Raw genomic sequence first — 57078 nt, 5'->3', positions numbered from 1 at the left:
CATTGTTACAGGCGATGTGGATCGTCCCCCATTTGGAGACAATGTTGTCAATCATCCTCTGGACATCATCTGCTTTGCTAATGTCAGCTGTGATCGCAATGGCATTGATACCTGTTTCAAAAAAACACGTCTGTTAGAATACTGTCTGTACATATTGTAAGACAATTGTGTATGACATAAGCAACAAATCCCAATGTGGCTTGTGACAAAAAAAAAAGAAGTTATGAAAAATACTATTAATTGTAATTTTTTTATGTGTAGGACATTTCATTCTTTAAGAAAATAGATTTAAAATCCCATATACATGGGTTCTGAGGAACATGTAGCCTATAACCTGACAGAGTATATCTTATGCTTTAGTATGCTGCCACCTGCTGGCCAAAAACTGACTACACTGACAATTTAGGATATTTGGCAAAAGTTTTAAGTGCACAAACCCAGTTTGAATGTATTCACATGTACACAAGCTGGTGTTCTACCAATTAATGCTTGAGTACTGAGAGGACCATTAATCAGTATGACATTTGATGAGTCTGTCATGCAATGACTGCTAAAAATCTAAAAAGCTATTTAAAAAGCTAATTTTCAACTTTGGACTTCTTGCACAATCAAGGCTGGAGGGGTGAAACCGTACAGGAAAAGCATAGAGGCCATGCAAAGTATTTTATGACCACTTGTAGCATCTTTGAATGTGCAATACACACAACCAAATTTAAACTAATAATTAGAGGATTAAAGATACACTCCCTTTTGGGTGCACAAAATGCGGCAACTATTGTCAAACACAGAGTTTCTGTTAGTTGTAAACCTACCATTTGCCTGTGAACTGAGCTACTAAGTTCACATGAGTTACAGAAATGGTGGGAACAGGATGAGGGTATGCAGCTCAAGTCTACATTTGTTGTGTTAACACCCTTTACCTTTAAAAAAGAGCTCTTTAGCCACTGCCTCAGCTTTATCTTGGTCCATGTCTACCACGGCCACCTTTGCACCGGCCTCACCCAGGGCATGAGCAAATGCTCGGCCTATGCCCTGCCCAGCACCCGTCACATAGGCCACCTTTCCATCAAGACGCAGCCGATCGAGGATGGGGCGCCCCTTGACCCCACGGAAAACTTCATCATCTGTTATTTTACTCTAATAAAAATAAACACAATAAGCAGACATGATCAGTGAGAATGATGCTACTACTAAGAGAAAATCCTCAGGGAAGGTATGATGACAGCTGTTTGACTCCATATCAGTACTGGCTCACTGAGGTCTATCGCTGGGGTGATCTAAACAGTACCTGTGTCACTGAGCACTCAGAGGCCACAGATACCCGGCGGATAACACTGATGCCATCTCTAAGAGGGATAATGACCTTTAAAAACAAGAAGAACATTGTGAAAAAAATGATACCTAAAAAAATATCTGTCAAAACACACAAGGTTTGAAACTTACCTGCTCCACACGCGGATCATTAGAGACAAACTGGTTGAAGTCTCTAAGCGCCAGTCCGTTATTATCTGTGGTGTCTTTGAGATAAACCTTGGCTTTGAACAATGAGTTATCTACACATATGACACCTTGCAATCTCAGCAGATTGTTGTCCAGAATAAAGTTGTAGTAGTTGATGTAATTATTCTTGTCTGCATCGATGAAGACCATGTCAAACTGCTCACCTGCAGCAGCCAATACCTGTAAGGGACAGAGTTATTAGAATACTAGCCATGTGCCCCACAGCTTAACTTATTAAACACCAAAAAAAGAAGAGTCAGTCTTAACCTTTGCCTGCTCTGATTATATGAAGCACCTGACAGAACACACAGTAACTACAAAATATGCATAAATGTATTATTAGTTTGCAAAATTGCCCACTTAATCTCCTAGAAGGATCTTTAAAACATGATCAAATCTTCTCTGACAGTCCTTCAATACTGACAGGGTTTTTTTTTTTCTGTCACCTTCAGGGTGTCCATGGCGGATCCAGTCTTGACAGTAATCTTCTTGCCATGTGGAGACTTGTCAAAAATGGGCTGTGCAAAGTCTTTGAGGTATGGCTCTAACTCGCAGGCAATTAAGCAGCCATCCTCAGGAAGCCCTTCAGCCATGGACAGTGCACCGTAGCCAGTGAACATCCCAATCTCTAGGACCCTCTTAGCTTGACTCATGTGGATCAGCATCTTCAGGGCCTGGCCTGCCAGACATACACCAGTTATCACATTATGGTAAACCAGTGAATATAATGGCAAAGAGCAGTACACATGTAAATGTCCAACCTTCAACATGTCCAGTGATGCACTCCTTAGGAAGCCGGAACATGGTTTTGCCCTCCTTGTGTACTTGATCCCAGTCATGGGAAATCGTTTTTCTACAATTAAAGTATGAATGAAACTATTAATAAATTCACCTCACACAGTAAGTATTTTTGGGCTATAGCTGATCATGTGTAGGAAGTCAAGGCATACTTATAAAGCTCTGCCAGAGGTTCACTTTCCTGTGTGGTCATTTTCTCCAGGTAGTCATCCAGGCCGCTGGCTATGGCCAGAGCCTTCTGCAAGTGACTTGTCAAGTCTTCTGGCACATTACCACTTGCTGCAGCTATCTCCTTGGCTTTTGTTAGGAGATCCACAAGGACTTCCACTGGGGTGTCAGGAACTGGGGGGGAATAACAACATGCAATGATACTTTAGTAACCAACTATTCCAGGCAATATGATGTAGGGCTGCAACTCTACATTATGTTCATTATCCAGTGATCTGATTTTCTTAATTATTCGATGAATTGTTTGGTCTATAAAAAAAAAAGAAAGTCAGAAAATTGTGAAAAATGCAGTTTCCTAAAGACCAAACGTGACGGCTTCAAATTGCTTGCTTTATCCGACAAAACTGTCCATTTATACCACCAGGCAAAGAAAAGAAGCAGAACCATACAGTTGATAAGCTACAACGAAGTAACTTTTGACATAAAATATTAATCGATTGTTGTTGAATGTTACCTCTAAATTACCTCTAAATTATTCCAAAAGCGACTAAAAAGGGTACGTTTCTTAACAGCGTGCTCATATGAACGCCACTCGACTTCAGACCGATAGATATGTACTTCTTACATTAGTGTATTTTCAGCGTAAAAACGTCTGCTTAAGACCGCGACATCCACAACTTTGATCTGATAAACGAGGTGCAGATATGCACGGGACTCCAGTGGAGTTTGGTCCCTAAAAGTTTTGATACGTGTTTAGCCCTTACGATATGTACTTAGACCCCCGCCACAACGTTTAAAAAAAAAAAAAAAAATTAAGCAACGATCTGTCTTACCTTTTTCGGCTGGCATGGCGAACGTTTATGGGCGTGACGACGTCGGTAGCTGTTAGCCACAGTGGGGCTACCTGCCGCTGTGGTGGTACAGTTTATGTTATATCACTGCAGCTATGCAAGTTGTTGAGCAAGGGGAGTTGCCGATAGCTTGCACAACGTTCATTATCCAACACGTGACACGTGCTCACCTTTTGGAGAGCGTCAGAACATAAGGGTTAACCCGCAGGGGGGGAAAGTGCTCACGTGGACCACAGGCGTATTATCAAACAGGGTCTCCGGGTTCAACCACAGCCTGAAGCTGTTCAGGGAGCATCAAAAAACATTTTTTTTTTTTGGGGGGGGGTTGATTTTATTAGAGCCACGTGACTGACCAGTTGGTTTGTGCCTGAAATGAGTGGTTAGATTAGACTGGTCCCAAAATAAGCAACCATTTAAAAAAAGAGAGAAAATATCACAGGCTACATAGCTGTGTTTAAAACTAAGACATTTAACATTTAAGCAAACACTTACTCTTTTATTGTTAGTATAAAAAAAGTGCATATGTCTGTCTTTTCATAATATCACCATAAAAATGAATTGTAAAAGCACCAAAACTCACATATCACCCTCTACTTATTACTTATTTTGTTACATTGTATTATTATACTGTACTATCATCATCAACCGGTAAACCCACTTGGTACTTGACACTTAGTTTATCTTATACTTATACCGACCTGATACTTAATTTATTTTCTGACCTGTTTTTATAGTGTTTTATAGTGTATCATATTGTTTGCTAGTACTTTCTCCTGTGTGCACTGACGTAAAGGCGAGCTACTGTAACAAAGAGTTTCCCTACAGGGATCAATAAAGTATTTCTGATTCTGATTCTGATTCTGATTTATGAATGGCTGCTTTCCGTTCAAGGTGGGCCAGTTTCAGGGCACTGCATTGTGCATGCTCGCTCACTGGCATGGTTTACTGGGACATCTAATGGAACGGAGCCATCATTCATTTAATTAACCACACCTGTGATTTCCTGCTAATGTCTGCTAAATGCGAGGAAAATCTTTGACTTACTTAATATTATGTGGAAAAACACTTAGGCTTAATTGCTAAATATTGGCCTCATACAGTTTTGTCTCTCAAGAGCAGCTAACTGTTCAATTTGTAGCATGTAGCCTAAAGCCGAATTATTTATTTATTAATTGGCCAATTGGAGGCTGCGGAACAAGCTGTAAACACTACATTGACATTTTGTCACCATAAAAAGTTATGGCACGCATGTTAGCAAACACTTGCTTATTTGCACATCCAGTATACATGAGCAACATTAGCTTTCATGTGGAGTTGTGTTTCTGTATGACAAATGAAAGTTCAGTGTTCTCTCTGCTTTTGTCTTCTGTTTTGGCTTAAGTTGCTAAATGTTCACCAGCTGCCAACTTTGCCTTTCTGCTGTTTGGTGCAGGGCATGTAGCTTACAGTCAGCTTTTTCGTTTAAAACAGTGGGACAAAAAAACCAAAACAATGATCCAAAATGGACTAAAATGCTCCGCAGAGCTGATCGGGACAGCAGTCGGGTGATCAACCTCTGTGGGTTTGTCGCTATGAGCGACACCTTTGACATTACACACATTTTATCTATTAATAAATATTGATTAGTGCAGCTTTAGCCAGGAGAAATAGGATATTCGAGAACATTTCTGAGAGGGGAGGTGGGGAGAGACACTGGCATTATATGGTGGCCTTGTTCTCCTTACCAATCTCATCATACCAGGTCAAAGAGAGCTGTTTTTATGTCTGGGTTCTCTTTTTATCTGTATTTTTATGCAACATTCGATTGAAGGCCACGCTGTATGCTGGCACCAAGCACTAGTGCACCAGCTGTGTCCAGCTAAAACGGTTTGATTTAAAGTGATTTCTAGCCCCCCCAAGGTTATAACAGTTGTATTATACCTTCTTTACGCTCACCATACCTTGATATCTAAGAGGTTATATTCATGTTAAATTTAGTATTATATATATAATATTCAAGGATTACAAAGAGACATATGGAATCAGATTGAGTTTACACCTTTGTACTATGATTCTGAAAACTGATTCATGCATGTCTGAATATTATTGAGTAGTCAATCTAATAGTTGAACAATTCTTTTTCCCAAAAGATAAGAAATGCACATGGTAAACACAGTTGTGTTTAGCAGGACGATTAGGGACAGCAACAGCAGCTGTCTTAGCACTAGAGTGGAAGACTTACTGAAGACATTGACCTCAGAGTTATCCCTACAAAGGGAGGTGGGGAGGGGCACTGGTGCACTGACTTTGTCCAGCTGATTTCAATTTGATCAAAAGTAATCTTCAAGCTCTCAAAAATGTTTAAAATTGTTGATATAATTCAGTCCTTGCATGTCCAATAGGTTCAACACATAGTAAGAACAACCAGCCCCAGAAACTTATTTTAACAGTGAACCAAATGTTTGTACCCAAAGGCATTGTGATTTCAGGGGAAGGGTCTGGCTGTTAAGTAGTCAAACAATCAGATTGCAATGATTAAGAGCACTCAAATAATCAACCAAAGCTTTTGTTTGATTTATTAACCAGCCATGTGTTTACGTTCAACCTCTTCTGATCAATATTTTTGAGATCAACATTGAATAAAATGACAAACACAAATAAAGGTTGTTTTTTTTTTTTACATGTAGGGTGGCACAGTGGTTAGTTGCCTCATAGCAAGGATGTCCTCTGTTTGAAAGTACCTGGTCAGCTGGGATGGTGTTCTTCCATACCAGAAATACATGCAGGTTAGAACTTTAAATTTCCCTTTTTTATCAATGTGATGGTCTTCGGTGTTGTACTTTTGTACTATAACTAGATGTCAGGGCTGCACAGACACCACATGGGGACCTCAAGAATTGTGACTGGTCGTCTTCTGCTGCTTGTTTGTCCTGCAAATTGCCAGTATAGACATATTTAGGGTGTGTTAACTGCAGCTTAACTGGGCGTGTAAAGAAATTTCCCTGATTCAGAGAAAAGTTGCATAACATGTTCTTGGAAAATGGTAATTAGCAAACTCGTTTTAGTTTTCAGTACAGCGACCATATCATGCTCAGGAAAGAAATTATAAATGACACAGATATTTAAAGGTGATCTGCCAGGGAGCAAGCAAACAATAGGCCAGTTTGCTTCCAACAAATACTCCCATTTTGCAATATCCTGGTATTTAGATTGTTGTATAGCAAACATTTGAACTGGTGCCATTATTCATGATCTAAATAGTTACTAAATTTACTTTGCTAGCTTACATTAGCATTAAGCTACTGTTAGCCATTAGCATGTCTGATGTTGAAATATAATCTAATTTAGATGCACTTCCGTCACTCTAGATTTGACGTCGTTGTCATGTGTCGCGTTGCGAGTGACGCAAAAAGACACTTCTATTGAAATCCTATTTGAGCGGCCAAAGCATGCGGACTAAGACGCATCTATAGAAATCCGATTGGAATCGCATTTCAAACCATCTCCAAATGTGGCTTGGATCCGATTTGCAAAAATCGCATTTCAAATGGTTTTTGGCTGTCCAGACTTTCTAAAATCAATCTGGATACAATCTGGATATGCCCAAAAACAGATTTCGGCTCGCAGTCTGAACAAGGCCTTTGACGCTCAGAGGAACTGCTCTAATATTAACCTGATCGTGGCTCAGTGCGTCTCATACAGATGCTAAAGGGTACGTTGTGGGTCACACATACATATTTCCTCCATTTATGTTTAATGGAAAAAGAGAGGTGAAAGAAAAGAATGAGAGAAAAAAGAAAACAAAGTTATTGGATAGGTTCTGCACCTGGGGTTGGGAGGATTCCAGCTCCCCTCAGCTTACAAAAATTCAGCCCTGTTAAACTAGCAACATACAAACTGCAAATCTCAAAACTACAGTTTAGGTATTGTGTTTTCACACATGATGGTTGCTCTGCAGGTTGTGGACCTCTCTGATCTCTTATGCTTAAAAAAGTCAGTCACACCTGTTGAAAAATGTCTGTCAAGGTTACAACAATGCTGTTTATCTTCATTCATACAAAACTTGACATTGTGAAGCCAAAAATGCTTTCACCCAACAGCAACAGCATGCAAACGCAATTGTAAAAACTATAATATTGGAGTGAATGGACGGCTGGAGCAGTTGCTCTGAGCGTCTAATATTGCTGCGGATGGTTTTACATTAGAGTTAATTGAAAGCTCAGTGCGTCTCATACAGATGCTAAAGGGTACCTTGTGCTTCACACATACATATTTCCTCCATTTATGTCTAAAGGAAAGAGAGAGGTGAAAGTAAACAAAGAGAAAAAAGAAAACGACGTTATTGGATAGGTTCTGCACCTGGGGTTGGGAGGATTCCAGCTCCCCTATCGCACAACGCTGTGATATCTGCGCTTCAGGCCCGCTCCCTTGATGGTTAGATCTGGTGCCTGCCCCGCTGTCACTGTCACTGAATGTTTTATAAGGAAGGAAATGCATTCATCAAGTTTGTAAGGCCTCAACAATCCACAAACTTACACGTTTTGTTGTAAACCATTGGACCAATGTCGATACAATTCAAATAAACATTTTAACTCTATGGCAATAGTAATATGATGTTTCACCAACAGATGTATGTGTTATTCTAATAACACAAACTCAAACTCAGCTAACAAAAAGTCAGCCCTGTCACACTAGCAACATACTAACTGCAAATCTCAAAACTACAGTTTAGGTATTATGTTTTCATGCTTGATGGTTGCTCTTCAGGTTGTGGACCTCTCTGATCTCTTATGCTTAAAAAAGTCAGTCATACCTGTTGAAACATGTCTGTCAAGGTTACAAAAATGCTGTTTATCTTTATGCATATAAAACTTGACATTGTGAAACCAAAAATGCTTTCACCCAACAGCAACAGCATGCAAACGCAATTGCAAAAATACTGATAGTGGATTAATGCATCGGATGTAAGTAATGTAATGCATTAGGCATTTTCAGGCGGCAGAACAGGTGTTACCTCAGAGTCACACAAAAATTGTGTAAGTGAATAACACATGTGATGACATGTGAAGCACACTGAAAGCAAATGCTCCTCCCTTTTCTCAGGGGCATCCTCTAAATACTACACTGTATTTAAAGACTCCTGGCGTGGGATTCTCATTATTAAGATTGTGACTAGCTCTGTACACATCTCTAACTCCCAGTCAGCACTACAACAATGGGTAAGGTTCATCTGGAGGACATTGATACTAAAGAAAAGAAAACTGAATATAGCTTAGTACGGGTCAAAGGTACCTGGAAGCGCAAACTGGGAAAGGAGGTCAATAAGGAAAGAGTTGACTGTGTCTCTGCTGCAAAAATGTGAGTATAAAATTGTTCTTTGCTGTGAGTAAAGTAATCTAAAAATCTAAATTGCTATAATTACAGAGAAAAAGTATCATGCAAGTGGCAAGTCATGGCAAGTACTGTATGATATGAAATGTCCAATTTGAATTCAAATCTTTATGCAGTGTGGAGGCAGGAAACTGAGGTAAAAGTGTATTGTAGCCTTTGGATTTCAGGAATCATTAGCCAAAGTTTAGTTAAAGTTTTCAAGTTAAAATATATTGCTTTAGTAGTGCGGAAGATTTGAAATCTATTGATTGCTCAGGAATGAAACATCTAGAAATGTATGAAGTCAAAATGGAGACTATAGTATTTGGCATTATAATTTTGCATTAATCAACTGGCATTCAAAAATGTAAAGTCCTCTCTGAGTCATTTTTTTTGGAAGAAGGCAAAAGAAGCAGTCACAGTATAGCTCAGTTTAGGCATTCTTCATTTCATTAAACTGGAAAGAATTGTGTAGGTGGTACAAGATGTACAATGAGAGGTTCAACAACCAGATTTAAGAAAACAAAAGGGTCTTTCTTCATGGTAGATAAATTACAGTTCCCCAATATTCCAGAATACTGATTTCTAGGACTATTTCTCTGTTTTTCTTGTTTTTCTCTTGTTGTTTCTTGTATAAGTGGGGTATGTACATAATTATGTATTCATACATTGTCTCTGGTGGGTGACCTGAGTGAGTCATTCTTTTGTTGTTGTTTTAGGAAATGCTAACTGGTATTGTCAATCATCTCTCTTATCCCTTATTGTACTTTTTTACTGTAAATTGTATTTTTATTTATTTATTTTTAATTAATTAATTTTTACTTACTTCTACTATTACATCTATCAATTTTATTTCATTTTTTTTAATTTAATCCCAGTTTTTCATTTCTTAATTCTATTTTTAGATTTAAAAAACAAATTATTAAAGTCTTTTTTACTTAAAGGTGGGGTATGCAATTCTGAAGAAATCCAATACCATGACAAATACCATGATATAGAGCAAACGACAACACAGCATGTAACTAACTTTAGCTAGGTTGTGGGTTAGCAAACAGTTACTGCTGCGAAACTAACATGCACAGAGGAGGAGTTTCCCAGAGCCAAAAAACCAGCTCCAGACTCACAACTCTCCTGCTACTATAGCAACATCACATCAACATCGAATGTCTGTGGGCAAGTCACTTAACGTTATCTGACGCACAGATCATGGCTGGAGTGGTGTTGTGTGGCTCGGTCCGAGCCACTTTGTTTATTTCCCATTTACAGAGCCAGGGCTGTGTACAAACACCAGGGGGGGTATAGTGCCTGGAAACTAAGGTTGACTGCTGATAGGAGAAATATTAGATCTGCGGTCTCCAGTGTCAGTGTCACATGCTCTGTCATCTGAACCATCAACACTGACCTCTTACCTAAAGAGGCTTTGCACCTCTCACTGTTTGCACATGTGCAAGAGGTTAACATGGAATAAGTCAATTTAGCATTTGAACAAACAATGCTGTCTCTTTCAGGAACAGGATTATGCCCTTATTTGAGTTAAATGGGTATCTACTACTGTAATACATTTTTATGCTGGTAAAAATGTAACACCTTCATTTGTACAAATATATAAAAGGTTGATTATGGCTGAGTTGCTGAATGCTAACTTTTGCATCATTTCATCAATATGGCCCTTACAGTTTAAAAATTCACCAATATGTACCCCCAGGAATTTGGTGAACTTCACTTTCTCAATAACCCGACCGTTTATTTTGATACATGTTGAGCAAAAAACAATGAAGTTTGTCTTGCTTATATTTAAGGATAATTTATTGCATTTAAACCATGTATCCACCTTAATCAGTTCCTCATTTAGATTATTTTGCAGATCATTTAGATTTTTATGAGATAAGAATAAGATCAAAAAATAATACTTCATGGAGAATGCTAGATAAATTCACAAAATCATATATATATATATATATATATATATATATATACAGATATAGAGTATGAAGAGGAGTGGTCCTAAAATAGATCCCTGGGGGACCCCATATTTGATGGTTCTTCTTTGAGATTTGTGACCATTTAGCTTCTGAACCAACTGAGCGCTGTGCCTTTGACACCATAATGTTGTAGTTTGGTTAGAAGAATTTCAAAGTCAATAGTGTAATGCAAATGTGTAATGCTTTTACACTATAAATGCTTTTGATAAATCAAGGAAAATTCTAATGCTGCAGTCGCCTTTATCAATAGCGTCATCATTTTTTTTCAATTAAATCAAGAATCGCCATGGGACAAGAATATCTAAGTAATCATTAAGGGGAGACACTACAGGTGAATAGGGTAATGATTTTAACTAATAGATATCACCATGAAACCCAGTTGTTTACTTACACTTCAAGTTTTCTGAAATTATATGTATAAATATGCAAATGAGGCATTATCCAATGCTAACTATTGGTGAATTTAGGAGAAATCTACAGACGCAAATAGACAAAGTGTAGTAAAATAAACACCTAAATGTGTATTTTGTACATTTTCTTTCCAATAATATGAAAGAAGCCCAAAATCTCAAAAGTGACCAGTGCATGAAAAAACAATGTTTTTGCCTGTAGTGTCTCCCCTTAAGTCTACTATACATGATTCTCTCCAATACTTTGGAGAGAGTAGGCAATATAGATATAGGTCAGTAGTTGTGCATATCATTTTTATCACCAGACTTAAAGACTGGTACAATTCTAGCAATCCTACAACAAACAACAACAAAGTAGAGAGAGATTAATAGAGTAAGCAAGAGCCTCCACAGTTTCATAGTAATAGCTTAAAGAATTTTGCTACAGATTTCATCTGCGCCAGCTGTATGGGACCTTTTCATATTCATAATGATTTTAGAGACTTAATTTCAGTCATGGCCACAGCTGTGCCTCCAGTGTTTCCCTTCCCTGTGTTCCCGGTTGTCTCCTGTCTATCTCTGCCTGTCTCTGTCTATGTGTTTGTTTGTGTGTGTGTGTGTGTGTGTGCATGGGTGTGGTCTCCCCTCCTGGCTCCCAGCTCAGCTCCTCCTGCACACCTGTCTGCTATCAGCTCGTCACCTCAAGTCTACACACACCTGCAGTCCATCATCTCATCACCTCTGCAGTAGCTCTACCCTGGCTCAACTCCTACTCCTTGCCAGATCATTGTTTCTACTATTGTGGTAGTTTACGGCCGGCCTCTTAAGTCTGCTTATGCTGTTCTTGTGCTTAGTTCAGGCCTGTGTTTGTTTCCTGTACCTCAGGCTCATTGCCTCACGCTTGCCTGCTTACCTACCTGCCTGTTTGCCTATCCGCCTGCTTGCTTACCTGTTATCCCTGCTGTTCTCCTGCCAGCTATCATCTCTTTTCCACTTTACCTCTACCTCCTGGATCATAACCTCACGCCTGCCTGCTTGCCTATCTGCCTGCCTGCTGTTATCTCCTCTCCAGTTCACCTCCTCTTCCCGATAGTTTGTAATAAAACTTCTGTAAGTTGGTGTCAAAAAGAATTAAATCAAATAATTTCCTTAGATATTGTCTGAAAGTTGCATCCTCTGGTTGGCTAATTTAGTTTGAAATTTTCACCTATGGAGATAAAATGATTGTTGAAACTGTTAGCAAGATTAGTATTGTCAAAATCATTGCTGGCATTTCTGGCAATGTGTTTGATTTTGGTGTCTGGAAGAAGTTTGTGACCCCCCCAACTGAGGAATGCGTTTTGAAAACCTTGTCCCTGACATTGTATTGAGCAAACTTGACAATAATTCTCCTTTTGGTTTGGCTTTCTCACTGTTGGGTTTTGGTCCAAGGCGATGGCTCCTGTTAATTTCAGAGTTGTGTTGAGATTCATTTTAAAAATGTCACTAATAAACTTAAGTGTTTTCACGATAGTTTTCTGGTACAAAAACAAGACAGTTCTGCCCAGAGTACTGCTCTTGTTCATCTAAGGTGTCCTCCAGATCATCATACTGTAATTTATGAAGTGTAACACAGTGTCTCAAGTTTTTCACTAAGGTTGGAATTTGGCCTGAAGTTACTCGTGTTATTAGAGAGCGGCTATACTTTGTCAATTTGACAGCTGTTCCCCCTTCAGGGGAAATAACAGACATGCAGAAATTCTGCTGTCGATCACTTTAATGGGTTTAGAAAGCTGTTGGCAGTACATGTAGTGAGCTTGAGGGAACCTGGACATAATGGTGGCAGTACCATCTTATTTGCGATGCTCACCATATAACAGTGAAAATTTTAAAATAGGTGTTGGGGCCTCCATAAGTACTGCCCTGTCTCAGGCCAGGTCTCAGTTAAAAAAACCTAACAGATTCCTGTTAGAAATAAGGTCATTTATTAATGTTGAGAAATACCACATAGGGCATTGTTGATCTGCTTATTCTGTGAGTTTTGGAGAGGAATATTTTAGTGTTTTGCCATGTTTGTTCCCTTAGGAAGAGAGTGGTCTGTTTATTCTTCTTCTAGCCAAAACAGGGACAAGGAGTTTTGGAGGCACTGACGTTTAATCTCTTAGTGGTGTTGGATGGCGGGGGGGGTATTCACTATGTTCTAGCTAAATGTGGTCCTTGAGACTCCGACGGGGCCTCTGTCTAATAGAAGAAGCATTTGAGAAACGGAAGCTGAAGGACCCTGTTCATATCAGCTGTTGTTTTTGATCTTTACAAAATGATGGTTTGGCCTAGTTGGAAGATAGGTTGCTGATATCTATGAACAATTTGATTTGGCTGCAGTTTGCCATATGCACTTTTAAAAGTTGTCATTCATTCTTTATTTCAAATGTTCTTTTTTACAATACTAGTTTTTCTATTCATGTATATTGATTTTCAATGCCAAATCCTAAAGTCACTGTTTTGTTTCCAGAAATTAGAAATAAGGCCTCTGACATTGGTTGTACATCTTTTTCACAAATATAGTATGTTGGTGTGTTGAGGGCTGTTGTATTAGACTGCATTAGTTTTAGCTAGCTGTACCTAATAAACTGGCAACAGAACGTATGAAGTGAAATTTATTGACAGAAACAGAAAAAGCACTTTAAAACAACATCTACAATAATTGGTACCCATGCCATTATAAGTATTTTTTCATGTGTTTTGTGTGGCAGCTATGAGAGCATCACAGAAAAGTGCACCACTTGGACAGTGGTCAGCCCCATCGTCTTTACTTACAAGGTAACTGAGACTCAGGACTTGCTGGACCCAAGCAACGACACACTTCTGCTGGGCCACATCACTGACCCACAGCAGTTGGAGGACATTAAAAAATCAAGCAAGCCAATCAAACGCTTTGTGGTCATTGACCAAGAAGTCTACAAAATCTACGGTCCCAAGCTAACTGAATATTTAGAGGCATACAATGTCCTGTACAAGATCTTGGCTCTACCCACCACTGAGGAGAACAAATCCATGGAAATGGCCTTGAAGATCCTAGAAGAGGTCGACAACTTCTCCATTGATCGCCGCACAGAGCCCATCATTGCCATTGGTGGAGGGGTATGCCTGGACATAGTGGGCTTGGCTGCCTCACTTTACAGAAGACGCACCCCTTACATCAGGATCCCAACCACACTGCTCTCCTACATAGATGCCAGCGTGGGGGCAAAGACGGGGGTTAACTTTGCAAACTGCAAGAATAAGCTGGGTGCCTACATTCCACCCGCCGCTGCCTTCCTTGACCTATCCTTCATACAAACTGTTCCTCGACGACACATCTCCAATGGGCTGGCAGAGATGTTAAAGGTGCGTTAAAGTCCCTGGATGTGGAATATTTACCTTAAAGCTGATACATACTGGAAAATGATAATTCCAGTATCAACGTGATCATCAGCTTATATCTGACATGCTTTGTAACAATATAAATATTATTAATATATAGGGCCCTATTTTAATCGCACAAGCTTAACGACAAGTGTCACATTGAATGGCTTCTACAGGAAATCATGTTATTGCCTGGATGGTGCAGAGCACGATGTGAACAAACAGCATCAGAAATCTGTAGAAAAGGCAGATGTCGTCAGCAGCGATATCAATGGAGAGAGTGAAACCTGTGATCAAAGAGCAAGGTACGTTTTAACCGTGAGGGCAGAAACCGGAAACACAACAAAAAACACAAATTCAGCTCAATTTCTTGTTCCGTTCTGACAAAACATATTTACCACTCAATGTTTTTATATATATATGACATTGCACTAGGGCTGGGACTTCATCGATTATGTCGGAAATATGTCGATTTGCGTCACAATGAAGTATGGCTGCACCCGGTCAAAGCATGGATTCACCCGGAGAAGGAGCTGCAGCACACCTCGCCCACATGTGAAACACACACAGAGTCTCCTGTTTATGTAGGTCTACTTATGCCATTGTTTTGTAAAAGCTTGTAAGTGCACCTGTTGGTGCCGATGTCATTCGGTGCCACGTTGGTTTCGAAAGGCAGCATCATTAACAACAGGGGGGAAATTAGAGCAGATTAAAGTAGTTTTGAGTGAGTGAGTAAACACTAAAATAAGGTAGTGAATTAAGTAGAATTAAAATGGTAAATAAGAAATAGCCTACTAGAAATAGGGTAATATATTAATTTATTCTTTCAAATATATTTTCAATAGACAGATATACTTTTTGTTGCAGAATAATGCCCTGCAGTACATACTTTGTTTCTTGTATTATGAAAATAATTGAATAAAATATTGAAATATTAATGACGAGGTTTTGATATTTATTTTGGGTACATTAATTGTTATATTAAAAAAATAATTTAGAAATGAGTTGTTCGATTAATCGACTAATCGAAGAAATAATTGTTAGATTAATCTATAAAAAGTCATCGTTAGGTGCAGCCCTACATTGCACTGTCTAAAGAGGTAGAACAGTGCAAACATAATTGATAAAGCACACTAGCCAATGCAAACAAAACATTAAGTGGTCAATTTGTTTTGTCAGTAAGAACGGAACAAGATATCGAGCTGAATTTGTGTTTTTTTTTGTTGTGTTTCTGGTTTCTGCCTGCATGGTTAAAACATACCTTGGTCTTTGATCCCAGGTTTCACACTCTCCACTGATATTGCCGGCTGGCGTTTCCCCAACACAGATAGCTCAGTGGTAGAGCACTGGCCTTTGGTGCAGGTGACTGGGGTTGGAATCCCACATTGGGCAGTTCTTTCTTTACGCCTCGGTGAGGCAACAATTGTAGCCTCGCCAAGGGGTTCATTGTAGCCTCGGCAGGCATTTTTGTAATGTGCCTGTTTGATGGTACACTATATTTGTGAGGAATTTATGGTCCACTTTGCTTTCCATATACATCCTGTTTACGCATCTCCTGCCACCTGTGCATCTTGTGCTCCAAAATACCACGAGCTAAGCAAAGGTCAGGAAAATATCAGCATAAGGGTCAAAGTGCTGCCTGCGCTAGTGCCCATAACGTATAAGAATAACGTGAAAGAAAAATCTTGTATACAAGCTACTCTAGATAAGTGGGTGGCAAAGCAATCATAGCACTGCAGTTTCACACATGCCATTTACAGTACAGTGACCAGTCCAGAAATCACCAAAGGGAAATTCCATTGATAGTAGCTGAAGTAGTAACTTACTACACTTCTTGACTCTGAGAGATGATGTGAAGTTTTTTAAATGTATTGATTTTTTGTATTTGAGCTGCTCATTTAAGTTTTCTATGCGTTTTTGCCGGTTCTTTGCAGATGGCCTTGATGAAACACAGAGGCCTCTTTGAGCTTCTTGAGAAACACGGCTGTATGCTGTTGGATACTAAATTCCAGGCTGACAACAGTGTATACGGATGCAGCTGCTTACAGCCTGCATCACAAGCAACTCATATAGCCATCATGACCATGCTGGAGGAGCTTGCCCCAAACCTTTGGGAGGATGACCTAAACAGACTTGTGGACTTTGGCCACCTTATCAGTCCAGCATTAGAGATGGTAATTGATCTCGTGGCAGACATAGCTTAACACTTGTATTTAAATCCTTTGTTGATCCATGCTATTGTACGTATACAGTATATTGTACATATATAACATGCATTTTATTCTATGTGAGTCTATAACAATCCTCAGATTGTATGGGGTATAAGGCTTTCACATGTTCATTCCTTTTTGGTGACAATTAGCCAAATCCTCACATCTTTTCTCTTTTTCAAACAGAAAGTTCTCCCATCTCTGCTGCACGGTGAGGCAGTGAACATTGATATGTCTTACATGGTTTATGTGTCCAAAGAGATTGATCTATTGACAGAAGAAGAAAAGCAAAGGATCATCAGCTGCATGGTGGGCCTGGAGCTGCCTGTCTGGCACGAGGCGTGTACCATGGAGCTCATACAGAAGTCTCTGCAGGACAGGCTGAAGCATTCTGGAGGCCTGGTCAGAATGCCTCTGCCTGTTGGTCTTGGGAAAGCAGGTAAGAATCACCTGAGTGAGACTGTCCTTACCAGAAAAGCAAAGCATTGGTGTTTTTGTGTAAACAGCTGAAAATATGCTCAGTAGCGAGCAGGAAGTAATGTAATGTTCTTTTCACTGGCCCAAAAACTCTTAGCGCCTTTTTAGGGCAGAAAAGTAATTTGTGTGTACTTGCGAAATACGTGGGGTTGGAAGCTTGGTGACATAGTAAGTATTTGTGGGGCTAGTTGGAAAGCTGCAGTGGTTCACAAGCAAACTGTTTGGCTAATTGCTAGTGCGATTACTAACCGGACAAAAAGTTACCACAGTTTATTCAAGAGATGTACTGTATTTGTACTGAACATAAAAATCATGCCACTTTTGTGGAACAGTTCATACTCAGAGGGGGGTTATATAAACCTTGATAGTGAAACACTATTTTGGACTCTCTGGCTCTCAATTCTATCAATGGTCAACAGTGTTGGTGTCAGTGGGAATTTGCAAACTTTACCAAAGTTGGAACTCTATGCAAAAGCTCAGCATGGATTTACTTTTCGTTTTAGAGTGTATTCATTTAAGGTGATTCCATCGAAATGAATTTATTTCCGATCAAAAAAATTGCTGTCGTAAATGCTGGTCTGAACAGGCCGTTAGGGAGTCACAAAGGGGCTAGAATGACCATACATGATGGCAATATCTCACTTTAATTAAGTACTTCTAGTTGGCTAAACATGAAAAAAGTGATGACACCAGATTAGCTTGTATTGGTCTTTTTTAGTATTCAGACTTCATGTAATATATGTACAGTACAGTTAAAGCATGTTCTCTTTGCTCTCCTTTCTTTCATTGCAGAAATTTTTAATAACACATCTTGTGAGATCCTGCACAGAGCTTATGAAAAATGGTGCAATGAGCTGAGCGTCTCCTCTGACAGCAGCTGTGACCCTTAACCTGCCCATACCACAGCTGCATCAGTTCAATCTGTTTTTTAAAAGAATGTGTTTACATTATTGTTCAAATTGTTGGGGGAAAAAAGTATTTGTAGTTGATATTATTCGCCTAATGTATTTTTCCAATATGGTAACAAAGGCCAAATGTAGAGTAACTATTCGCACTTGTATAGGCTACTTCTACAGGCTTCTGTCCAGCATGAGCAGGGGCGTAGGACTGGGAGGACAAAGGGGACTAGTATGCAGGGCCCTCATGTGAGGAGGGCCCACAAAGCTACTAGAATGAATAGCCATAGATGCGAGGAGGGGCCCATAGACAATGCCTATGTACAGGGTCCAGAATATTGTGCTACGCCCCTGAGCATGTGTTTTGAAAATCCTTTCTCTGTAAATGGTGACAATACCAGATGCTGCCTGCCTTGTCAACGGATTTTAAATGGGTTGTAAAACAGATTAGAAAAGAGCCGTTATTAACAGTTTAACACTTTTTTGTTTTCGATTATCATGTATGTAGCACCAGCTTGTTACAAGTAATGTAACAAGCAGCTTGTTATACTCTTGTTATGTTTGTCAAATGTACTTGTAAGTATGCCTCATTAAAGATTTTTACTGCTTATCAAACAGTGTGCCTGTATTTTAGCAATATAGACTCCCAAAGGTTATGGCATCCTCCTTACTTTCATTTCCAATGGCATGCATAGTATTCAAGCTTTTGAACAATAAGGCAAGGCCACTGTTCACAAATGAAAGTTAGACTAACTTAACATTAAGTTAAATCAACTAGGATACCCATTGCATTAAGCTAACATTTTTAACACAACCCTGATACTGTGAAAACACTACGATACTGATATATTGTATTACTGAAATTAATATTTTGATTATTATTTTGCTCCAGAGCATACTTTACTTTTTTTTTTTTTAGAAACTTTTGATAATTTTTGTGGGAACACTGAGGGCAGCTAACATCCAGGTTGGTCTACAAAAGGATGGCACTGTTGGACTACTCTGTTAGAACTGAAATAAATCTGGCCTAGTTTTTTTTTTTTTTTGCAGTGTAATTATGACAAACCATCATTGTTTTTTGCTGTTAGAACCCGTAACAATTAAGACTTATTCCCACAGTTATTACATGCAGCTCTGACAGTTTGGGCCTTGAAGTACTTTCAACCACATTCTCTGTGGCAAATTAATCAGAAGGGTCGTCAACATGGATATTAAAATCACCAGCTAAAATATTTTATCACAAGTAAGAACAATGGATGATAGAAAATCTGAGAATTCAGGCAAAAAACCTGATGTAGATCACACTTAATTTTAAAAACAAGTACCTCAAAACTACAGACATCAGTCTGGCATTTGAACCGTTTGTGAAACATTGCAGCTAAATCTCCACCACGCCCTTTAATCTGGGCTGACTGAAACAATCAGAAGATGGGAGGCACAAACATGACAGTCATTCCCAGATTTCAACCACGTCTCTGTTAAAATCATATCATAAAATCAAGCATGTTAGAAATGATAAAATCATTTAAAATGAAAGTCTTCCTAGAGAGAGCTCTAACATTAAAAAGACAGAGTTTAACTGCAGGAGATGGAGGTAAAAATTAAACGGTAGGGTGCAAATGAACCCTTGTTGGCCTTACATAAAACTTCCTGTTGCTAGTCTTGACCAGGATATTAAAAATGTCAGCAGAGGGTCCCAGTCCAGTAAAACATGTACTAAGTGGAACTAAAACAACAGAGACTAGCATTAGGATATTAATGTTAGCTTACAACTATTTCAAAACATGTTATATGAAGGTGGAACATTTTCGAAAAAAGGGGGAAAAACTGGTCAGAATAGAAACTAATAGCATATACAGTATGGCAGGAGAGACTAAAGAACACCTTTACATCAACAACCGTGACGAATTCAGTTGACAGGTCATGAACTCAATACCCCCCTCCCCCCCCACACACACATACACACCATACCACCAATGAACTCAATAACCCCCCTTCTCCCCAGCCCCTCCTTCTCTCTCTTACCTTCTCTCTCCTTATTCCTGCTGTCTCTTCCTTAACAATCCTTAACATGAATGTCACAGTCAAGTTCACAAAACAAGATCTCATACAATTAAATAATACAATATAAATAATAACTAAAGTGACGGACAGAGCTGGTATTACAATGTATTAGCACTGTGTGTGTGTGTGTGTGTGTGTATGTGTGTGACAGCAAAGGGTCTGTTTCACTCCCCGCTCCACCTCTCTCTCTCTCTTCCTGTCTTATAGGAGAGGATCATATAAGGACATCACTTTTGTGTGAATCCAGATAATCCTGATTACCATCACATTCACATTAGTGAACGTCTGAAAGACTAGACTGTCTGAACTACTGATACTGAATATCACAAAGCTTACGCGTCAATATCAAACAATGTTTTCAGCATCCCAGGGCCTCACATAGTACTGATGACGGATTTGCACAGTGATTAGATACATTGTGTCTGGGGCAGAATGAACGATGCAGTCCATGGTACGAACAATGCCTTTTATAATGTTAGCGGTGCTGTATGCAACATGAGTAAGATTATGGAACTGTATAGTATGCTGTAAGAAATGTTGTAAACCAAAGTGTGACATTTTTTTCAATAATTATGGATGAAAACAAAGATAGGGCAGACCTAAGAGCTGGGAAATTATTTGGGGAAGTTAACGAATGAGCTATGAGGTGACAGCATCCAGGAATTTGCTGCAGCAGGCCCCAAAAGTTACACCTACCAGACCAGAAACAAAAAAGTGGTGCTTCGCATGAGAGGCATCACACAGACACGTGAAAGCTGTCAACGGGGTACATTTTGACAGCATCAGAGAGCTGGTGGAGGGTTATTACAGCTCCGCAGCACAACATTGTGCGCGATGAAAAGGGGTTTATCTTAAAAACTCGACAGTCCACAAAAAGTTCCAGGGTGGTGTATGACAAAATACCACGGTCGAACTGTGCCCTTTGGTCATTTAGTGGAAAATGTCACACCTTGTTGTAATGCAGGAAACTGATTTTGATCCTAGGTTGAGAGTACCTTTTTCCTGTCTAATTGTAGGTCCTAGTGGTAGTGGAAAAACCTATTTTGTAAAAAGATTTCTGGAAAAGTGTACACATGTTATGGATGCAGTACCTGAAAGCATTGTTTGGATTTGTATCGGTACCAAGTTTTCTAAGAAAGGAGTCCAGCTCTACTCTGAGGTGATTCACTGTAGCGTAATAACCTCCTCTAAACCTTTGATGGTAGACCTTGCCCTCCGAGTCTGGGTATTAGGGTTTTTACCTCCAATCAATTTGGAGCTGTGTGGGTAGGAAATCTCCATCAAGGCCACCTGCCACAGCCCCTCTAAATCTATATGCTGCGCTAAATCCACGCTAAAAAAACTAAAACTTGTATTATTTTTTTTAAATCGAGGCTGGCGTTGGAGGGTAGAGTCACATAAAACCCCTCGCCAGACCTTTGATCCATAATGTAGTGACATTTTTTCCGGAGTAAGACGAGGAATGCATTCAGTCACTGTAAACAGCTCATCCGTATAATGTCATGTTTTTTATCAAACACTCCTCTTAGCTTAGATATTCTCACTACATCACCCTTCTTGGAATTAATTGAACTTATCTTTGTAACGAGGTTTACCGTACAGGTTCTGAACAACCTGAGGGGTGTTCTCTGACGTTACCTGCATAGGAGTCTTTTTTTATCGCTGAATGATAACTGTCATTGTAGCTTTGGAGCAGTTCCTGTAAGACATCTAGGTAACGCTGGTGTTTCTAGCTGTAAAATACCTCCACATTCTAGTTTTCAAAGTACGATTAAATCTTTCAATCACAGAGGCTTTAAGATCACTGGCTGTAGAAAAATGATTGATGCGATGTTTCTTCATTAGGGCCTGAAAGCTTTTGTTAAAGAATTATTTTCCTGCGTCCGTTTGCAACTTTTCAGGTACCCAGCTATCTTTTAAAATAGAGGCCTTAGTGACCTCGTCTCCTGTTTTTTTATTTTAAGGGCCTCGCAAAAGCCTTTTTTGTAAATACATCAATTACCGTTAATAGATAAAACATCATTATGTTCCGCCAAGGCCTGCATACCACAAAGATCTGCCTGAAACTGATTTAGAGATTAAAATAATCTTTGACCCGCTCAACCTTTACTTGACCGCCATTTCATCCTCTAGGGCTCTGTCGGTCCACACCGCCAAAACTGCCCAAATGTTGTGATGCATCAAAAGTAGGGATGAGCGAGTACACCATTATCTGTATCTGTTCCACCAACTAAATGATCTGTATTCGTATCCGTACTCAGAATGGGCAGGGCTTAAACCAGACGTGGGTGGGACTACATCGAATAACGTTGTGCAAAATTTGCACTTCAGGTATTCACAGGTTGTTTTTTAAGCAATGACACACATTATCAACAAACAGCGCATACAGAGTAAACACATGGTACACATTCAGTTTTGAAGAATCTACGGCGAATCTAAGTTTTTAATGATTTTACAAAACGTGTCAGACTAACTACTGAATTTTCGGTTAAACGTAATGTTTTTTGTACAGGCATATCCCAAGGTGTGTATACAGACAGTGTTCTAACAGTATCCAAAATCTCTTCTAGTCTAGTTATTTCAACGTCTCTGTTATAATTAACATTTACCTCGTTTTCCACGACTCGAACTAAAAGACTTTGTAACTCTAAAAAATAAAAAATAATCCTCTACAGCTCTAAAAACTTTTCTCACGCAATTGCCCATTTCTGTGGGTTTTATTCAAGTGAATTATTCAGGTCCTTTCCAAACTCTACTGCGTCTTCCAGTTTTTCAACCTTGTTGTTCTCTTCTCCAATCAGTGATTCAAAAATCTCCTTAATCCTGTCTAATACACAGGCTGTTGTTTTTAGTTCATGAAGGAGGGCCTCTATATGTCACTGGATGGCCGGGATAAAACGCCCCATCCAAAGTCTATGTATCAACTTGTCTAACTGGGTTAGGCAAAAATACTCAGGCAACTCCAGCAGGCATTCGTGGTGTTTTTGACTTCACAGCCGTAACAGATTTCTTCTCTATGTTTACTTAAAAAAGCACTCACCAAATCAACCACCACAGATTTCAGTATATCCAGAAATAAGGAGGACAACAACCCGTCTGGCTCAGCGCTCTGTTCTGGGTTCTGTTCTGCCGGGTCTGTCTGATCGGTGTCTGAATGATAGCCGGATGAGGCAGCGTCATCAGGAGGGGGAGGGCTGACTGGAAGAGGGGGTGATGATGCTGGTGAGGCGCTTTGTGGGGTCCAGCTCCCGGGTGAGGACGCCAGAGAAGGAGGCATATACGAATCCTAGTAGTCGTCACTAGTATTCTGGCCCCCGGCCTGCGGTGATGGCGGTTGTGTAAAAGGGAAAGACATTGTGGTTTTTCCCATTTGTGTCCGTCTCCCCCCAACAAACCCGTTATAAATGGTAAGAGGGGCGGGTGTAGGGGGTTTATTTATGGAAAGGTGAGGGAAATTTTTTCATAACCACATGATCCTTCCAAAACCGGCAGCGCTGGAAGAGAAACGAAATCTTTATGGCGCTTTCTTTAAGCATTTTCAACCAGGCATCGACGGGGAACATGGTGTGAAACACCCCACTTTCAGAATTAAAACGCTCGATGACAAACTGTCCAACGGGTTCATCTTTAGGATGCAAATGACAGGCCACATGGTGGTACCATTTACCAGATGGGGTAGTCTTAGTCTCCAGCTCTGAACCTTTTTGTATGATGTGCTCCTCCTCTTCCTCCTTCTCCTCCTCCTTTATCTCAAAACTGTTGCCGGGGTCTGGATCAATGTTTTCCTTGTTTTCCCAGCATTCCTCCCTCACCATTAACTATATAAAAATATAGCATGGAACTAAGTTGAATGAATATGATCTATGTAGGGAAATGCACAAACAAGAGTTTTCTGATGCTATCGTGCTGACCTGAATCATTTATTTCAATCAAATTCAACTGGGCTCCTTTTTAATTTGTTGCTCCCTCAATATTGTTAGTGACTGATAAGAATTCAATCTGTTTATGTGTGGTGGTGGTGCATGACAGAAAAAGTTTGAGAACCACTGCTCTATGTCATCCATCCATTCGCTGCACCTGCTTCTCCTGTGGCGAGCGGCGGGAGCCCGTTCCAGCATGCACTGAAAGATACACCCCTGACAAGTCGCCACTCTATCACAGGGCTAACACACACAGAGAAAGATATTCACACTTAGAGTCGTCCGCGCAGAGAGGTGACAGAGTTAACCACTGAGCCAGTGTGCTGCCCTAAACAACCCTATGAAGAAAGTTATTTAAACTGTATTACTAAAGTCTGTGTTGCATTATCTTAGGCTGAATAGTAAGTAAGCTTTTTTCAATGGTAGTAGCAAAAGAAAAGCTAAAACAAACAACTTTTGTTATATTTTTATGACTCTAATTATGAAAATTGTAATTTCATGCTGAGGACATGTGTCTTATCTTGAATAAATGTGATATGTGATATATATTTTAAGAATGCATTTTAATGTTATTTTACAATATTTAAAAGTGAAGTTGACAGTACAGTAACCAAAACAGCTGTTTTCTTCTGACACACAGTCTCATATATGGCATGCTGCCCCACAAATGTGATATAAATATTCATACAAGAACCCCAAAAATAAAATAAAATGTTTTTTTTGTTGTTTTTTTTTTACAAAAGGCACTATATACAATATATCAGCATCTCAAGTGTTTTCTTTTACAATATTGGCAAGATATAACAGACATTAACAACAAATGTCTCACATGGTATCAATCAGTCGTGTACAGACATAAAAAAAAGAAGATTCCCCTGTGTATACATCTACTCAACTTGGAGTTATGCAAGATAAAGATGAAATCAGTAGTTGATCACTGTCTACAAAGCAATTTTGGGCAAAGGCTGCTGTGATCCTTTGCTAGAATATAAATCACATTTTAGTTTATTAATTTATCAATTCTACATTTATTATAAACAAAGTATTATGATGTATCATGTCAGGACCTCTTTAGGTTTTACAAACAGGACCCAATTTGAGTAAAACTTTTGGCTGGTGGACCAGATATAATGTACCATAATACTTTTGTCATCTGTGGACCCAAAACAAAGCCATATTTTTCTTTTCTGTTCTTTCTTTCTTTTCTGTAACCTGACCAACGCTTTAAAAATACTGTATTACATTATCAATATAAGGTAATTTTACCCTATATTGCCAAACACTACTTTTCCTTCAATATGTCTTATTTGCCTTTACTCATCAAAACTAGTACACAAAGTACAAATTAAGTTGTGATGTCTGAGATCATGTTAGAATAAGAAAATATCAATAACTAAATAATTTGAGAAACCAATCTCTGAAGTACTGGTATAAATCTCAGACAAAATGAGCTCTCAGTGGATAAAAGAAAAAAAAAACATAAATGATGATAATAATATAATACTTAATAAAAACAATGTTTGATTTGTTATTTCTTCAAAATACATTAAGAGCATGGGGTGAAAAAAATATAAATTTAAATATGCATTGAAACAATTACAAATATGCAATAATATGCAATACTCATCCACTAATCGGAAGGTCGGCAGTTCGATACCGGGTTCCCCCAGGCCAAGATACTGAAGCCCATATTGCTCCCGAGGGCTGTGCCTTCAGTGTAGGAGTGTGTGTGAATGAGTTAGTTTCTTTGGACTGATGAGCAGTTGGCACCTGCCATCAGTGTATGAATGGGGTGAATGTGATATGTAGCGTGAAGTGCTTTGAGTGGTCGGAAGACTAGAAAGGCACTATACAAGTACAGTCCATTTACCATTGACTGAGTCAGTAATCTTATATTCTGTCTACAAGAAGTAAATCATTTTTTCTGGCATGTTTGGACATAACACTAACCTTTTTGTACTTTACCAGTGTATTTTCACATATGTATGCGATCTCTTTTGCCATGGACAAATATGAAAAACCTAGTGTATAATAACAGCAATCATATTTGTCAACTTGTATATGTTTGTCAAGTGATTCTGAACTGTCCATCTATACAGCATCAAGATTAAAACAATGTAAAAATACTGTGTACAATCGAGGAACTGAAATGTCACATTAAGTTCCATTATCCCCTTAGTCATGTGGATACCTTCAAGTCATTTTAAGGTGAGGTGCCTCATTGATGGGATGCCATACAGTAGCTAGAAAGTGTCAGTATTGCTCATGGCATTGGACAATGTTAACAGCCATGCTCCTTCTCCTCCATACTAGAGCAGGAACTGTGGTGGCTGCTAATGTTGTTGGAGCCATCTGGGGACATCGAGGACAGCAGGGGATCACTTGGGGAAACTGGCGACAGGGTGTTGTCCCTTACCAATTCCTTCATTTTACAGGTCCTGGAGTTTCCATAGGCGCCAGGGTCCCCAGCATCAGCAGGAATCTGGTCGAAGGTGATGGTGCCGTTGTTGAGGTCCAGTGTTGTCGGAGGGGACATGTCAGGAGCCGAGCTATGCTGGTAGAGATCTGAGGGGCAGTCGCCGAGGACAGGCTCCTGTTTAATGGCTCGGGCCATCAAATTCGATGTGCAGACAGATGAGGACGACACCACTGTAAGACCATGAGCACGGGCCTGGATCTCCAACTCCTAGATGATTATACAGATAAACAAAATGTGATGTAGACAACATATTTGCGATTTAATAAATTTAATGCTACACTGGGAAAGATTGTTATCAGCCATGCTAGCGGCTCTGTTAGTCCATTGAGCTAAATAGTATCGGAAGCACGCTAACATGCTCACTGTGACAATGCTAACATGCTGATGTTTAGGAGATATAATGTTTACTATATATAATATGTTCACCATATTAGTTAAACGTGTGTGCATACTAACATTTGCTAATTAGCACTAACACGCGAGTTAAGCTGAGACTGATGGGAACGTCATTAGTTTTGCAGTTTTGCAAACCAAAATATTGAATACATTGAAATTTTGACCTGATGGTGACGCTGCAGGATAAGTCAGGGGATCACCAAAGTTATTACAATTCATCATTTGGGGAACATGAACGTGTGTGCAAAATTCCATGCCAATCCATCCAATAGTTTAAGGTTGATTTATTTATCATTTTACAACACGAGTGTAAAACGATAGCTAGTTGCAGTTCCCTTTTTTGCTACTCACAAAAACAAACCAAAAAACCAAACATTATATACAAAAATGATATACAGTAGATCAGTGAATAAATAATAAGTCGTAAAAATAAAACTATTTTACATGGGGGAGTGCTGAGGATGAATTTAGCAGTCTCACAGCCTGAGGGAAGAAGCTGCTCTGTTGTCTGATGATCCGGCAGCGGATACTTCTGTATCTCTTTCCAGATGGCAGCAGGGTTAACAGGCTGTGGCTGGGGTGGGTACTGTCCTTTAGTATCCTCTGGGCTCTGCACAGGCACCTCACCTCACCGATATCACTGATGTAAATTGGTACCAATGATCTTCTGAGCGGTTTAAATCACCCACTGCAGAGCCCTCCTGTCCTGGGTTGTGCACAGCCCATGCCAGTTTGTGATGTTTCCAGTCAGGATGCTTGCTATTGCTCCTCTGTAAAGGTTAACAAGACTTTACCTTCTTTACCAGGGGGGAGATGTGAGAGGACCATGTGTGTCTTTGCCTCCTTTTTCCTAAAATCAATGATCAGCTCCTTGGTTTTGCTGACGCTGAGCAGTAAGTTGATCTCTGTGCGCCACTCTGCAAGATTGTTGATTCAATATGAAGTCTCATTGTTGTTTGAAATCTGGCCGACGACGAGTGTCGTCTGCAAACTTCACAACAGCGTTGTCTCCATGTCGAGGGCTGCAGTCATGGGTGTACAGGGTGAACAGGAGGGGGCTGAGCACACAGCCCTGGGGGGCTCCGGTGTTGGGGACTAGAGTGGAGGAGGTGTGACTGCCAATCTGAACTGTCTGGGATCTGTTTGAGACATTTAACTCAAAACCACAATTTGCAACTGCAACTGCTAACGTTAGCCTCAGGTAGATGAATAGAGGAATACCCTAATACTACCTGAATACGAAGCATCAGATGGCGGTTTGCGTGCTCCAGCTTCCTCTGTCTGCACTCAAGCTCCTTGGCTCTCTGCTGCTCCCGCTGTAGCCTCCTGATATAGTCCACTGAGGCCTTCAGAATGGTGCCCTTATTCCAGCGCATGTCTCTGGGGTATACAGAAGACAAAGGTCTACAGTCAGAGTCAGCTGACCAGCTGACCAAAACAGCACAGGATTCTTTACAGTCCCTCTAAGCAAATAAGCCATTACATTTTAAGGATACTTGGATGTGTGAAGAGGAGGACGTTACAAACAAAGTGAATGAATAAACAGACAGATAGATGGATAGCACATGCATTCATGAATACATACAGAAAAAATACTTACGGATCATTTGACTTGGGTATCAGGGTTCCCAACTCTTTAATGCGATCGTTGATGTTGAATCTCCGTCTTCGTTCAACTAAAAAGTTTCAAATAGAATGTACAGTAAGTACAGCAATCGGGTAAACCAGTCTTTGTAGTCTTTAAAAGTTTAATTACAGGTCATAAAGATAATGAAAATAAATCTACATTTTACAAATAAATCTACTAATTAACAAATTAAAAAAAACTGATTCACATTTTTAATTTCCCCACTTTTTTAAAAATGATTGTGAATAATCAGAAATACAATTCAAAAGAAAAAACAAGCCAGTAGAAATAAATGTCAAAATGTAATAATAATAATAATAAATTTCATACAACAGTGACAAATAATATTTGCAAAAAAGTCGAAGGTTGTTTTGGTATTTGATAGAAAACTTCTTAAACCTGTACAAATGCCTGGTTTCTCTGTAAGTTACCATTTTGCCATAGAACTACATTACTTAACCATCGAGATAATAATTTAAAAAAATAGCTATGAAACATTGATTCTATTTTGATTGACTCACTTAAGTTGTGGTTATCTTTCTTCTGTCTCTCTTTAGCAAGAGCACGAACTTCAGCCTCTGTGAAGCAAAGATAAATGTGAACATCAGTGCTTTGAGTTTGCGTCATAATTTAATTAATGGGTAATAAGGCACTAAGTCCATAAAATTAATGGAATTACATGTTAGTATTTCACATACTGTACAGTAAATCTGTTACTTTGTCTACTAGCACATTTTGAATCTTAATTTATCGTGTTATGCTGGATAATCACAGCCGATAAGAAATCATTTACGTCTTGATGGATTACAGTAGGAAATAAAGCTAAAATCATGTCAATTAGCTTCTCAATTTCTATAATTACAGTTAATTCATATTGTGTGCATTTAGTTATACACAAAATGCTATTTATACAGTTTCTGAAAATCAGATTGAAAACATCTTTAACACTTTATAAAACATAATCTCTTTAATTTTCTTCATTTTGCTTTGCTTACCTACTGGAAAGCCCTCTGGCCTTTGATAGTTTTCATACTGGCCACAGGATCCAGGCTTGTCCAGTACTTGCTTCATGCCAGGAGCTGGAGTAATTATTTGGCAAATAATTGGCTTAATAGTATCTTGTGCATTTCCAAATTGCACACAATATTGGTATTGGCCTATAGTCATGCCTTCTACATTTTAATGGAAATGTGCTGATTTTCTCCTTGATTAGGATTTAGTCGTGATTAACAAAATACATTTTTGTGGTAAATTTACAATATAATTTCACAAATACTGTTCAGTATAGTACAGTAAATCAACAGTAAAAAGAATAAACACTTATAATCCAGGATTATATACATTTTTCTCAGTAGTTTACCTGTGTATTCCCTTTTAATGTTGGACGGACAGGAGTTACTGATGGCGAGGCCCGGGAGTGGAAGTCCTTGGTTGCCGTACACATCGAGAAGGCTACCCGACACAGGGAGCTACAGAGTATTAAAGAAATTGTATTATAATGCATGCTTTAAAAGTATGACTTGTATATAAATTAAATTCAAAGACACATAGATGTCAACAGTAATAATTCTTTATAAACTTATAGAGACTTCTAATGTGTCCCTTTACAGTCATATTTACAATTTATAGTTTTAAAGAGGGGGTTATCTTGAAAAATTACCGGGTTGTTAATTTGGAGTCCTGCGTCCATAAGTCCAAGAACATCTTCATTGTAACTTGACTCCAAGCTAATAATATCATCAATGACATCATCCATCTGTATAGCACAAAACCACATTTGATTCAATAATTACAGTTTATCAGGGTATCTGAATGTAATGAAATGAAAAGTGTTTGGTAATGAGCAGGCGTACCTCTTTCTCACAGTTGGAGCTGAGGGTGAGCAGGGCCATGGGACTGTTGGGGGCGCTGCTGCCGGGCCCGGGTGGCATGCCGTGCTCAGGGGGCTGGCTGGGGCACTGGCTGCCGGCTTTACCACCCAGTGTGGTGGAAAGATACTGCCTCACCTGCTGCCTCTGAGCCTGCTGGATGTGGTACGTGGTGGGATTCTCCAGGTGGGACTGCACCTACGCGAGCAAGACGTAAACATTACAACTTTTGGATTCATTCTTTTAAATAAATATAGTTTATTATTATTATTCTTTTATCAAGTCTAGTATATGCCTGCGACGAGTTGGCCACTGTCCAGGGTGTGCCCTGCCTAAGGCCCGAAGTCACTGGGATAGGCTCCAGTCACCCGCGACCCCCTAACGGGGACCAAGCGGTAGAAAATGGATGGATGGATGGAAGTCTAGTATATGCTTTTTGAATTGTAGATTAGAAAACAAGGATTAAGGATCACAAATAATGACTGATCATAAAAGAAAAAAAACATCAATAATGATTTTTAGAAATACGTCATTATATTTAAAGGAAACATAAAATAGCAGTTTGGATTTTGATTTAAAATAATACTTTTAATGTGATGATGACAATATAATTCTAATAAGTAAAACCTGTAAATCTAAAGACATTTTAGATTCAGTTTTATGTTCGGTGCTTCCATTTTAAATCCAATTCATAAACTCACAAAGTAACCAAATGGAATCAAGTTGTACTGCTGTGTTGCAGTTAAATTACTGATCTCTATTGTATTATGCTGATCACTGGACCTGAAAACACCATTTCAAGAGACAACTTTTCTAGGCTGTTTGCAGTCTTGCTTTGGAACACTTGTTTTGTATATGCTAAGTTATGGAAATGTGTTTAAACAGCTTTTTCTCCTTACATTACAATTCAGTTATTTAAATTACAAGGGAAATGAAGGACCAATCTCAAATACGCAGTGCAGATTATTCTGACAGCATCATTCACCCTGCCACTGGCCGATTTTATTTACTTGAGACAAAAACTCTCCACAGAAGGGACACTGTTGAGCAGTACAGACGAGTCACATGAGCTATGACCAGTTAAAGTTCATGCAGCACCTAAACAACTCATGCAGCAATATAAAAACTGTATAAATATTTAGTTCCTGTAGCATCAGCGATTCTGAACTGTGTTTAGCAAGCGTCTTTAACAGTACATACTGTCAAAATAAATACTATTTCAACTAAGAAATTGAATATTATTAATATTCAGATTCTATTTCAATCCATCTGTTTTTGTTTTTTGGAATAATGTTAAAGACAAAAAATCAACCCATCTCACCTGATAGTGGCTGTATTCAAGCATCTCCAACATGTTATTTGAGTAGTAATTGCTAAAAATAATCTGCATACAGTATATAATCCCTTTATTTTGTTAGCCTACACTGTGGACAGTAAGCTAGCATGTGTAAATCTGAGAGCAGTCACTAGTCCTGCTTAATTTATCCAGGGCTTAAGGTTCATTAGTTATGCAAATTAAGAAATGGAGGAGGACACTGAGACTCATCCTCCTATTGCTGTGTTGTTCCAGTTTAACTATGAATTTATGTCTTTATAGAGCCCATTTGACGTCACCACCTTCAGCTCACAAAGGATTCTTTTTACTGGTTGGCCAGTAGTCTGCAAACTGAAGTTTGCTTAAGGCCAACTGACGTTTAATCTTTAGTTCTGCTCATCTAGTATAAAACATTATTTGTTCTGAGCACCAGGAACACAATTGACACCATTGTTTCACTACAAACTAGCCATATGAAAACCCAAATGTATGGTGTGTTTACCAACCCCTGCCATTTTTGGGATTTTTAGAGGTTAATTTCATTTAACGTCAATTGTTTCACAATCTTTACCTAGCAAATTCACATTTGCTGGGTAAAGAAGGTGAACAGCTTGATTTAGGGGGAAAGTATTTTCAGGCGGGTAAGGGTTCCAAAACATATTGAATTTGACTATTAAGAAATGGTTTTGTTCAGCCTAGGTTAGCTCTCTTTGTATTAGAAAGCATAGAGTAGCAGTCAAAAGTTTGTCTCCTCCAAAGCTTTTTATAGGCTTTGTTTTTGTCAATCAGTTGATCATGGCGCCAAGCACAGTCAATGCTGCAGGGGCCCAGAGGGTGTGGTGATTGTGGCCAGAGGTGCATGGTGGAACTGTAGCACTGCTTGAAACAGGGTGTGATCATGACCTATCAAAATGGTTCCCTACAAAAGCAGTGTAACATGCACAATGACGGGCAAAGTCATTAGTCCAGAGTAAATCATAGAACATATAAACTTTATCCCAAAAAAAGGCCAACTTGGTTGGCCAAATTGCTACATGCTAATATACAGTATGACACCTTAAATTAGGTCATCTTGGAAGAATTTAATAAGTTTAATGGTCCAGTGTAAAGAGGAGTTCAGTGGCATTAGGCAAACAGAACAGAACATAAGAGAAAGTCACCATTATCCAAAGTAATTATTGAGTTTCTCTGTTAAGAACTTTAAGCACCAAAGAAGAATTTGTTAGGAAATTAAGAAATTCTAAATGTCAGTGGGTTTATTAAGTGAAAATGAAAATAACTAATCACATTTGGGAGTGATTTGGGAAACAAAGGGAATAAACCGAGTATAAACCAATTTAATTTCCATTTTGGACATTTAGTGAGTATACCATGGTTCAGTGTCTTTAATGTGCAATTCAGCAATTCCTTCTACTATTACAGGAATGAAGCATGTGGACTTTGAATAATGCTCTTTGTCCATACAGTAAATATATAGCAAGGAATTTTAGGCAAAGTTCCTAGTACCTTTGCCTTGGGGAAAAATGGTTACTTTTATTTGAAAGTATTTCAAAGTTTCACAAATACTTAATGTTAAATTGCACAGAAAAAAATCTAAAATTGGTTATCTAAAAGTAAATTCTGTCTTTTGAAAATGTGCCTCACTCATCTAAGGTCTTACAGAAACCCCTTATTTTCAGACAAGATATGATATATTTTACAAAAATATCGTTCAGTATTTTCAAGCACACAAGTCTGACTTTTATGTGAATTTGATAAGATGTACAGTATAAACTCAAATGACTTTTCAGTATAAAAGAGAAAATGCCACTTTGTGTTTATTTAAAATGTTTGTTTAGGGTATTTTATTCATAATGACTTATTTGTTGCAAGTCTCATAGCAACAATGGATAAATTGTGTGTGTGCTTTTGTGCCACCAACACAATAACAGTAGCTTTTTAGGCTGTCATGAATACTCCACAGAGGGAGTATTCTGTAATTCAACTGTTGAGTATAATCGCCACATTAGCCAATTAGCACTCAAAGCATACAAAGTAGAAAATGTTAATGCGCTTCAATGAAAATTGATTGCATGCGTCTTTACTCATTATGTTGAATAGTAGCTATCCCCAGAATCGTTTTTTCTAAGAAACATTTTTTCTAAGGAATTAGGCTGCTTATCAGGATCCTCATGTGTGATGAAGCACTATCAGCCGTGCAGCTATTTATTACAAATGTCTGCCGCTGCATCTCGTGCAAGGCTGCAGGAAGACAGAGCTTCACGTCTTTGTCTGGATTATTGGAAACTCATTAGGTGCTGGAGACGTGAACATAAACACACGGGAAGTGCCCCCTGGATGGACAGAGCCTTATATGATAAAACAGAGGAAGCATTCTTTGTAAACTCATAGTAGAGTGTTTCTTTGTCTCCCCTCTGCAGTGTGGCCTTTTCCTTCAGCCAAACCTTTGGGTTGAGAAGAAACTATTAACAAGGGATGTATTTCATTTATCCCTACAGCAAGCCAAGCTCTCGCTTTATTCATAGACTCTTTGTGAAACAGAGGTTTATTACCTTCTCAAGGAGAGCACATGGGTCCATGTTTTAGATTTATGCCTTGAGGACCAGTAACATTTTAAGAGATAGTCGTCACTCTTTGACCCCTGAAAAGAAACAGATTCATTCATATCTCTCGACCAGCTCCACTGTTTCTTACTTCCTTGGTAACCAGCCACACTTGGGGGCAAAAGAGGGTGCTAAACATTTTCTGTGTGATAAAATTTAAGGAGATGGTTACCGCAGAAATAAATAATACGTAACAAACCCATACATGAAATAAATTCAATTAAATTTTATTTATATATCGCCAATTCAAAACAGAAGTTATCTCATTGCACTTTTCCTATAGAGCAGGTCTAGACCATACTCTTTATAATATTATTTACAGAGACCCAACAAATCCCACCACGAGCAAGCATTTGGCGACAGTGGCAAGGAAAAAAACTTCCTTTTAACAGGCAGAAACCTTGGACAGAACCAGACTCAATGCTGGGCGGCCATCCGCCGCTGCCATGTTAGGTTTTGAGAGAGAGAGAGAGAGAGAGAGAGAGAGAGAGATATTTTGGAGGAGGGGGGGTGGGGGAGAGGGAGGCACAATGCAAATACCACCTATAATTCTTTTTTTTTAAAGTAGAATTGTAATTGTAGTGTTAATATTAATAAATTAATTATAATAGGAATGACAGATATAGGAAAAATAACATCAGTATTAGTAACAGAGCCAATAACAACAACTGTAGTAGCAATTGTCAAGCAGGAACATGGGGGCAGCAGGTGGCCCACAACCACAGATCCAGTCTCTGCACTTCCGAAGACAGAAATACCTACTGAAAGTGACAGGAGAGAGGAGAGAGGAGAAACAAGAAGGCACAAAACTACGGGAGTGAGAAGATGTCGAGTTAGTAACATGCAGTAATGGGATAAAAATGCATACAGATGGAGAGGGAGAGAAGGAGCGAGGAAAGAGGTGCATCATGGGAAGTCTCCCGGCAGTCTAGGCCTATAGCAGCATAACTAAGGGATGGTTCAGGACTTACCCAAGCCAACCCTAACTATAAGCTTTATCAAAGAGGAAAGTCTTAAGCCTACTCTTAAATGTGGAGATGGTGTAAAAAAAGTTTATGGTAAATAATACTGTAAGGAACAAATAACCATATAAATCAGATCTCTAGTGAGAGAGATATTCAGATTGCTGAGGTAAAATGTTTTCCTTTAATGACTGATTGAATCCTAACATCCACTGATGTAATTTGTTTGCAAGGCCAAGTTGAGCGTGGCTGAAGGTGGCATTAGTTTGGCACATTAAGTGTTGATATTTCTTTGTAAAAGTATACATTTTTAGATTATGGTGGAGCTAGAGGACATGTAATGGGGGTCACCAAAACCAAGGTTCATAATACAGGGACCATAAACACACACATACAATTAAATGGAAGTCCAGGTCCATGGGCCAAAGTGTTTTCGGGTGCTGAAGGTCAACAATTTACAGTCGCACTCCCTTAATCAGGGGTTCCCGAATTTATTTTGTCTGATGTACCCCAACAGTCCAACTATCAGATGAGCACCACCTTCATCGAAACAACCCATCATGTTTGAAATATGGTAGTTTGAATGGATTTTAATTAGGGCTGAAACTAATAACGACCATTTTCATTGTCGATTATTCTGTCAGTTATTTTTTGGATGATAATTTATATTATAAAATGCCAGTAAATAATGGGAAAAGTCCATTGCGAGTTGCCAGAGCCAAGTGTGACTTCTTCAATTTGCCAACCAGTTTAAAATTATATCAAACAGAAGAGCAGAAAATCCTCAATGGATCCAAAGAATGTTTGGCATTTGTGCTCGACCATCTTGTTGATAGTGCTGCAGGCTCACTGCAAACGAGACTCGATTATATTGCCGCACTTAAAAAGATGATAACAAAACAAAGAAGGTTAGCTCCATGGTATAACCCCCAAACCTGCAAATTAAAGCAAACATCACGAAAACTTGAAAGGAAGTGGCGTTTCAACAACCTGGAAGAATCTCTTTTAGTTAAGGCAAGACAGTCTTAAAACATATAGGAAAGTCCTCCATAATGTCAGAGCAGGTTACTACTCATCATTAATAGAGGAAAATAAATAACAATAGTTTATTTAAGGATTTTCAGTCAGGATTTAGAGTGCATCATAGCACAGAGACAGCACCGGTGAAAATTACAAATTACCTTTTAATTGCATCAGACAATGGACTTGTCTTGTTAGATCTTCACTGATCATCACATCCTATTACAGAGACTGGAGCATGTAATTGGCATTAAAGGAGCCACACTAAACTGGTTTAAATCCTATCTATCAGATCGATCAGTTTGTACATGTTAACGGTAAGTCCTCCGTGCACGCCCAAGTTAGTCATGGAGTTCCACAAAGTTCTGTGCTTGGACCGATTCTATTCACCTTATATATGCTTCCTCTAGGCAATATTATTAGGAAACACTCCATAAACTTTCATTGTTATGCGGATGGGACCCAATTATAACTATTGATCAAGCCAGATGAAACTAACCAGTTAGCTAAACTTCAAGCATGCCTTAAGGACATAAAAACCTGGATGACCTGCAATTTTCTGATGTTGAACTCTGACAAAACTGAGGTTATTGTGTTTGGCCTTAAACACCTGAGACACGTTATCTAAAGATATAGAAATGTTATCACAACGCATTTTAATGCAGAAAGTCATACAATACTGCATTTTCCACTGAGAATAAAAAAATGTCCACTATTTTGTTTTTTACAAAAAACTTGTCACGTGACATGGACACAGGCCAATAGAAAACAATAAGACAAAAAACTTTTTGAAGAATTGAAGGAGAAATCATTAAAACTGATGGCCATAACATTAACCTAACTTAATAATTCAACAATAAGATAAGTTTTAGTTTTGAGAAATGTTGAGGATATCATTGAAAAAAAACCTTAACATGGGAATTAACAGTGAGGGAAATACTTCCCGACGGCAGGTCCTCGGTTCTCCAATGGGACTGATGCTCACAGCGTCTTATAGCGCTGCGGTCAGGTTAATATTGGAGTGAATGGACGGCAGTTCGGCTCAGTTCCTCTGAGCGTCTAATATTGCTGCAGATGGTTTTACATTGGAGTTAATTGAAAGCCTGGTGCGTCTCATACAGATGATAAAATAAATATTAAATATAAGCGATACACATTTCTTTTGAACTTCAGTAACATCCTCAAAAAGAGAGTTGTGTGAAATTGCCAGTTAATGTAGTATGAACTACTGTACATGTAAGACATGTATCCTTGGTGATTATGTTATCTAATATGCACTCATCTGCATCTGTAGGTGCCAAGAGACAAATGTAAACTGCTTATTAGCATATGTGTTTACTTCATGCCACTGAATGATGACATTTACAGCAAGCTATGGTATTATTAGATTAGTTGCAGAGCAAATCTGAGAAGATTACACTTTGTCCCAGAGGGAGATTTGTTTTCACAGCCAGTTCAACATCAAACACACAGGTATGACCACAACAACATAACAAACAAACACAAAACATAGAGTCCCCATGAATACATTCATATATCCCAGCACACAACATAGTCAGCGAGGCAGCTTATTCAATGCTGGAATGGCAGAGGGGACAAAACTCCTAATGAAGCGAGCTCTTTTCCATTTTAAGGTCCTGTATCTCCGTCCAGATGGCATTAATTCATGTGAAGTGATGATTAAGAAGGTGATCAGTATCATTTGCTATTGTGAGTGCTAGGCGTGTGATTTCTCTGTCATTCATAACTGCAAGTTGAGAAATCTGGGTGTGGGATGGCAGATGTTTTTAGAGGCAGTATGTGTGATGCTGGTGAGTTTGTTTTTGTTGGAGATTGTTAACACGGTGTAGATGCATGGGGAGCAGTACAACAGGATGGGTTAAAAAGCAGCAACAGGAGATGGGGTGCAACTGTGTGTGAACTCTTTTCCACTTTTCTACATCTATGGAGGGCAGATACAGTGTGTATTTTATACCATAGAGCAGCAGTAAGTTTTCTTGTCCTTCCAAAGATGCTTCCTTAATTTCTGCTCTAGCTGCTGTCATTTCTGATACTACACTCCAGCCCACACATCAGATAAAAACACAAGACATACCATTGGTAGAGCATATTGTCACTGAAAATTACAGACTGGACTTCCCCTGTCAGAAACCACTGTGAATGATGTTTCTATAAATCATCTAAAAACGTGTACAGTTTACAGCAACATCCCTCTTTTCTCTTTGTGTAAAATGTTATTTTCCATGACTAGCTTTCCGGACCATCAGATAATCAATATCATAAGAGGTGTGTGTGAGGAGATCAATTGGCAAAACACGTTGTTTATATTGCCAAAAGAGCGTGGTTGAGCTGAAACTAATGAACCCTAAAACTATGGTATTAAACCATTTAACTTGCTACTCTCCATGCAGTTGGTGAGCTGGTCTTGTTCTTCTGTGTAGGCAGGATGCAGGAGTTGCGCCCTGTGCTGGCCAGTGATTGGCTACTCAGTCCCCACAGTTTTAAAGCAACAGGTGGACTATTTAACAGTGGTTGTGCTCTAATTTGTTCATACCTCCCTCCTGCCTGATCTAACAACATGGGTGAAGGAGGTTTGGTGTATGTCTCCATAACTCACTACAGCTCTGTATCATGTTGTATTCGATGAGCCACGCCCACATTTGATTTAACTCCCTCTTGTAACTAAACCCTGATCACACAGTCCGTTTCCCGGATATACATCACATCACAAAAGATGCTCTAACTTCCGTTTCACTGTGACTGTAAACAAAACTACAGCCATGCTAGCAGCTCTGTGAGGCTGTATTGTATAAGTATACTTGCATAAGTATTGGACAAATTAAAGAATCAGGACTCACCAAAGACGATATTCACCCTGAGAGGGGCATGAATGTATCAATTTTTATGGTAATCCATCCAATGGCTGTCAAGACATTTCAGTCAAAACCACAAATGTCCACCTCATGGTAACGCTAGAGGAAAGGTCAAGGGATGAGCAAATTCAGTAGGCTTTGTCATCTGGAACCATGAACGTATGGTAAATGGTAAATATAATAGCCAGCAGCCAGTCAGCTTTACTTCAAGCGAGTGTAAAAACTTTTTTGTGAAATTTGAAGTTTTTTATATGTTTCCATTAACCTTTTCTAATGCGATACTTCAAAACACACATTAAAATATGTTGTTGGAAACACAGCTAGTAACACCCAGTTGCTGACACTGTTAGATTAAGTGTTGTCTCGCCTGAAAAGGAGAGCAGCCACCTAAACAGTACATTTTCAGCAGTGCAATTATGCACTGGTGTCAGGATGTTTAACTTAGGACTGTATTTTAAAGACAATTCTCTGACAAACAGGAAGCCAGTGTAAAGATCTGAGAACTGGAGCGATGTGATCCACTCTCCTGGTCTTAGTGACTCTAGCACCAGCGTTCTGAATCACCTGCAGCTGTCTGATTGATTTTAGAGAGACCTATAAAGACAGCATTACAGTAGTCAAGCCTACTGAAGATAAACACATGGAAAGTTTTTCTAAACCTGCTGAGATGTAATTCTTGATATATTCTTAAGGTGATAGTAGGCTGATTTTGTAATTATCTTAATGTGGATGCTAAACTTTAATTCTGAGTCCATGACTACTTCAAGATTTCTGGCCTGGTTTGTGGTCTTTAACGTTAGCAACTGAAGCTGAGCACTAACTTTTAATCATTCTTGTTTGGGTCCAAAGACAATCATTCTCATAGAGAAAGTTTTGGCACATTCAATCATTGATTTGATTGATTGTATTTACTCAGTACTTGTATGGGACCATTGTCACCAGGTGATATTAAATAAATCTGTGTGTTATTTGCATAATTAAGATATTTTGTTGTTTTCCATAATCTGTGCTAGTGGGAGCATGTAGATGTTGAACAGGAGAAGCCCGAGAATGGAGGCTTGGGGGACTCCACATGTCATTTTGGTATGCTCAGATATGTAATTATCGATTGCCACAAAGTAGTCCCTGTACTTCAAATAGGTCTAATAATACTCAGACTGAAACTTGTCCACTGTCTGTTAAGTGGATGTCATTCAAGACCTTAACAAGAGCAGTCTCTGTGCTTTTGTTTTTAAAAAGTAGCTTAATAACTGTAGTTTTCAGGGCCTGAAGGAAAAAGCCTGAGAGCAGTGTTCACTATTTGCAGGTCTGATGCCATGCAGTTAAAAACATTTTTGAAAAAGCCTGTAGGGATAATATCAAGACAGTAGGAGGTGGATTTCAGATGTTGCACAATTACAAGGTTTTGTAGCTAATAGGATCTACTTGTGTCATGCTACCTGAATTGCTTTTAAGTGGATGCAAGCACAACACAAACCCTATACCTCATATGGAGGAACTGACAGCTTGTCTAATTTTCAGAATTTTGTCAGTGAAGAATGAGACAAATTCATCGAATGACTTAATGAATAAAAGTTCAGGGGATACTGACACAGGAGAATTTGTCAGCCTGTCAACAGCAGCATATAAGGCACGTGCATTTTAATTGTTTTTGGCAATTATGTCAGAGAGGAAGGACTGCATTGCATCTCTCAGTTATAAATTATAAATGCAAAGTCTCTCTTAGTAGATGTCATAATAAACATGGAAATCTGCCACCTGCATTCAGCTTTACAACACTCTCTTTTATTAATTTTTACCTGCATGGTATTTCTTACTAGAGACTACCATTACCTTAGTGGGAGCAGTGGCATCAATAACATTTGTAATTTTAGAACTGAAATTATTGACTGAGACCCAAACGGTGGCAGGTTTGGAAGTTTTAGTGTTTTCAATGATATACTCTGTGCACTGAGAGTCATCTCAAAGACAACACAGGAATGATCAGAAAGAGCAATATCAGTCACCACTACCTTAGAAATGTTAAGACCCTTGGAGATAATTAAGAGTGTGCCCCTTATTGTGTGTGGGCTCAGTCACATGCTATGTCTCAGCATGTGATTGTCCATAGTTATCCTATAGATTTTGAAGAATACAGCTTGACATGAGGAATTTGACTGAAGAGCAACATATTCAAAAGAAGCAAATGTCCCATTAGACAACAAGTAAAGCTATTTGTCTATCAGGAAACTTCGTAAATCACAGAGAGTTGAGGCAGCTCAGGATGCCAGGGGTGCCAGGAGCCAAACCCAGCAAGAAAACCACCTCAGTACTCTGTCGGTCTCAGAGGCTGAGTCCAGTCTTGCTGCTTTGGTCTGAATCTGTGAGATAACCACACCCGATTAATTTGAATATAACAGATGGAAATTAAAAGAGCTGGGGAAAAAATGTGGCATTAGGAAATAAAAGTCCCCTGAAATAAATAAAAGTTGTCCTTTGAAAAAGATCCCTTTAGAAATAAAAACCGATTTATGTATTTCTTGAACTATATTGACTCATTTATATATTTACATTTATTTATATATTTATTGGCTCATTTATTTTTTTCTGGATTTATTACATATCCATATTTATTTATTTCATAGGCATATTTATTTATGTATTTATTTAATATTGACTGAAATGGCATTCAATAATATACAGGCTGGTACTGATGCTGGCAAGTGTCTCCAACTTTTAATATCTTCTATTTTTTTTTCAAAATTAAAGCGTAATTTGTTTAAGCTCTAGACGATAGGGAAGTATCAACTTTAATGCCAAAGTAAAGGACCTCATTTGCAACATTTATCTGGAGAGGGATGGACACCTTACTTTTTCTCTGTATTAATCAGCATCAGTGCTAATTTTGACAGATTAACCTTGTATCCTGAAAGATAAAGTGCTTCAGTATTTTTAAAACATAGGGGAGCGTTTGCTGAACATCTGTCATTTAAACTAATGTGTCATCCGCATAGTGTGATATAAATGTGATGTAGCCCCTATTGTAATAGGGGAAATCTGAGGACAGTTTCCAATTAATTGTCCAAGAGGTTCGATGGATATATTAAAGATTAAAGGAGACAGAGGGTCCCCTTGCCGTGTGCCCCGTTCTATGTCAAATAAATCTGAGAAGCCTCCTCCCACACATACCCGGGCTGAAGGATTAGCATACAGTGTTTGAGTCATATTGATAAATCTATTGATATATCTCCGAATGTAAATTCTTTTAGAACACTCCAAAGATATGGCCATTCAAGACGATTGAACACCTTTACAGCGGCCAGAAATAGCAGACCAAAGGCAGGCGGGATTTTACGTGTTGCACTCAGTATGTGTAAGAACCAGTAAATATTATCAGATGTGAGAAGTCCCCTGATAAAGCCTGTTTGATCCGGGCTAATTATTTTCCCAACCACTGTCTCCAGACTAAGACTTTGGAGACTTGAGGTCGACATTTATCAATGAGATTGGTTAGTGACGGGCACATTACAAGGGGTCCTTACTGGGTTTATGTATAACTGTGATCAGGGCTGCGTTAAGGTCGCTATAAAAAATGCCATTTTCGCTAGCATAATTTAGTGTTTCTAACCATACTCGTCAAAGAATATCCCAAAGTGCTAGGTAAAGTTCCACAGGTATGCCATCTATACCTGGCGTATGGCCCTTGTTTGTAGCTTTAACTGCATTAAGTAGCTCATCCAGTGTAATAGAGTCCAGAGTTTTGGTGTCCTCTAACGACAACGTAGGGAGGTCCAATCCACTAAACAAAATTGGTGAAGTCATCTTCAGAAGGAACTGAGCCACTTGTATACAGTTCTTTAAAGTAATACTTGAATGTCTCGTTTATTTCCTTTGTTGAAGAAACCACTCCACGTTTAGCACATCTAAATCACTGGTATGGACCTTTTAGCTTTTTGTTGTTTGAGAGTTAGTGCCAAAAGATGGCTTGGTCTGCTGCCTTTTGCATAATACTAATGTTTGGTTATATGGAACTCCACCTCCTTTCTTATGCAGTCTTTGCTCATAAAACTCAAGTTAGGACAGGTTGACTGAATAAGAACTGCTGCACTTATAATTAAATAAAACTGCAGCCAAGGACCTGATGTTTAAGGTAAATTTAGTGTGTTAAAAGAATTATTTGCCAATTTAGATTTATTTGTGAAGATAGACTGTGGCTGTCAAGTAATTTCTATCAAATCTGACAAATCTGCAGATTTAGTTGATTACATTTTGGTCTCTCCTATTACTTCTCAAAACAGGAATAGGATCATAAAGTCCATAAGAAGAGCCTGCTTCTGGGTGTTGTTGGGGGCCACTGTATGAGGCAGTAGGTCCATGCCCAATAGGAGAAAGAAGAGGCATATTGGGAAGTAGTAGAAGTGGGTCAGGCATCTTCTCTCCTGTCTGTGCTGGAGGAAGGAGAGAGCTGTTCTCTCTCTCCTTCTCGTCTTGCAAGGTTAGTGGCACAGAATATGCTTGGTTGGGGTGGAGGCAGAAGACGTGGCAGTGACCGGGAGTTGAATTTAATGCCAGCGTTAACCAGCGCTTCCATTTTATCAGTGAATCCCAAAAGGGGTGAGGCATGGGAGAGTGAAGGGAAGAGGAATTAAGAGAGTTGTTGTCAACACGCTGACATTAAGGCTGTAATAATAAGAGGGATTTTGACTTACACAACTACTGCATGTGTTGAGTTCCGCCATCGCCTTGAGGAAGCAGATTTTGCTCTCTTGCCTAATGCCCTTAGTAACAATTCTCTATAGCAAATAGCAGCTACGGCAGAGACAGGCCACTTCATTAAGAGGAGGAGCTTGGAACAAAGAGATGTCTTCTCTGCTACTTACCCTGTGGCTACAGGGTAACATTAGCAAGAATGTAACATCCTCTTCCAAGAATGAGACACACAGTCTGTGTGGGATTAGGAACATGCACTTGCTTAAGTGACAAACAATAGGGCTTAATTTAGCAGCAACATAAACACACAGAGCCTCATTATCATGGCTGGTCAGGGCCTATGCAATTAGCTAAGCTTGCTACAACAGAGTGAAACAGTAAAACGATTCAAACAAGATAATGTGTGTTCCTAACAAGCAGCAAGGACAACGGTCACACAGCACTATCATATTTTACAGATGTGGTGCAGTGCTAAAAAACAAACTGCTGGATTCTTGGATTTTGAAACGTGTACAGACATGTCCTGCTCTTTTCAAACCTCATCTTAAAGATTCTACTGGCTTCTAGAGTTGAGAATTGAGAACAGAGCTCTAGGTATACTCTGATGAGATTTAAACAAAAGGCTCTCTTAGCTCGGCTTCGGCTAAGTTTGAGACCTCAGAGTCTACCCCGAAAATCAAAGAGCACAAAGATGTAGCATTATACAGCTCAATGTGCCTGGAGTTTGAGGAAAAGGTCAGTGTAAACCACGAACGTTTGCACGTGGAGTTGAATCTGATGATTTTTAAAAGTCAGGGCTCTTCTGGGCCATGAAATAATATACGACAGTCTTTGATCCCATTCTTTAATAAATTCAAAGCCCCAATTCAGGAGGAAAATGTTTGGGATAGATCAATTATATGCTCTAATAATTTTAGTAAAAAAAAGGGGGATTTTCAAATAAATACTGTATACAGAAAAATAAGAATCACAAATACAGAATATGAATGAATAAAAAAATTGATTTGGTGGCAGCTCAACAAGCTGTGAATAACACTGACATATAAAGTTCATATGGCTAACGTGTTAGCAAACTGGATGCCTAGTTGTACAACAGACACGGTGCAACATTTGCATTCATAAGGTCCTGTTTCTGGCCATCTGGCGAAGTCCAGTGTTCACTCTCATTTTAGCTCTGTTTTGGTCAACAACTCTTGAGGGAAATATCTGGCTCTTTAGCTGCTAAATGCTCCACTATGTTCACCAACTAGTCGCTAACCGTTTCCGTTTCTGCCTGCTGTTTGGAATTGGGCAGGTAGTGTAAAGTTGTTTTTTTGGGCTTTTTCTATGAAAACAGCTGCCTGTTGCTTCTAAAAATTGTGTTAATAGCGGTGAGAGTGAATCAAAACTGTAAAGTTGTGGGCAGTGAAACTAATTCTAATGGGACTAATGGGTTGAAAGACACAAAGGCTCAGTAGAGCTGAGGGGGACTGCTGTCAGATGATAATTCTCTGTGGGTTTGTCGCTACAAGTGACCACTTTTCACATAGTCATTTTTTCCATTGTTAATATGAAAATATTGATTAGTGCAGCTTGTAGTGTTTGGAAACAGCAATAATGCTAAATGATATACATTTATATTGAAATATTGGAAATGAGCATATTATAAGATTTGACCCAAAGTGACCGCAATAAACATCATTTAAGTGAAGCTCCAGGAGCACAACAATGTTACTGATGTCAAATGTATATTATAATTGAAATAACATTTTCTAATATTAATTCAATATTTTTATGACACAGCTTTTGCCTATTTAGGTCTGACTGAGGATTTTATTTTTTCATCCAGTGCTAAAGTCACTACCACTGATGAAGCTCTATTACAGTCATTGTTCTATAACAGCCCTGATAAAATATAAGAAGGCACAGATGTACGCACAACTCAACTCCAAGGAGAACAGTTGCAGCACACAGGCAAGAAAACTTTGCTAGCATTGTACTGTGGAAGCACAAAGAAGGTCCCATTGTATAAAATAAAATCTTACTTAACACCTATTAAACTGTAAGAAAAAACAATAATAATAATTGAAAAAAGGGGGAAAAAAGAGCTAAAGCTTAAACCTGCATGCCATAACTGATTTTTTTTTTGCAATCTGGGGGCAGTGGAAACAAGTTGTGAACACAATGTTGACATGTGATAACCTTTTAAGTTGATATGACGAACTTAACAGTTGCTTATTTACACATCCAGCAGGTACGGAGCAACATTATCATTCATTTGGAGCCATGTTTCAGGCCACTTGATGATTTTAAGTTCAATATTCACTCTCTCTTAGTTCTGTTTAGGTCTCTACCAACTCCTGCGAGAAATATCTGGCTATTTAGCTGCTAAATGCTCCACAATGTTCAGCTAGTTGCAAACTGAGTCGGTCTGCTGTTTGGTGTTGAACAGGTAGTGTGGGTTTTTACAGCTTTTCCACTGACAACAGCTGCCTGCTGAAAACTACGCTATGAGAGCGGTGAGAGTGAACCAAAACACTAAAGTTGTGGGCCAGACAGCTAAACGATGAACTGAAACTCACTGTAAAGCTAAACCATAAAGCCGAGGGGAGTTGCAGATGCGGGTGATAACTCTGTAGGCTCGTCACTACAAGCAACCTCTTTCACATTGACATTTGATACATTGTTTTTTATAAAAATATTGATAATAGCCGCTTTAAAGATACATAAATACATTATTCTATTGTGTAAAAACAAAGCTAAACAGATTAGCTTCCTGAACTGACAGTCACTCTGCTAGGAACTAGGAGGCATAAAAATGGTAAGGATGGCAGGTGCGATGGCTACTGTGGCTTAAAGTTAAACTAACTTAAAATACTTGTACTGTTGAAGCTGATGTTTGATTAGTGTAGATTATCTTGCAGTATGCCAGTTTAGTATTTTTCTTAAATGACCTCAATATTCAACCTACTTATGAGCATTTGTTGCTGACTTATGAGTTGAGGCTGTGCTAAAACTCTGCCTGCCTTTGTCTTGATCTCTGAACAGGTTTTTCACTTTATTCTCACAGGGGTCAGAGGTAATCTGGCTAATTAAGGATCCCCCTCCCTTTTTGGACAACCTCGTCTGAGCTTTATGTTTTCACTTTCATGGTCCAGCATCTCTGCCTGGTACTAATGGCTAATTTTGCCATGCCTGCACGGCTTTGGGGGGGGGGGGGTCTTTTGATAATCCACAGACAGGTTAGGTTCAAACTGTCAAAAACTGTTTGCCCAGGAAACTGGGATTGTTGTCTGGACTCATTACTAGGAAAATGATACAGTATGAGAAAAAGTTCCTCCTCTTCCTGCTTTATTATAAGTGCAACCCTCTTTTAGAACAACTTGCAGAAGAGAAAAACATGTCTATTCCTATATAAACCTCAGCAAAATTATCTCACAGCACTGAAATATTATTATTATATATTATATAAGTAATTTTCTGTTTTGGAAATAGACACAAAACCACATGAAAATTGTAACACATGCCAAGTAATACTGTGGCAGGATTTTCATGCTGAAATGACTTGAAGTGGTATAGTGCTCAAGGATTATGTTACTCTGCTATCAATAAACACTGATACATCAAAGATGAAAATGGTACTTCACACAAGTCGACTTTGAAATTCCTGAGGGGGTAAAAACTGATAAATCCACTGATAATATGAAGTCAAGACACATCTATACCTAATCTATATCTAATGTTGATATTTAACTGTTTTTAAACCCAGTTATTTTTCCAGGATATGTGCAGGGTTCTTTCTCTTCCAAAAAGATTCTCATCTTTATATTGTCATGTTTTTAGGGCCCATTTGGTCATACCAGGAATTAAATGAATGAAAATATGTCAGTGTAGTGGAGCAAATAGGATTAAATGTGCTGAATGCCAAATGTCTGGAAACAGGAATTCTGTCAAGAGATAATCCCCCTATGGATTTAACACAGTGTCTCAGGAGCTGACACAGACGTAGGAATTTCTGAAGCCAAAGTCCATAATCATATACGTGGATATGTGGAATCAAGGATCCACATGAGAGTATCCACCACCATGTCGCCTACAGAATATTGTCACCCTTCACATCATGACTGCCGCTCAGACAGGTATACCAGTGTGTTTGTGGGCTTACCTTGAGAACTTCCAGGGGCTTCTGGCTCACAGCAGGCTGGCCGCGGGGAGGCGTGACATGGACGGTGGAGGTGTGTTGGGTGTTGTGGTGCAGAAGGTCCCTGGTCCTCCTCTCCCGGTCCTCCCTGCGCTCTTGACCCTGTCGATGGGCAAACACCGGCTGCTCTCGGATCCGGACCTGTGACGTCACGGCCAGTAGAGGGTGGGAACTCTGGAGGCGCTTGTAGAGGCCGTGCAGGTCCGGGGGAGCACTGAGGACCCAGCCCACCCAAGGGCAAAGAGAGGAGTGAGTAGTTAAAAAGACCAGGCAAAATAACATGCGGGTCTATATATGTGTATATGCATGGCCAGAGGCATTTTTCTGAGCCATCCTGAGTCAGTGAGCAATATGTCAACACAACCTTTTAAGCTGTTATGGCGAACTTGTTGTAACACACACTTGCCTATTTACACATCCAGCAGACACGGAGAGATTAATTTGGAGTCATGTTTGTGTCCACCTGATGAATGTAAGTCCAATGTTCACTCACCTCTTAGCTCTGATTTGGTCTGCAATAACTCCTGAGAAAAATATCTGGCTCTTTAGCGTCTAAATGATTCATTGTGTTCATCAGCTAGCTCCAGCTAGGTGCTAACTTATGCCATATGGTAGTGGGCAGATAATGAACAGCTGCGTGTTGTGTCTAAAAAAGATGCTGTTGCAAATGGTGAGACTAAACCCCAAAATTAAAGTGGTGGGTCAGAAAAACAAAACAATTAGCGAAACGCTCCATAGAGCTGAGGGGAACTGCAAAATTGGGTGATAATTCTTTCTGGATTCATCTCTACAATAAAGTATTTCTGATTCTGATGCCTTTCACACACACATTGTCATTTGATCCATTGTTGCATGCCGTAAAACTTCAATTAAAATCCCTTTTACTGGCGTGTGGCTACATGTTTGGACTAATAAATGCAGGTCTCAATTAGATGCCAGGTATGGTTTTAAGTTCTTTGGATGTATACAACCTCTTAGAGCTCACCAGGTTAGCACTTAGCTAGTTCTAAGCTGCTTAGATCACTTAATCAAAATTTAAACTTTTTTCAATGTGGACATGCTACATCATTAGATCCATTAGATTCTCCACAATTCAATTGTTCAGTTCATTACGGAAACCATGAGCACCAAAGTATAATTCATTCAGATTTACCAGCATGGCAAGACAGACAAAAAAAAGTGGTGACCTTTGAAGCAGTCATAAAATATGAATATGTGTCCATTCTTCGATAATTAACCCTATTTCCCATCTTTGCTGAGCAACGGTTTTGTGAGAAAAGATTTAAAGGCTTGTCCCATATAGATGCCTGTCCCAAATATAGGTCCAAATAAAAGTCTGGGCTATTAAAGTCCTGGCTATTAAAGGTGGGGTATGCGATTCTGGAGAAATCCAATACCATGAAAGATACCATGATATAAAGCAAACAACGACACAGCAAGTAATGTAACTAACGTTAGCTAGGTTGTGGGCTAGCAAACCGTTGCTACATTTGCTGCTGTAAAGCTGAACAGCTCAACAGCCAGAGAGGAGGAGACAGTTTCCCAGAGCCAGCAAGCCAGCTCCAGACAGTGATACTCACAACTCTCCTGCTACTGTAGCTAACATCACAACAACAGCATATCTTGGCAAACTAGAAAGTAAGCTGAATGTCTGTGGGCAAGTCATTTAACATCACCTGACATAAATCATGGCTGGAATAGTGTTGTGTGGCCTGGTCCGAGCTACTTTGTTTAGCATTTACAGAGCCAGGGCTGTGTACAAACGCCAGATTTCTTTCTCGTGGACCGTGAGGAGATATTCGTTGAATTTGACAAAAAAAATTACGTGTATTGGATTAGAATTGCATATCCCACCTTTAATTGAACTTTTACGGTATAAAAATATTGATCAGAGCAGCTTTAAGTCACAATTTGGGTGTTTTAACTCCAAATTACCCCTATTTTATTAGGAAGGAAAGGCAAATCCCTAGCTGAACTGAGGTATTACATTAATCGTTAATTCTGTTAATTAGCCCATCATTGGTGGCCAAATCTGTTTGGTAAGATTATTAGGCCTAAATTTGGTTTACCCTCCATACTCTGCCAGCTAAGAGTATGATTTGGGGGTAAGCTGATGTGATTATGTGCCACCAGACTTCCAATAACTGGTCTGTTGTGAGTTCTGAGGCAGTAACTATGCCCTTTGGAAAACACAATGCAACTAATCACTTCACAGCTTTACTCATGTGCAATATGCACAAAAAAATGTGTTCTGCTTCCACTACTCTCCTCCTGTCCATTCTGAGTTCACCCTTTCAAATTCGCAGCATATTTGAGCTGATAGCACCTGCACATCCCAAACCGAAATGGATCTGGCAGTGCACACACTGTCGGGATGAGGCATTCCCTGGGAAAATGATCCTTTTGATAAAACCACTTCAAATCCTTTCAGCCTGTGCAGCTGTGTGATAATCGCACTAATTAGGCTGGCATGTCAAATCTAGCCTCGGTCTGCAGCTATCGCTTCAGCATCACCAATGGCAACTCTCCACGACTAGCAGAGAAACTCAATGAAACTCAAGCAAGAATATACTATTCACAGAAATATTCTTTTCATTCTCTAAGATTCTTTGAGGTCTTGTAGATCCGTAAATCCTATACAAAAGGTGAGTCAAAGTGATCTGAGTACTAGTATTTCTGTAATATTCAACGTTTGTCGAGTCGCTCTCACTCTGACTGTTCATGCATATTTTTTCATTCTAAGCATTTATTTTCTTGTGTAAGGAAATCTGTTTCCATTGAAAAGACCTAAAGAGTAGTGAAACATAATTTAGTGTACAATTTATTTGTTAACTCTTGTGTTTTGTTGATATTGGCACTATTTCCTCATTGTTTGGGGCTACACCACTGCTGTTTCTGTTAAAATAATAACTTCAAAATGTAAATTTTTTTCTTTAAATATGTTTTTTCCTTTTATGTGCACATTTGATTAAGGTAACAAAATAAAGAAATTACCATAAAGAATTATTACACCAAATAAGGAATTACTACATTGTTATCTGTCTAAAAGTCATTCACATACAAAGAAATGTACAGTATGTTATCCTACATCTTTATATTTGGGGTCAATTAGACCCCAGAGAGATCTAAATTTCTGTTAGACCTCATATGAACAAACTTATAAAACTCAAATGTGGGATTTAGAAGGGTACTGTTGCATAAAAAGCACTGTCAACACCAATCACAGATCAGCACTAATCATTGAGTATATGCATCGTTGTATTAAAACATGTTTTACAGCTGACAGAACAGAAGCAAAGCATATTTTTTCAATTCAAAATCAGGTTTATATACAATTCTCATAAAATTAGGAACAGTTATGATGTATCAAGATGATTAAACAATGTTTAGTATGTTTTTTTAGCTTGGGGTCTCCAGGACTCCAAAAAGAACATTATAGGGTTAATTTCTGTTGTTGATCATTTGTATTTTAGAAAAAAAGGCAATTAATTGCATATTCAAAATGCATTTTCATTGTATACAGACATTGTGTGTTAACGCATTTGTGTCAACATTTGTCATGGTCTTGTCCCTAATGGCTTACCAGTGCAACATTTAATAGAAAATGTATTTTGGACACAAAATAACTGAAAGTGTCACAGTTTATTGTAATTATTAATTTACATTATTTCAAAAAATATTCAAACTTGCACTGGTATCAATAGCAAAATAATTAAATTTTATTTTTTATTTATATAGCGCTGATTCATAACAGAAGTTCTCATTGCACTTTTCCTATAGAGCAGATAACTGAAGGCTCTGGCTCCCATTCTACTTTTAGACTCTCTAGGAACCACAAGTAACCCTGCATTCTGGGAGCGCAGTGTTCTAGTCAGATAATATGGTATTATGAGATCTTTAAGATATGATGGTGCATGACCATTAAGAGCTTTGTAGGTGAGGAGAAGGATTTTAAATTCTATTCTGGATTTTACAGGGAGCCAGTGCAGAGAAGCTAATATTGGAGAAATATGATCTCTTTTCCTAGTTCTTGTCAGTACATGTGCCGCAGCATTCTGGATCAACTGGAGAGTCTTAAGGGACTTATTCGGGCAGCCTGATAATAAGGAATTGCAATAGTCCAACCTAGAATTAACAAATGCATGCACTAGTTTTTCTTCATCATTTTGAGACAGGATGTGCCTGATTTTTGCAATGTTACGTAGGTGAAAGAAGGCAGTCGTTGAAGTTTGTTTCATGTGGGAGTTAAAGGATAAATCCTGATCAAAGATAACTCAGAGGTTCCTTACGGTGGTGCTGGAGGCCAAGGCAATGCCATCTAGAGTAACTATATATTCAGATAATGTGTCTCAGAGGTGTTTGGGGCCAAGTACAATAACTTCAGTTTTGTCAGAGTTTAACATCAGGTCTTTAAGGCATGCTTGAAGTTTAGCTAACTATTTTCATCTGGCTTGATCAATAGATATAATTGGGTATCATCCGCATAACAAGGAAAGTTTATGGAGTGTTTCCTAATAATATTGCCTAGAAGAAGCATATATAAAAAGGTGAATAGAATCAGTCCAAGCACAGAACCTTGTGGAACTCCATGACTTAACTTTGGCGTGCATGGAGGACTCACCGTTAACATGTACAAACTGAGATCGATCTGATAGATAGGATTTAAACCAGCTTAGTGCGGTTCCTGTAATGCCAATTACATGTTCCAGTCTCTGTAATAGGATGTGATGGTCAATGTTGTCGAACGCACCACTAAGATCTAACAAGACAAGTACAGAGACAAGTCAATTGTCTGATGCAATTAAAAAGGTAATTTGTAATTTTCACCGGTGCTGTCTCTGTGCTATGATGTACTCTTAATCCTGACTGAAAATCCTCAAATAAACTATTGTTATTTAGAAAGCCACACAACTGATTGGCAACTGCTTTCTCAAGGATCTTAGAAAGGGAAGGTTATGGGTCTATAGTTGGCTAAAACCCCTGGATCAAGAGTGGACTTTTTAAGAAGAGGTTTAATTACAGCTACTTTAAAGGATTGTGGTACATAGCATGTTAAAGACAGATTGATCATATTCAGTAAAGAAGTGCTAATTAAGGGTAAAACGTCTTTAAGCAGCCTAGTTGGAATGGGGTCTAAGAGACAGGTTGATGGCTTAGATGAATTAATCGAAGTTAGTTGAAGAAGGTCGATAGGAGCAAAGCTGTCAAAAGATATATATCAGGTTTTACAGTTGTTTCTAAGGTTCCTGTGTTTGAAGATAAATCGGTACCGGTTGAGGGCATGACTTTTCTCTAATAGTTAAGAATTTTATTATTAAAGAAGCTCATGAAGTCATTACTACTGAGGGCTATAGGAATACGTGGTTCAATAGAACTGTGACTATCAGCCTGGCTACAGTGCTGAAAAGAAACCTGGGCTTGTTTTTAATTTTCCTCTATTGATGAGTAGTAAGCTGCTCTGGCATTACAGAGGGCCTTCCTATATGTTTTAAGACTATCTTGCCAGACTAAACGAGATTCTTCCAGGTTGTTGGAATGCCATTTCCTTTCAAGTTTTCGTGATGTTTGCTTTAATTTGCGGGTTATACCATGGAGCTAGCCTTCTGTTTTGTTATCTTCTTTTTTAGAGGGGGCGATAGAATCGAGTGTCATTCACAGTGAGCCTGCAGCACTACCAACCAGATGGTCAATTTGGGAGGGCCTGCGATTTACATGAGTACTATCAGAAATTGCGAGTTTTTGCCTAATGGCGTGTAGTCCAGTAATAGCAGTTCAAAAGTTATTAAATAAGAGTCTGGTAATGAAGGATCCTGTGGAAAATAAATGTTCAATTTCATTTAGTTTAGGTTTTGTCGTATGTGCTGTGCAGTGGTATGTAGACCCAAAAGCAGATGGACAGGAAGCGGTATCAGGGTGAAGTAGCCGGATGACTACAGTGTTTATTGGGTGGTGATATGCAGGCAAGTACAGGCAGACCAGTAATGAACAGACACAAGGCAGATAGGTTACCGGCTGGCAGTAGTGGAAGCAGGGGAGTGAGTCCAAGGTGGCAAACAGTTCACAAGGGAGCAGGCAAAATACAAAACTCCAGGATCCAGCCAAGGTCCAAGGGAGACAAAGAATCCAATACAAACTCACAGTAGGAATGCTGGGGAACTGGGCACAGAAACCAGGTACAACAAAAGGAGCACGAAACGGCGACACTCACAAAGGTCCAGAACACTCACATCAGGCAGGAAACCACCATACATTAACAACACCATCCAACACTGAAGAAAGAAAGAGACCCAGACTAAATACCCTAGGGGAGGTGAAACAATGAGACACAGGTTCAAACAATCAAGGAAGGACCAACAATCAAAACTGGAGGGAAAACAAAGACAGGAAGTAAAAACACAAGACACACAAGGGAAGGAGAATACTACAAAATAAAACAGGAAGTGACAACACCTAAACTACCACAGGTTTAGGGTTGATTTATAGGCTTGAGTTGAAGATGGCTGCAACTCCTCCTCCTCGGCCTGCCTCGAGGAATGTGAATATTAATATGGCTGGGCGGAGTGGATTCATTTAGGCTAACATATTCTTCATGACCCAGCCAGATTTCAGTAAGACAAAATAAGTCAATATGATACTCTGATATTAAATTGTTCACTAGTACAGCTTTAGATGACAGAGATCTGATGTTTAAGAGTCCACATTTAATTCTACTTTTTTGTTGTGCTATTTCAGCATTTTTGTTTAGGTTTTTATGTATAAATCCTCTTCTGTTAACTTTTGGTTATATTAATTTAAGTGGTCAGGGGGCAGACACCGTCACTGAGGAGTTTTGGGTCGGTAACTGCTCTGGAAGCGCAGAGAAGCGTGGACTGCAGAAGGACTGCAACTGTGCCTCCTGGTCTCAACTCTGAGTTATAATGCATTTAAATTTTTCTAAATAAGGCTTGTGCTGGTCAGAGAATGTGTTACCAATGGGTGATCCCTAGAACAATAAATGTAATGATGTGTGTCCAGCTGACCTCACAGCATTGGTCATGGCCATGATCCACGGTGATGCCAGTAAACCCAAATTTTAAAGCTTAAATTTTAGATGCATGACTTTTGGTAATATTTAGTGCATGTTGTTCTAAGTAGGTTAATTGCTGTTGATGAAGTATTGTAAAAATAATTGTTAGATCTGCAAAACGTCATTTGACTTTATTTTAATGACTTGCCTCATGAGTTGTGTTTGTTTCTGAATTTGCTACAACAGTTTATTATTAACCAGTTCACACAATCTGTCATAATCATACCACTGAACTCCAACTGTATGCTATATTGTAATTCTAACAGTGTTTTAGTGTGGGTTGATAAGCACTGTCCCCACACAATGTAGTGTATAACTGAAATGAGCTTCTAAAAAGTGACAGAAACACACACAAACGTAATAAATCACTGTAAGATATTTTGAACAGTAATTAGTGACGTTTTCAAATTCTGTTTCAAAATAAGTGAGAATGTGTGTGTTGACAGGACCTCGACCTAACATTCAATAGTTCCATGACACGTTTCTCTGGAAGCCTAAAGATGTTAAAAACACAGTTTATATTATTTTCATTTATATTCTTTAATAATGTATGTATGCATGTATATGAAAACATTCTTGTCTCAGCACAACTGACCAAAAAAGAAAGAGAGGAATAGCATGAGTCATGTTCTATGCCTATCCACTGCAGTTAGCTTGTTACTTGTATCTGTATTAGGAAATATGTATGTTAGTCACTTAAAATTTAAAACTAAATATCTACAATATCTAAATCAAATAAAAATTCAGGCTATAACCAGTTAGCTGACTCATAGCTGCACTTACACATGACTCAGCGGACTACTGTCAACTGTTTACTGCTCATGCTTTCCCTAAACAGGCAGAACACTGATTTGTTGCACCCATGGACACTTCCTGACCAAACAACGCCTTGACCTACTAATAATGTCAATCATGTCATATCCATGTTGAAATGATGTGCTTGAGTGAGTAATGAGTAGCAAAATCAGTCCCACTGACTTCTGTTTGTAAAATTAAAATGACCCTGCTGTCGACAAGCAAGGGCCTGTTGATTCTGTGAAAACCACAGAAAGACAATTCTCTACAGTCGGCATTCAGCAGAGGCCAGTGAAAATGATTACCATGCATTTGTAGCTCAGACACACAGCTGATGTGTTGCCAATTGTTAGGAGGTGGAAATGCATAAACCACTCATCCAGTCATTCAGTTAAACATGGAAAAGGGCATATGAAAACGAAGGAAACAACTTCTTTGACCTTAATATTGAACCGAAGAGACCAAAAAAATGATTTTTTCAGAGGATAAAGAAAGTTTCTTACCTTTTTATTTTCATGTCTGTCAGTGATTCAAGGGTCCCCACTTCACTATTTCTGTGGTTTGAGGAATTAGGTCCTTTTAAAGCACTTTACGATGTCAGGACTTCCTGGTGTGACACAATAATGTCTCACTTGCGAGTTGACACAATGACGAGTCCCAGATGTCTTGACTTTTGTGGTTAATTGGACATATTGGTTTAGGGAAGGAGGACAAGCAGTTTTGCAGCAGGAGCAGTTATCTATCGCACTCCAGTCACTGCTGCTGGTGAATGGAGGAAAGTGAGCGGTGGATAATAGAATATTTAGCGAGGTTTAGGTCTAAACACTATCTCAATGTCATTGACATCACTGTATTCACTGACTGTATATTATTAACCCATAAAATAGTTTATGTTCTCAGAATCCTATTATGCTCACATAACATTAGTGTGAGGAACTGTATTTAAAATGTATAGCACAATAAATATAATCAATGGATGTGCTTTTGTGTCTGCTTTATACACAATTTTATTTCACAGTGGTGATACCAGCACTGAACCACAAAACAAATCGTGATATTTATTCCACAGTGTCCTCATTCACCTCATTTAGAGAGCCTTGTCTCGTTTCTAGCTATGTCTTGTTCATGTTTGTATATATACACTGAGGGAGCTCAGACTCATATGAATGTCAAATAGGAATTATGATATAGGATATTGATTAATTTAGGGAATTATA

General features: G+C 38.9%; 3 protein-coding genes across 12 annotated transcripts in view; 1 reads left to right on the top strand and 2 right to left on the bottom strand.

The window, feature by feature from the left end:
* The window catches only part of zgc:113054 (uncharacterized protein LOC541322 homolog), a 9079-nt gene extending 5501 nt beyond the window's left edge, over window positions 1–3578 (bottom strand). Inside the window, exons 1-8 of one of the 3 annotated variants that reach the window (XM_044174148.1) lie at window positions 3300–3578; window positions 2451–2640; window positions 2262–2353; window positions 1947–2179; window positions 1444–1680; window positions 1289–1363; window positions 921–1137; window positions 1–111 (exon numbers count right to left, since the gene is read on the bottom strand). The exon at window positions 1–111 is cut by the window's left edge and continues 98 nt beyond it. In XM_044174148.1, coding sequence (XP_044030083.1) covers window positions 1–111; window positions 921–1137; window positions 1289–1363; window positions 1444–1680; window positions 1947–2179; window positions 2262–2353; window positions 2451–2640; window positions 3300–3315 — 1171 coding nt within the window. In that variant the 5' untranslated portion in view covers window positions 3316–3578. Of the gene's footprint in view, window positions 112–920; window positions 1138–1288; window positions 1364–1443; window positions 1681–1946; window positions 2180–2261; window positions 2354–2450; window positions 2641–2991; window positions 3264–3299 lie in introns of those variants that run through there. The other 2 variants (XM_044174165.1, XM_044174157.1) reach the window with 2 other exon arrangements.
* Window positions 3579–8447: 4869 nt separating this feature from the next.
* Window positions 8448–18619, top strand: eevs (2-epi-5-epi-valiolone synthase). Of its 4 annotated transcripts, none has more exons than XM_044173210.1 (5): window positions 8448–8654; window positions 13770–14403; window positions 16356–16595; window positions 16818–17070; window positions 17901–18619. In XM_044173210.1, exons 1-5 carry the CDS (start codon window positions 8512–8514, stop codon window positions 17996–17998), a joined length of 1368 nt encoding a protein of 455 aa, XP_044029145.1. In that variant the 5' UTR covers window positions 8448–8511; the 3' UTR covers window positions 17999–18619. The 4 variants fall into 4 exon arrangements, with proteins under 4 accessions (XP_044029145.1, XP_044029158.1, XP_044029135.1 ...); XM_044173200.1 differs by lacking the exon at window positions 8448–8654 and adding an exon at window positions 11529–11841; XM_044173219.1 differs by lacking the exon at window positions 8448–8654 and adding an exon at window positions 11834–11961.
* A 5913-nt stretch (window positions 18620–24532) lies between these two features.
* On the bottom strand, window positions 24533–56726 carry mitfa (melanocyte inducing transcription factor a). 5 transcript variants are annotated; one of them, XM_044173163.1, is made up of 10 exons: window positions 56365–56726; window positions 47965–48214; window positions 30344–30556; window positions 30151–30246; window positions 29851–29959; window positions 29486–29569; window positions 29012–29068; window positions 28464–28539; window positions 28096–28243; window positions 24533–26674 (listed from the first exon to the last, which is right to left on the bottom strand). In XM_044173163.1, exons 1-10 carry the CDS (start codon window positions 56376–56378, stop codon window positions 26270–26272), a joined length of 1452 nt encoding a protein of 483 aa, XP_044029098.1. In that variant the 5' UTR covers window positions 56379–56726; the 3' UTR covers window positions 24533–26269. The 5 variants fall into 5 exon arrangements, with proteins under 5 accessions (XP_044029098.1, XP_044029086.1, XP_044029117.1 ...); XM_044173151.1 differs by lacking the exon at window positions 56365–56726 and having other exon boundaries at window positions 47965–49147; XM_044173182.1 differs by lacking the exons at window positions 47965–48214; window positions 56365–56726 and adding an exon at window positions 31680–31885.
* Window positions 56727–57078: the final 352 nt, after the last annotated feature.

This window comes from Siniperca chuatsi, linkage group LG2 (genome assembly GCF_020085105.1).
Source record: "Siniperca chuatsi isolate FFG_IHB_CAS linkage group LG2, ASM2008510v1, whole genome shotgun sequence".
In the NCBI taxonomy this organism is placed as follows: Eukaryota; Metazoa; Chordata; class Actinopteri; order Centrarchiformes; family Sinipercidae; genus Siniperca; species Siniperca chuatsi.
This window is presented reverse-complemented; position numbering and strand designations above follow the sequence as displayed.

Coding starts and splice junctions, on each gene's coding strand:
- eevs (XM_044173200.1), top strand. CDS start 11,633: ATGTGTTTGTTTGTGTGTGTGTGTGTGTGTGTGCATGGGTGTGGTCTC. Junction 14,404..16,355: donor GGCTGGCAGAGATGTTAAAG/GTGCGTTAAAGT, acceptor GGTTCTTTGCAG/ATGGCCTTGATGAAACACAG. Junction 17,071..17,900: donor TGTTGGTCTTGGGAAAGCAG/GTAAGAATCACC, acceptor CTTTCATTGCAG/AAATTTTTAATAACACATCT.
- mitfa (XM_044173151.1), bottom strand. CDS start 48,282: ATGTTATTTTGCCTGGTCTTTTTAACTACTCACTCCTCTCTTTGCCCT. Junction 28,540..29,011: donor GAAAGATAACCACAACTTAA/GTGAGTCAATCA, acceptor GAAACTTTTTAG/TTGAACGAAGACGGAGATTC. Junction 28,244..28,463: donor ATACCCAAGTCAAATGATCC/GTAAGTATTTTT, acceptor TGTATACCCCAG/AGACATGCGCTGGAATAAGG.